Genomic DNA, 68,711 nt, shown 5'->3' on the forward strand with positions numbered 1-68,711 from the left:
CCGGTCGAATCCGACCGGTTACCGAGAGGCGATTCTAACAAAATTTTGACCAAATTTCAAATTTAGCAAATGAATTTTGTCTGAATTGCAGCCAAATTTCAAGCGGTTATCGTGACAATGGCGAAGTTTTGATAACCGTCAGAGCTCAGTAATCTACGGTCGGTCGGTAAGTTAAACCTTGGCCTTGATTAATCTCAAGAAAAGACAAATACAAGTGTGTGTCTAGATCTACTTTCATGATTATTGATAAGTTCTTTTGTGTTTTAAATCCTGAAACTCTTGTCGGATGAATATGATCGTAACTTGAATCTGTTACGGATCTTAGTTGTTTGTTTATGCTTCTATCTGACCTCATATTGTTCTTATTTGGCTCTGTATTGCTGGTCTATTTGGCTATGTCCCGTATGTCCCCTCTTGACGCAACATCTCCCTTCCTTATATAGCTGGATCAATAGGGCATAACATATTCAGAGTTTTTAACGTAATCTTCTTAGATTGTGTTATTTAGAGAATCATTTCCTCATCCAGAAATAATTTTTATGTGGAACATGATTAAACTGTCTGAAATATCCGTGCATACCTTATTTACTTGTGACAGTTATTAAAACTATTGTACAAAGTACTTAAGATACATGCACGGTGATAACTCAAAAGATACCATATTCTAGTAAAGTTCTGCTTGTTTTTATTTTGATTATGGATTATAGCCTCAAAATCAAGAGTAAAAGTAAATGGTCAAAACATAAAATCTAATTATCATAATTTATAAGTCAAGTTGTATTACGAAATCTCATAATCCACGATTCAGTGAGAATAAGCTTCCACAAATTCTACTGACTGAACTGAATTCTCACAATCTAAAGCTAAAACAAATTGTCTCTAAATCTTTAATTTTCAATTATCAAATATTCATCAAGTACAAATAATACACATGAAGGAGAATGCAACCATGCATGCAGTCATGTGTGGTACTGTGACCGACAATCAACTTGAGCTTTGATCCTTGAAGCCATCGTGTAATCAATACGGCGAAGATACGAGTAGGGCCCATCGCCCATGCACTTCACTGCCGGCTCTTCCCACGTGGCGAGGACGCGCACCATGCTTTCTCATAGAGCCGGTTACCGTATGAATGTATTTTAGCTTGACGGTTGTGTATAATTTTATAGATAAGTATATTTAGTTGCTCATATATAATGTTTTATATAGTTCGATAGATATAAGTGTACATTTATAGTCTAATTTGGGATTTGAGTTTTCCTCCACAGTCTGGCTTAGCCGCTGCATCCGTTCATACAGACGGTTCCACTAGTTAGTGTCATAAAATCATCTTCATACTAGCAACTAATAAAAATCTCAATTTTTGTTTCCGCTCATGCAAACTTAGATTCAATCAACCAAATAGAATTTAATTTAGACTGCTCTGACAAATACAATCAATAAAACATTATATTTTTCAACAAATGTAACTTCGCTCAACATACTTTCTCTTAACGTGTATATATGGTTCATACGGATAACCAATTACACACTTAGTTGAGTGACCCCTCTATGTTGGCTTATATGATATGCTGCAATTATATAGTTTTTGATATAAAGATAAATATATATCTTTTATGTAAGTTGTTTTTAATGTACTTATTGACTGAAATACTGGAGGTTGTTACGAAAGCAGGAAGGGAGTGAGGATATACGCATGCTGGGCCAAGCATCCGAGTTAGGTCGTTAAGGAGTTATTCAACAATAATGGATGATAGTTTAGCAATATATTTTGTGTTGGATGATATATCGTATATCATATGATATATTATTTTCTTTTTGTCAATTCTCAGTCTTATATTGATATGATGTAATAACGAACTAAGTTGTATGTATTCCAAGGTACAGAGGCTAAAAGAAGCTTCCATTTTCTAAAAACATCAGGCTACGTAAAAAGGAAGTTTACGCATTCCTTGGTAGATTGGTACGTTCTTAGATACATATCGTGGATGATTGGTAATGTTAATTATGAAAATATTTATTTAAAGTACAAATACATGTTTATTAATTATGTGTATAGAAGAGTTTGACACCAGATTTTTTACAGGTTTGAGTTTCTCTTAGAATAATAACTTTATGCCATGTGTTGCCTTGATTAATCTCAGGAGTAGATAAATACAGGTATGTGTTTATATCTATCTTTATAAATCTCGGTTAGTTCTTTCGTGTTCTAAATTTTAAAACTCCTATCAGATGAATATGATAATGTCTTGAATCTATTGTGGATCCCAATTGTTGTTTATGCTTCTAATATGACCTCATATTATTTCTATTTGGCTCTATAATGCTCGTCTATTTGGCTATGTTCGGTATGTCCCATCTTGACATACCCTTTTCCCTTCTTATATAGCTAGGTCGGGAAGTGAAGGATCGTGATGTCACCTAAAAGGGTGAATAGGTGTTTAAAAAAAAAACTTTTCAGTGGATTAAATAGAATCTGAAACTTACAGGTTTAATCTAGAACTTCCTGGTATCGAAAGTTCCGAGCTCAACCCAGACTTTTCGGATATAGAGTATGAAATTGAAATCGAACAATGCTTAGGCACTCCTAATTGATTCTAAATATTATCATAGGTCACAGGAGATGTAATAAGTCATTTTCATAAGTCATTTGTAGTCATAATCACACAACTACGTAGATCAAGACGCCCAAAAGTCAACTAGAGCAAGAATAAATACAAGAATATGAGAAAGTAAGCAATGTGATAAGTGATTTGTTTCCTAAAGTTCGGATCCAATGATACTATGTTTCCATTAAGAAGCTCGCAAAGAGATGGATCTCTTTCAACCATTTACCTCACCAAGCGACCATAAAGATCGAGTTCGGGCTTACTCAATTGTCCTCTTCCCCTACGGAGGCGAGGAGGAGCCTTCACAAACTTTATGTGACACTCCACAAGCTTGTGTGCATGGCGGGTGACGTCTTGCCATCTAGGAGGATGGACCTCCAAGAGTAACTAACGTGACTTTGATGTGGCTTAACGATGTCTTAAGTGCTCAAAGATGAGAATGATGCTCAATAGTACTCAATCTCAAATCCCTCATCCAACTCTCAAAATCTAGCAAGAATTGAAGCCAAATGGAGTAGGGAGAGCTCTAAAGGTGCCTTCAATGGGTTTGTCACGGGTTAGGTCGGCAGGCCACGAGAGAAGGGGGTATTTATTCTTAACCCACTAAAACTAGTCGTTACAGTGAATTGTAGCTCAATCTGGATTCATTCAGAACTTCTGAATTTCCCTGAGTTAGCTTCACTCATAACCTCGACGATTTAAAAGAATCAGGAGGTTCCAGATTCAACTAGAACTTTCGGGTCCAAAACTTAACTATCCAGACCTTTCGAATATCATGTCCAGAATCTGGAGGTTTTGGACCCAATTCGTAACTTCTGGGTTCAGAAAGAACTTCTACCCGAGAACCCTCCTTCGTAGAAAATCTGGAGATTCTGGCTATCCGAAACTTTCAGATGAGCCCGGGATATCCAGGTACAGTTAGCACACTAGAGTTCTTGATGTTTGTGGGGTGTTTTGTGTCTCTCATCTTTAAGCTAAATGGATACTTTGAGTACTGAGACATCTTCAAGGCAATCTATACGTATCCCTCTTGGTAGTACGGCATATATATACTCAAATTTAAAAATAAAATGAATTTAAATCTATTGAATCGCCGCATGTCGTTTCTATTTTCTTTTTGAGTGATGCTAACGTTTTTTAACTTCTCAATGAGACTAATACATGTTTATAATCTCATTAAACTCATTAGTCCCTTAATCATTTATCATCAATTATTCAAAACCTATATAAGGGGTCTAGATGCATTTTCAGGAGTCATAACATACTAAGAGTCATTAGCATAATCTTTTCGGATTGTGTTATCTGCATGATTCTTTTCTAATCCGATAATAGTTTTCACGTGGAACACGGTGACCTACCTGAAATATCCATGCACACCTTATTTACCTTGTGACGATTATTAAATCTATTGTACAAAGTACTTAGATACGTGTATGATAATACTCTACCCTCAAAACATACCATATTTCTAGTAAAGTCTTGCTTGTTTTTTAAAATTTTGATTATGGATTATAGCTCAAAAATCAAAAGTAAAAGCAAAATGGTTATAATATAAAAACTAATTCTCATAATCCACAAATCAAGTTGTATTACGAAATTCCATAATCCGCAATATGATGAGAAAATAGTTTTCACATATTCTACAGACTGAACTAGATTCTTATAATTTAAAGCTAAAATAAATAGTCTCTGAATCTTTAATTTTCAATTATTATCAAATATTCGTCACGTACATATAATACACGCGATGGAGACTGCAGCCATGCAGTCATGAGTGGTACGGTGACCGACGATCAACTTGAGCCTTGATCCATGATGCCACCGTGGAATCGATATGGCGACGATACGAGCAGGCCCCCTCGTCCATGGACTTCGCCGCCGGCTCTTCCCGCGTGGCGAGGACGCGCACCACGCTTTCTGGAGGTACTTCCTGCATGCTTAGCTGCAACTGCTAGCTAATTAATCTTACAAGTTGCAACGACTGCTGCTAATTAAATGTGAGGGAAAAATGCAAAAGCCTCCTTAAAAGTTACGATTTTAACTTTTCACTCAGAAGTTGTTTTGTTAAAAAAACTCATAAAAAATTGATTTTGTTGTAACCCTAAAAATTCAAAATATATATATATAAAAAAAACTAGATACAATTCTAACACCTTCTGTGATTTTTTTTTTAAAATAATATCCTTTGCATCATATTTCATAGAGAGGAAGTTTTTAAAAAAAGAAAAACGTGTAACTCATTTATTAACTTATGTTATTTTAATTTTGCCATGTCTACCATTATTTTTCCTAGACAAACATTATTCAAGCAAACTAATAAAAGTGGTTTCACTAATTTTGGAAGTGTTATAGATTAGTTGTGAATTAATCTATCTGCAACACATTTACTCAATGCTGTACGTTACAATAACTATTTCAAGATTTTATGTATTTTTAGAAGATAGAGAATCATGTAAGAAGACTAAAAAAATAGTTTTATGATTTTTGGATTAGTAAATAATTAACTATGTATTTAACTCGAATTAATAAATGAGCTGTACGTTTTTTTTCAAACTTCCTCTCCATAAAATATGATGCAAAGGATATTATTTTTGAAAAAAAATTCACAGAAGGTCTTAAAATTGTCTATAGTTGTTTTTAGATTTTTCTTTGATTTTTTAAATTTTTAGGTGTTTTTACAACAAAGTTGAATTTTTGGAGGTTTTTTTTTAAAAAACAACTTCTGAGAAGAAAGTTAAAATGTAAATAATTTTTGAGGGATTTTTGTATTTTCCCCTAAATGTGATGTAACCCTCCCGCTATGGAGCCCTCCCGTTCATTATTGTGATGGATCTCTGCTCTGGTGCCGCGAGCTGTGACAGGCTATATATAGCTGATGCCATTTGATGAGGGGAAAACTGTAAAAATCCCCCCTAAAAGTCACTTGGATTTTGACTTTTCTCTTCAAAAATTATTTTGTTGTAAAAAACCCCTCAAAAGTTTGACTTTGTTGCAAAAAACCCCCTAAAAATTAAAAAAATAAAAATCATTAAATTTTTTTTAAAAAAACTAGAGACAATTCTAAGAACTTATGTGAAATTTGTTTTCAAAAATAATATCTTTGCATCATATTTCATGGAGATGAAGTTTGGAAAAAAAAAAAAGAAAAACGTGTAGCTCATATATTAATTTGAGTTAAATGCATAGTTAATTATTTACTAATTCAAAAATCATGAAACAAAATTTTTTAGTCTTCTTACATGATCCTCTATCTTGTAAAAATATATGAAATCTTGAAATAGTTATTGTAACGTACAGGATTGAGTAAATATGTTGCAGATAGATTAATTCATAACTAATCTATAACACCTCAAAATTAGTGAAATTACTTTTATTAGTTTACTTAAACAATTATTTATGTAGGAAAAATAATGGTAGAGATGACAAAGTTAAAATAACATGAGTTAATAAATGAGCTGCACATTTTTCTTTTTCTTTTCCAAACTTCCTCTCCATAAAATATGATGCAAATGATATTATTTTTGAAAACAAATTTCACAGAAGGTCTTAGAATTGTCTCTAGTCTTTTTTAGAATTTTTTAATGATTTTTTTATTTTTTTGAATTTTTAGGAGATTTTTTGCAACAAAGTCAAATTTTTAGAGGTTTTTTTACAACAAAATAACTTTTGGGGAGGAAAGTCAAAATCCAAGTGACTTTTAGGGTTTTTTTTTGCAGTTTTCCCCTTGATCAATCCCACGGCTGTGGCACTTGTATATAAGGAGACATAAGGTGGCACTTGTATATACGGAGACATCACCCATCACAAAAGAAACCGAGTAGGAGCAACATAGCAGCATGGCGCTCACCCCTTGCACTGGCCAGGCCTTGCTGGACGCTCAGCTCGACCTCTGGCACAGCAACTTCGCCTACGTCAAGTCCATGGCGCTCAAGGCCGCCCTAGACCTCCGCATCGCCGACGCCATCCAGCACCACGGCGGCGCCGCCACCCTTCTCCAGGTAGCCACCAACGTTACGGTCCCCCAGGCCAAGATCCCCTGCCTGCGTCGCCTCATGCGCGTGCTCACCGCCACAGGCGTCTTCGGCGCCCAGGCTCAGCACCCATCGGCCCGCGGCGGTGAGCCCGTGTACACGCTCACGCCGACGTCCCGCCTGCTCGTCGGCTCAGGGAGCCTGGACCCTATCACGGCCATGATCATCCACCCGGCCCTCGTCTCGTCCTTCTTCGAGCTTGGCGCGTGGCTCCAGCGCGAGCTGCCGGATCCGTGCATCTTCAAGCTGAGGAATGGCCAAACCATGTGGGAGTTGGCCGACCGTGACGCGACCTTCGACGCGCTCATCAACAATGGCATGGCCTCGGACAGTCGATTCGTCATGGACATCGTCATCAAGGAGCACGGAGAGATCTTCGAGGGGATAAGCACCTTGATCGATGTCGCGGGGGGACTCGGCGGCGCGGCCCAGGCCATCTCAAAGGCGTTCCCGCACGTGAAAAGCAGCGTGTTGGATCTCGACCACGTCGTCGCCATGGCTCCCAAGGATACTTGCGTGCAGTACATCGCCGGCGACATGTTCGAGAGCGTTCCGCCGGCAGACACAGTATTCCTCAAGGTACGTTGCCTTGCAATAAGTGTCCTTGAAATGAATCCACTTTATATTTTGTTGTAACACCAAAAGCGCCATCCATGGCTCTGATCCAGCTCGAGAACTGGCTTGATTTTGATCTTTACAAATTATACTGAAAAATCACATACGTTTAATTCTTTTCTCCCTCATTTCCTCTCATAGTTTTCTATGTTTTCAGTGGGTCCTTCATGACTGGGGCGACGAGAAGTGTGTCAAGATACTGAAGAACTGCAGGGAAGCCATTCCTGCAAGAGATGCGGGAGGAAAGGTGATAATCTTGGATATGGTCGTCGGAGCAGGACCGCCTGACTTGAAGAACAGGGAGATGCAGGTCGTGTTTGATCTGTATATGGTTGTTGTCAATGGCATCGAGCGAGATGAGCAAGAGTGGAAGAAGATTATCTTCGAAGCAGGATTCAGCGACTACAAGATAAAACCGGTCCTAGGCGCTCGATCAGTCATCGAGGTCTACCCGTGATATACTATGTCGATTCATATGAGTCGACGATGGTGATTGAAAAATAAATTATTTTCAAGTACTCGAATAAAATAGCGATTCTCATTTCACTTTGACGGTGAACGTAGTGTTATCAGAATGAATGTACGGTTCCATGCAAAAAAAGAATAATTGTACGGTTAATGCAGCGACCACATCATTTTGACTCCGACAGGCCTCTCTTTCCCTTTTTTTTGAATTTTTTCCCTGCGTACATTTATATTTTTGAAAAGTTTTTCTAATTTTTTTTTGTCAATACTTTTGAGAGAAATTTAGCTCAAACTTTTATGAACATTTTAGCTCAAAAGTGTTGGGAAAAAATTAGCTCAAAATTTTTGAGAAAAAGTTACGCACGATTTGGGTTGTTGTGGACCGTCAGGTGCGCTTCTATAGATCGGCTCATTTGCGCACGCCCATAATATAGGAATTTCGGATCACATGCACACACATCTATGATCCACGTGTATATATATTTATAGGTAACGAGGATCAGCGTTGAGAGGCATGCTAATGGGTTGGGTTGAAATAAATTTTTTAGTTAGATTTTTAATTGGATTTGCTTAAGATGGGTAGAAACGGGTTTACATAGCTATCGGGTTGGGTTTGCATGAAAAGTGGGTTGGATAAGTTTGTTATGGGTCCATTTTTTTGGGTTCGAACGGGTTTACTACTACTGTCTGCACGTGACCCTTGCTAGCACTACTGTAACGCTGGGACCTGCCCACGTGACTACTTCCTTTTCTGTCTATTTCTCCACGGAGGCAGGCAGGCAGCCAATATTCATGATCCAGAGACACGGAGACAGTGTCAAATTTACTACAGCAAAAGGCAGTGACAAATAAATTGAAATGAAGAGAGTAGTAGATAATTTTAAAAGACAAGTTCTCGACGGTTACAGCTGAGATCGAGACTCGACCGAGTTAGTTGAAGAAACCGCGAGAGACGGTTTCAAAAGCCATCAAGCCAGTTGCTGCCCATCTCATCCTTCCACTGCAAATGAGCAATGTATGAAATAATGTTCTGAGCCTTTTCAATCTAGACGGACATTGCGGGACATTGTTGTTAACTGAATGAATGCAATCAGGTTACATTTGGTTTACAGCCTACTACAGGTGTTTCTAATATGTTTAGAACTTGAAAAATTAAGTACAAGGTCTTGGTTGAAGATCTTGGTTGGGGACAAGTGCTATTTGCTACACAATCTATCGCTCGGTCGTAATGAATGAGGCTTTTGATGTGGCACAACTTCACTCTTTTACGGTACATGTTAGATTCATTTCTGGTCACTCCTGCAGAAGGCCAGAGGAGGAGAGTCACCAATTAAATGTGGCATTATGTTTGTTTGAGATATTTCATTTACCTACCCGGTATGTCAGCTTTTGAATATTAATAATAAATGGCTATGCGCATGATGTAGAGGATATAATACATTTATTCTTTAATTAAAAAAGGAAAGTGAGATTTTGATAAAGTTAGAGTATCTCTAAGAGACTTCCTAAAATTCATTCCCTATATAAGAATATAGGGAGTCATACCTAAAAGATTTTCACTCTAAATTTTCTCATTCTCCAAGATTTTGTCTCTAAATTTTCTCATTCTGCAAGAGACTCTCTGTATCTCACCCTTATACTCTAACAAGCTGACATTTGTCTTTGCACCTGTACACATTCATCTTCGTTGGACATGCTGAGGCTCGGCGGCGCGGCCGGTCGAGCTTGACGCCATTGCAGAACTTGGCTGCCAGCTCGAACGCCTCCGCGCCGCTGGGGAACTCCGGCAGGCGGATGCGGTGCACGTCCGCCTCCTCATCCTCCTCTAGAACCACTTCTTCCTCTCTGATCTCCCCTGCATCCTCTTCTTGCTCTTCTTCGCCTCCTCCTCTCGACTAGGCCTCACGTGATTCCTTGTTCATGATGAGGTCGTGAAGCTTCTTGCTTCTCGACATTCGCGGGAACTGCAAGAAAGGAAACACCTTTAGCAAAGTTTTGGGATCAATGAGTGCAGAGTTTTTCACACTTTACGCAGCTTGAGACCAAGAAATGGACCGCACTGACTCACGATAGAGACGTTGACAAGATTAGCAGATGGAGATCAAACAGAGATTGGAATTTTTTTTTGGAAAATTGAAGGATTGGAGATAAGATTCACCAACCTTGTGGAGATGGAAGGTCATGTCGCCCACCTCGATCACTACATCGCTGGGCAATCCTGTGGTGCAGAACCTGACGAACACAGACGCGCAGATCAGCGATCACAGAACAACAAATCACTCAGAGCCACATGAACTGGTAAAGGGGGACAAGAACAATTTCTTGCCATGTTCGGCCTTTGGAGCTGGCCGGCTGCTACTCCCGAGCCATCTCCTGTGTGCTCTTCTTCCTCCCCTGCATCGAATGATCCTCTCAGGAGAGAAGTAGACAGCAACAATAGAGAGACATTTCTTGGAAGGAAGAGTGATGTGGGAATCAGAGGAGGGGGGATTCAGGTGTCACCTTACCCTTCGCAGGCTGTAGATGAGCTTCTCGTCCTCGGTCATGAGCTTCTTCCTGAGCTTGACGGCGCGGCGGAGCTCCCGCTGCGTGCGGCCGGTCTCCCTCGCCATCTGCTTCTCCACCTTGCTCCGCATGCTCCTCCCCTTGGTCGTCAACATCGCCCGCTGCCACGCGCCCACCGCAAGAAGCCCTGCGGATGCCGAGGCCGAGTCCGAGGCCGTGACCGCCGCCTCACCCCTCGCGGCGAAACTCCCGGAGCTAACCCACCGCAGAAACACACGCACTTCAGAGAGCCAGAGGAAGGGGCTTCAGCTGGTGCTACTGCTCCGGGTTGAGGGGCGCACCTGCGACGGAGCGACGACGAGACTGCTGGGAGCCGTGGTGGTGAACAGCGCCGTCGGCGAGGAGGACGACGCGGTGGCATAGCTCGAGGATGCAGAAGCCGGGCAGAGGACGAGTGGTTTTTTGGGGCTCTGATAGGGAGCGGGGCATTGAGTCTGTTGGAGATGAGTTTTAGGTTAAATTTTTTTATATTTAGCTACTCATTTAAAAGATGTTTTAGATGCTCTTAGATCCGGTCAAGACTAACTAAATGTCTCTACTGCTGACGAGTTTTGGACACTTGTTGCCGCTCCATGACCCATGCACAAGAACGTGAAACATTACATACTTTTTTTTAAAAAAAAGGGGTTTTAATTTTTGTTACTATTTCAGTTTTCATTAGAGAGCATATAAAAACTGGCTCCACCTTAAACACAGCCGATAAAGATGCGAGAGGTGAGAATCAAACCTCTGACTTGTTGGTTCGCTTCCCTTGAGCTTGTCAAACTAGGCAAATCATGCGATCACCATTAGCAATTACAGGATACAATCACTGCTAATCTTCTTGCTTTGTAGGGCACATAAGACTCGTCTCGTTCCCATGGCGATCATGGAATGACAGCGTCATATCGCAAAATGCCATTGACGACAATGGACTCGAGTGACAAGTAACAACTGGAGTTTGCCGTGTACAGGACGAACAGTTCATCGGGCAATTTAAAATTGGCAAAGAAGAAGAAGAGAACTCGATGCGTGACGGATCCTAGCTAGAAGCTTTGGTCTATTTGATGCATCGCTATGGTGGCTATAAAGATGTGCAAGCCGTTGGCATCCTTCACAAGAACACGCGTTCGGCTTGAAGGAAAGGTTCCAGCCCGGCAATGGCGACGCGGTCGCAGCGCTACACGCAGTTGCTTTCGTCCCACCCGTCCCACTCCGCGATATCGTCCGCACCATCCTTTGCTCTCGGCGCGAGCGACGACAGCGGCGGCGAACGTGGCACGGACGTGGACGACTGCGTCGGCGCGCTGGCCTCGCCGTGGCTGACTGAGCTGCCCCGGGGCGCGGTCTCCGCCTCCGACCGCTTCTTCGTCTCGCCGGCGCGCACGGCATCGCTCGTCGACGAAGCCGGCGCAGGCGAGGCCTTGCAGGGAGCCGCGCTGGTGGAGATGTACTCGAGCGACCCCAGGGGGCAGTTCCTGGAGTCCATGGCCGAGATGACGGCTGCGTGCGACGCACGCGGAGGGGATGCCGGCACCGGAGTACCGGGAGTTCATGGAGGAGCTGTTGTCCTGCTACCTGGAGAGCAACGACCGGGGCGTCCACCGGCACGTCCTCGCGGCCTTCGCCGACCTCACCGCGCGCCGGTGGCCGACGAAGAGGAGGAGGCCGCTCCGACCACTGATGAAGATAAACCCGTGCGTTTCTGGCGCATGATGGTAGTAATCAGATACATCAAGATTCAACTATTAGCACCAAGTCCTTAAAAACAAACTATATTAGCAGTAGAAATTCTTCAAGCTGTTCAGAACTAGAGTTGTAACAGACTCCATAAGCAGAGGTTAAAGTGACATGTATGAAAATTGGTCCTTGCCAAAAAAACATTTTTTCTTACGTTGTTAGCCAGATGATGAGCGGATGGATCATCGCGGCAGAATGGCCTTAGCCCGTAGCCTCCGAACCAGCGGCCATATTTGGCGGGCAGAATTCATAAAATAAAGATACTAGCAGTCAGTCAAATTTGAATGGAACTCTGGCTGGATGCGTAGCCTTGATTCGGCAACAGTTATAAAAAAAATTAAAGTTGGAATTCTATCAAACAGTACTATATTTAATACTTATAAAAAAAGAATTAGACCTCCTCGAGGACATCAACGTCTCAGCACGTGTCCCGCGTTACAGGCTCGAGTCTTAGCGTGGTCTTCGCGTGTGCCAGGTTAGCGAGTGCTGGGCGTCGCCTGTATGGATCGAAATCCTCTGATTTTAGCGTGACGAAGTCATGAATGAACAGTGAAATGTGAGAGGATAAACAATATCATGACTCAAATACCGTAGCAAAATGTATTGTAGCACGGTGTTGTAGCCGGAAATACTATAGCACAAATATTATAGTAGTACTATAGCATCAGATTTGATCCGTTCGCTCGAATCTAACGGCTCATGTTAATTTAAAGTCAGGGATCCAATTCCCTCCTGCATGGGGTATTTGCAAAAATAATGTTTTATGAATCTGCTGTCATGCTTTCATGGACTGGTGTCCGTGGGCACCAAATAGACCACTATTTGATGTGATCTTCCAAGAGAAAGTACCTTTTTGCGGCGTGGAATATGCAATTATGAAGGGATGCTAATACATCATGTGAATTATGAATATGCCATTCAACGTAAGCATAACACCATTTGCCATTTTTTCTATAAAGAACTCCATTTGCCATTTCAGTTTTTCCTAATTTTGCGTGATTCTTCCTATGGCTAACCTGCGTTACAGACTAAAGCGTTTACCACTGCTTATAGAGAAGATGTACTTCTTTGGCCATCCCATAAAATTTGATGCTTCCTGAATGATTTAACCTGTACACATTTCCTGAAGAAATGTGCTTTATCTTGTGGCCGAATCATGTATTCACCTTATGCTGATTGGGATATTTGTTTATGACAATTTCCAAAGGTGAAAGTACTATAGGTTTCAATGAGCATGCTGAGCAAACAAACGAAAGGGATGTGACTTTCCTACAGTTTCCGATAAAAAGGGTAAACATGATCACCTCGTTTTCTTTGGTTCAGCCTCAAATCGTACTATTCTACAGGTTGTGTCGCTTAGATGACCGACGATCCAATATAAAATCTTGCAGTAGCATGCGATAAACCTGCTTATCTGAAGCGGCATAAACAAGGTACCTCTGGCACAATACCAAACAGGAACGATAATATATTTTACAGCAGGACATGGAGAGCAGTAATCAGAATAAGTATTCATAACTCGATTGTGGGTGGCATCTGTGGTGATGCGTCGCAGTCTAGACGCATATGTACATTCACCACAGAAGGGGATAAATGGGGCAGAGGCCTCGCCATGACTTTGAAGATAACTCAGCAATGGGGAAAATGCTGGTGCTGTCTGAGTCTGATTTCCCCTAGCTGGTACAAGTGGAAGCGGATGATGGCCTAAACCTATCGAATTCACCAACTTCCAGAATGCAGAATGCAAAAAAACAGTATATACCCTCAACTAAGATTACTCAGATTCATCCTCAGAGTCTTCAACGGTCAGTGCAAGATCATCTTCAGATTCAGCCTCAGAGTCTGCAACGGTCAGTGCAAGATCATCTTCAGAGACTGACAAAGTAATGTCAGGCTGCTTGGAGACGGGTGTGGGCCTTTGCCTCAGTGTTTTCTTTGTCATTGCTTGAGGGGTAAGCTGACCTGGAAGCAAAGTGTCTTCATTATTTTTCACATTTCTTTGACTCCGACGAAGCCCTTGCCGAGGCTTGTCATTTAGCATACGGGCAGCAAGACGAGTTCTCTTATGTGTTACAAACACCTCCTCCTCTTCCGATTCGCTCTTGTGGGGATCATAAGCATTATTGTCTCCAGCACTGTCCACGGAGCTGCCATCCTTGTCACTGTAGTCTCTGTCTTCATCATCATCAGAGCTCAGGTCACTTAGGTAATTGGCATCCTCCTGGCCATCTTTGTTGTGCTCCGAATTGATGTCAGATCTTCCATTGGCTCCTTTATCTCCTTGATGTGAAGCACGCTTCTCTTTCGTTCCTGCCTCAGGTGAATCATATTCTTTTGCTTTCCTGCATTCAGGTACAATAATTCTTTTCAAATGAGGATGCTTTTATAATTACCTATTAAAGAAAGGAACAATTCCTAAAATTTCAATAGATGCATTATATATTGACTTATTGAGAGTGCAAGCAATTTATGTTTGATGACGTTTCTTCTTCGAAGAAAAAAGAACAGGCAGGGTCAACTCCCACTTCCTAGAGTTTCTACGCAAATAACTTCTCCAAACAACCATCACAACTATGAACCGTGTTTGTTTAAAATGAAAAAACATGAAGCAAAGACACAATTCATGCTACCATAAGATTGCAGATGCTTGTATTGCTAAAAAGGCGCTAATGCTAATTGATAAATACTAGGGAGTGGTAGAATGGCTTGAACTTACGATGCAACTCTTATTGCCTCATTAATTGAACGATCATAATCAGCTGCACACAAAAGAAAATCCAAGATTAAGGGAAAAAGGGAGCTCAGAAAATGCAACTCTCGTTCACAATTTTTTTACAAGAAATAAGAATAGATATATTGGAAGCAACCTACAGCAGATACCACAAATGCTACTATATAAACTATTTGGTGCTTTAATGAGAATCATCACCAAATATCCTCACTGTTCTACTAGGTTCGCATTCGATGGTTAAATATAGTAAAAGCATATTGATGGACACATAAAAATATCTACAGAATGTCAGAATGAGATTCTGCCAGAGAAACAAGGGATGCAAATTGCAACATGACATTCAACATAACCATAAAGCTGACAATTGTGCACCCCAAAGATTCTTGGCAAGATAAGAGTAACCGTAATAAGGTTTGATGGCCTTTGTGTCGATGAGAATGATCAACAGAGAATCTCCTTACAATAAGTGTAGCTGACACGCCTACGTTCTCGCAATGAACGAGTTTGGCAACTGGTAGCAAAAGCTAAAAGCTCGTCCTTCTTCTGCTGACGTTTTAAGTTCCTCTCTCTTTTCTGCATCAATAAATCAGCAGCACGCTAAAGTACTTGATGCAAAGGATAATGCTATTTCAAACAAAATACAAGCAAACTCATATTTTTTTTAATACCTCTTGAACTAATTACAAGAACATAGATGCGAATAGATAGGAAGCATATTAGCTCATGGTTACCTTTTCAAGCTTCTCCACAGCTGGAACAATTTCCATCTTAAGATACTCCGCAATAGCAGATTCGGGCCGACCCTTTCTGCATAACTTCTCCTGTAAACATTGTAAGTCAAATACAGTGGTACAAAATTGAAGTGCACAAGAAAAACATATCGGCAGGAACCCTTACTGATATCTCAAGAAACTCATCGAGGTTAGTTGCAACCGTTTCCCAGTGAATATTGATAACTGGTGTTGTCAAACGGCCACCCTTTCCCTTCCAGTTCCGCTTAAAATCAATCGTTACATATTCTGTGTATAATCTATGGCCAATAGTTGAATCTCCATCATACCTAACAAGCAGGAAGATTCAAGTGGTGAGGTCAGGAAAAAAAAGGATAACAAGGAGGTCCTGAATTATCTTTTTCTAGAATGTGCTAATGACAGGATACGAACTTTAAAATGAAAAGACACAAGGTCTGCAACTGTCATAAGATGAAGTGTCACTCTGAAGCACATGTATCCGCAAATTAGAAGAATTCTCAATGTGTATATAGTAAGTGTCATTTTAGTTTCTAAATCATCAGAAGGCAATAATAAGAACAATTGAGAAAACTCTGGTTAAGAGCCATGCTTATGACTACCAATTTCGTAAATCAGTCATCTAAACTATCTTTTCATTTAACCAAAAAAAACTTTCGTTACCATTGAGCACCTTAATCAGATTGACCATGTTAAAAAAGCATAGAAAACAGAAACACCCGGACAAATACCAAGTATATGAATTGATAACCCTTTTGTCATACTCCAGTTCTTTCAGAATGTGATTGACTCTAACATAGCCCAATAATGTATATTACAGATTGTATCAACTTCCATTTCTGAAATTTCTATTTAAGGTTTCTCAAAAGTCAATATATCAATATGTTCCAATTCCAGAAAGACATGTCATTACATCAAACCCTATCAGTTTTGATTTTTTAAACTTACTGGCATATGCTGAAGCAACATATATTGTGAATAGCAGCGCCTCATTGACTGGAGATGATAAATTAAGGGCGAGGCAATGAAAATGAACAGAAATTCACTTACCAGTATATAGTCCCATTACTACCACTCCCTAGCTTTTCTTTTCGGAAGTTGGAAATATCATTTCCTTTCTTCATTTCATTATTAACATACCATACCACATCATCTTGCTGTGAGATAGATAATTGTAGTCAGGTCAATGTGCAGTAAAATAGTCACTAGCAAGCCTGACTTAAATGCTCAGCTTGCTGAAATTTGACAAATTGAAAGCATCTCACAATTGCAGTACCTCAGATCGAACTTCACAGAGCGCTTTAAGTATTAACAATCGTTTGATTGGATCTTGCTGCTTATACGTCTCAACTTCCTTCCTGCACATACAAAAAAGGTTGCAGTGATAAAATCATGAAACATTATACACAAACAAATGCATTAATGCACCTATGCATACCCTTGATTGCTTCTCAATGGGTTTGCTCCTTCAGCAACCTGAAACCAAAGTAAAATCAAGGTTCGGGCAACTCTATTTCAGTTAAAAAAGGCGAACTAGCAACATACCCACGACCACCAATCTGATAGCTTCTTGGCAGATACTATGATCCATCCATCCTCAACCTTGAGACTTTTGTTAACTGGTGGTATTCCCTGGCATATTTGCTAGTAAAGGTGAGCAAATAACATCTCAATCGAACATGGCACAGTGTAAGATAAAACGAATTAGTGGTTATGTCGGCAACAAGAGTTCCACTAAAAATGTCAAGTAACATAAAATTTGATCTCTGCATATGCAGGGCGGCAGTGCAACATAGGGTAGCTGATCTGCTGATGCAAACATTTGGTTACTAATATGGAAACAAGGAAAGATGCCCCGCAAACATGCTGTACAGAAATGCTGACAACACGTGCAAGTTTGCGTTGCATGACTCAAGAGGCCTTAATAAAATTGATCGGTTTTGTCAGACAGATAGGCAAGCGCTTTAGTTAGTGGAAGAACTTCTCAATGCTAGCAAACTTACTTCCAGAATGATGAAGAAGAAACTTCCAATCTGGGAAGCACGGATACTTCAAAAAATCTACATATCAGTATCCGTGCTTCCCAGATATGTATCCGATACCGTATCAGATAAGGGTACTCCCAGATAAGTATCCGAGGCATATCGACCTTTTTTATGATTTTGAAATAATTAAAATAATCCGGATACTTGTGCGATACCTCTTAGGGTAAATCCACTCCTCACATATCTGCTGCACAGTGCACGCACAGCCACACATATCTGCTGCCGTGCTGCAGGTTGCGTCGCTCCCCCAGCGCCGCCCGTAGTTGATAACAAGTACACGAAGGCAATAAGGTAACGAGGTCATAATTTAGCCAAAAAGAATATGTCGGACAACCACATATCTTTCATTTTAAGGGGGTGGGGGGCTAACCCATGATATCAGCCATCGCAACCATGTGCTCTACTACTAGAGCATAAGAGAAAAGGCATGGCGCTTCTCTCTTTGCTAAGGTTATTATGATTCGTGACAGCACTCATCAACACGAAACTCATTCCTCTACGCAATCAGTCAAAGCTCCTTGGTACCTCCAGACCTAGAGTATGCCGATATGCATCTGATTTTAAAGTAAAAAATGCAAACATGCACAGTCGCACCGGTGGACACCAGACTGTGTGTACACGCTTCACAGGAATCTGAAACAAATACGTGAAATCTCACGACGCGGTGAAAAGTAACAATAAACCACCTTCAAAAGGGCAATGTGGATGCGAGCGAGGTCACGGTTATTCGAGACGAGCGCCATCTCGATCTCCTCCGCCGAGAGCCCCAGCTCCCCCTTGATCACCGGCTCGAAGACCTGAGAACGACGAACCAGCACCCAAATCCCATGAATGGCACACCTAAATGCCAAATCGGCCCATGCGATCCGCGGATCGCGATAGGGAGAAGAAACCCTAGGCTCACCCTGAGAAAGTGGAGGACGGAGGCCAGCTCCCATCGTCGGCGGAGGAGGACGACAGGGTCCTCGGAGGCCGCAGCATCCTCTTTCGCCGGCGACGAGGGCTTCGCTCGCTTCGCCGGGGAGGCCATAGGGGAAGGGGCGGGAAGGGGAGAAATTTTTGTGGGTGTGAGGCGGGAGGGAGTTGGGCGGGGGGCTTTAGAGGCGGGGACGAGACGATTTTTTATTTTTTATTTTTAATCAAAAAATTGCAAATATAAATTTTCAAAAATTTTATGACTATTTTAACAGTATTTTAAAATTTAAAAGCATTATAATATATATTTTTTATTTTAAACCTATCATCCTATCGATGGTAATATGAGTCTAGATTTATAATTTTTAAAATAAATAAACATATTTGCAATCTTTTGATTTAAAAAATAAAAAAATCGGGACGAGACGGCACAGGGCGGTGGAAGCGGTCGTTGCGAGGATGAGGTGGAATGGGCTCGGGTGGGCTATATTTGCCTGTGGCGTGCCGAATTAGCGAGGGTGAGATGGAGTGCGCTGATCTTGGGCTGGATGTACCAGTTTCGAGCCCATTAGTGAAAGACAGTGCACGCCAGATGAGACTAATGAAACGACGATTCATCGTATGTTACATTTCTCTTCTCAGTAAAAGGACTCAAAACGGATTGCTTTCCATCTTAAAAAAAGACTCGGAACGGGAGTCAGACACGGTGCCACGACAATTCATCGTCATGTTGCATTTCTCTATCAGTAAAGTGGAAGTCGCGTATTAACCAACCAACATTGCAGCCGATAAAATCAACATTACATACCACCGTAGAAGATTTGGTGCTATTTGACACAACTGAAATTTATGTTTTTTTTTAAAAAATGGCTTTTGCGAAAAGTTGCTTAAGACTTTTAGCTGTTCGCTTCTATGAGAAATTTTTAGATTTTTAGCACATAAAAAATCAGAGAAATCACTCTTAGTCGATTTATTAGTTTTTAGCTTATTTCATCAGAAACTAATTTTTTAGTTTTTCAAAATCTAATAATAAGTCAGTCTATTTGTTTTAGCTTTTGACTTCTGAGAAACAGAAAACAGCAATAAAATAAAACAAACGGGGCCAAAATCAACATTGCCGGGATAATATTTGTTGCATTATTAAAAAAGTGTCCATGTTATAAACAAACAAACCATTGTAATTCAGCAGGCCATTAGTTTCTGGGATTTGCCCCGGCCGTGCGCCTTTTCTTTTTTCGCTACTGGTCACTATTGCTGATCAGATCTGGTGATCACAGAACATGCTCAAACATGGTAGCAAGGTAACAAGGGTCTCTTTTGAAGAAGCCCTCCACCGCTATGGTTCGCCATCAAACAACTCCATGCCTCAACAGGTCAGGAACAGCCTTCACCACACGACAACGGACAACACATAGCTCAGATTTTTCAAAGAAAACAGAGCACCATAAAATAGAGTACTGCTCAACCTTCAATATCTTGCATCCGTTCATTGAGAATTAACAATGAGTACGCTTAAATAACAGGAGGTATACATGATCCTATCAGCCAGAAACAAGGAACATTCAGTAACAACACCACCCTAGTCATAACGACGGAACGGTTGCCGGGCACCACCATATGTTGCTCCAGGTCCGCCGTACGGCACACCACCTCTTCGCCCAGCCACACTCCCAGGCATATAGTACGGTGGCGCAGCTGCTGGGCTCACGTACCCTGCATGAGCTGCGTAGCCGAAGGAACGTGAGGCTGGGTTCTGGAAGGATGGGCCGAAGCTTGAGCCTGAGCTCCTTGCAGCCTTGGCAGCAGGGAACGGATGAGGTCCGGTCGCTCCCCGTGCTCGCTTGTTCTGGAATCTGCTCGGGCCACCTGGTTTCTTCCTCTCAGCCTTCTCTTTTTCCAACTTCACTAGTTTCTTCTTTATGGTCTCGACGCTAAAAACTGATAGTAGCTGGCAGGATTCAACACACCTGATGACGGACCTGTATGCATTGGACTCCAGGTTGTTTGCCTCTTCCTGGGGAAAAGATGAGGCCATCTTGAGTTTGCACAATTAAGCACTGTAACGAAGAAGCTTCACAGCCGAAAAGCAAGAAACTAATATGGCAAAGTAGTCTTAGTGAAAAAGAAGTCCATCGAAAGAAAACACCAAGCAAATCCAACACACATACACAAAAAAAAAAAGGACCTGGATGGACTACATGGGTCCAATTAATTCACGACCCTCTGACATACTAAACAGCCTTCTAAGACAGGTGATCTGGTGGTATACACATATAGCTACCATGCTGAATCTGACTTTTTAAGTGACAGAACTACAAGTGCTTCCACAATGAAGGTTGTAGCATCAATGTCACTTTTCATAAGAAGACTAAAGAACAAGATAGGAGAGTTCTCACAGGTATTCAGGGCTTCAGGCAGAGAAAAGGTCTCTGCCTACATTGAATAATTTGATAAACAATCAATAACAAATTGATTGGAAATAGAGCAGGAGAGATTCTTACAACAGCAGAACTGGAATGTCTTCCACTTTTCAGCACAGCCTGAGCCTTGTCACTGGAGTCCTGCAGATAAGATTGGAGGAGAGGCACAGGTGGAAATCGCTCAAGCAAATCAGCCTCATGAGCAATATATATAGCCTCTACCGCGTTCCCTGACTTTATCAGTTCCTCAACAATATCTGAAAACAAGCACCAAAGTAGTTTTTGTCAACTGTTGTTTCTCATCACTTAAAACTGCTTGTTATTAGAGTAGATACGAGTAAAATACTAAATGAAAGTATCAGATATTACAAAATCCAGCATAGATTTCAAGGAAAGGTTATGTCAATTTTCTCCTAAAAGAAGAAAAATGTTACCTCAATTTAAAGTATGTAATTCCTTAGTCTGGCTAACAAACTCAGGAAGAACATATTGTTTAGTAAACAAAACCTAAGACTAGAACAGATTATACTTCAACTTGAAACTGTGTTAGCTTTAGTCCATCAAAATGCACTCCTCTGAGACAAATTATTAAAAGCAGAAACACAGTTGAATCTCTGACAGTTTCGATCTGAACTGAACAATGGGAAACCTCAACCAGATTCTGTGGTATAAAGGTCACTTTGAAAATCATTCTTGAAATCATGATGGCTTTCAGTTCAATGGAAGCTCACGACGATTGCAGTAGTTTACATTTTTTTCATGCTTTAAATACTCAGATAACCAATGCTGTTTCAACACCAATTATAACATTTTCAAAACGTAAATTTGACAAGTTTCATGTGATTATTTGGAGTGAGAAATCAAAACACTGGAGCATACGGAGTGAGAAATTGAAGCATATGCCAGCTGGAGTGACACTAGGAACATCTCAAATGTGGTGCTCAGATGGGCATCCTAAACCTGACACAAAACTATAACATGTGCCTTTCTCATTCTTGAAAGAAGACGATCGATTTGTAAAGTTAACTTAAGAAGATGCTATAATCGGTGCAAAATAGCTCTAATTAATCTAACTAGCATAATTCTGAAACTATCATACAATCTCAATTCAAAGAACAAAAATCAGTTACTGAATCAGATAAATAAAAGTAATAACATTATTAACAAACAAGGTTAATAGATCATCACCTTCTAGGTTCTCCTCGAATCCAAGCACACATGCAATCCTGGCAAGCTCCCTCTTCCGTCCATTAGCAACAAACAACCTCCTCAAGAACTCCCCATCGAACTTGTCCTTCAATCCAAATGCCGCTACCATCTGCAGGAATATCTGCACCTCCGGCTGCACTGGTGCACCCTTATCGACTCCTCCCTTCTCCCCCTCCTTGATCTCCCTTCCTGCTTCCTTCTCTTTTTCAGGTGCTGTCTTCTCTGCCTCTTCCCCCTTCTCCTCATTTGCATCCTTCTCTACGTCCTCAGGGTCTTCCTCTACTTCCTCTGGGTCCTCCTCGTCCCCTGACACAAGAATCAGCTCCTCCGGGTCCTCCTCCTCTTCCTCTACTTCTTCTCCATCTCCATGCTCTTCTTTCTTCTCTGTTGCTGGTGCATTCTCTACGCCGTCCGCTTCTGCCATCTCCACCTCCTGGTTCTCGGGAGCCAATTTGTCCATATTGATACCAAACGCCTCTTGCCACTCCTTGGCGACTGCGACCGCCCTCTCAACTAAAGTATCTCCAATCTCCGGTGGTTTCCGGCCATCGGAACCGAACAACGAGCAAAGCAGCAAACCGAGCACCCAGCATTGGTCCTCGCTGGCGCCCTCTCCAACGGCTAAACAGTCGCTTACCACGTCCAGGACGAGGCGGGGCGGGTCGACTGCGGCGGCGACGGCGAGCCCGGCCTCCCTCCGGACCACGGCGAGCTCCCTGCGGCGCGCGGCCATGAAACGCCAGAGAGCGCCGGCGTCCATGCGGCGGCAAATCCACCGGAGCGCGCCCCGGACGTCGGCGGGCGGTGGAGCAGCGGACTCGGCCTCGGCGACGGCGGCGGAGAGCACGGTGGAGGCCTCGGCAAGACGCGCGGGGACGATGGCCTCGCGGGCCTCGAGTGCCGCGAGGGATTCGGAAGTGGAGGCGTCGGCGGCGGCTAGGGCTTCCTCCAGGGAGGCGGAGCGGGAGGCGAGGTCCTCCTCGAGCGAGGCGAAGTGCGCGAGGGCGCGCGACCAGGCGCCGTGGCAGTCCGCGAGGATCTGCTTCTGGGAGTCGAGGTGGGCCAGGAGATTCCGGACCTCGCCGGCGGCGGCGGAGTCGTCGGCGGTCGCCATTACGGTGAGGGCTGCGGGGAGGTTCGGCTTCAGATTGGAAGTTACGGCCCACCCGACAGTCCAAGCACGCCCCCCCCCCCCCCCCCTCGGGATTAGGGTTAGGGAGGTGGCGGCTCAAGTTGGCAGGTTTAGAGGAGGTTCGCGGGCGGCCGCAGGTGAGGCGGAGGGGGGAGAGGGGTTGAGGCCGGATGACGGGGGTGTCGTCGGTTGGACCGTGAAAGATTAGGTGGCGAGGATGTGAAATCAATAGACTGGCAACGTTGGATTAGTGCGGTGACGAGTGACGGTGGCGGATTTGGTGGCGGGGAGCCGTTGGAGACGATGGAGGAGAGCAGGGCAAGGGCGAGCACGCCAAGGATCACCGGAGGTGAGAAAGAAGGAGGGACAGGCATGTTGAGAGAGCCGGAGCTAAAGGCGGAGGTAGACACATCGAGAGAACCAGAGGCGGACGGAGGTCACAACAGAGGTTTATCATTTAGTTATCGAAAATCTAGTGCACGCGAATTAGCACGCTCTAGTTTAGATGGACTAGTTTGGTTGCCGTGGGCTTTTGTTTTAGGTTGTAATGGACCAACTATATTTTGTGTGTTGTTGGGTTCAATGATTTTTATGAATGCTTTATCTGAAGGATCTTTTTATTTATATTTTTTAAAATCCAAAAATTACAAATATATATATTCATCTTGAAATTTTGCAACTCTAAACAAGATCATACTACCCTTCCTATGAAAGATAGGTTTTAAAAAATAAAAATGCAGCATTCTAATGCTCTTAAAATTTAAAATATTATTAAAATAGTTATGAAAAATTCTAAAAATAAATTGTGATGTAGATGATACTATTATCTAGCGCTTAAAAAAATTCAGACAAAAATATGACATGTAAAATAAGAAACAGAAAAGTCAAATTTCAGCGATGTTGATTTTTTTCTCATTGTATAAGTAATTGTTTATGTTAAATTTTTTTAGCACTAGATTATAGCATCTCTACATCACTTTTTTTTTCAAAATTTTTATGACCGTTTCGAAATATTTTGAATTTTGAATATATTGGAATGCTGTATTTTTTATTTATTTTTAAACATGTCACATGCCGCTCTTCCCATGAGTAACAGGATATAGAATTACAAAATTTTAAAATAGACGTATATATTTATAATGTTTAGGTTTAAAAAGTATTAAAAAATCCTATCTGGAGTAACATTGGGCTCTGCATTTCACAACTGGCACTACCGTAATCTGAAGAAAAGTTACCGGATGTGTCCAAATCTTCCAATCCTCTCTCAAAAGAACAAAAATCTTCCAAAATTACAACAAGAGCCAAGTTACTGGATCTATCTAAATCTTCCAATCCTCTCAAAAAAAAAAATCTTCCAAAACTACAACAAGAGCCCCCATTCTAACTTCAAGCTTCAACAGATGTTTAAGGGCATTTTAGAATCTCCAGAGCCTATTTCCACTGTAGACTTCGGGTCTCAACATAGACGGATAGACCAAAGATGATAAGACCAGCCCTGCTAATTGTATTTTTTTTAGAAAATAGAGCTTTTTTAGAAAATAGAATCTCCAGAGCTTATTCTCTCATATATTTTCATACCTTTTCACCTACCTTTTCAGCACAAATCTCGACATAAATAAAAAAGTCCTAATAAACAATGCGTCCATACGCACTAGCGAAATTTCCGTGTTCGTGTTGCAGTGCTGAGAGAGATAAGTGGCTACTACAGAATATAATTGCTGCAAGTACAGGTGCTAGCTGCCATCATAATTCATATCGTCATTTCGAGTCTGTTCCCAAGTCTCTTCCGATGTGCTATACCTCTGAAGTCTTCAACGAAAAAACCAGCTATTTTTCCTTTCACATGATTGGATGAGAGATCATACATACAAGCTGTGCACCGCTCTGTCAGGCTGCTTATCAAACTCCCTGTCGGCTTCAGAAGTTTGAGATGCCATGATGAACTCAATCCAGCTCACTCCTTGAGGCCGATTCTGCCTGTCAGTATGGACCCAGCAAACGAGCTAGTACTGACTGCTAAATCCGCCAATCATTCAGTTCAGAAACATGAGTTACTAATATTTATAAATTGAGAGGCTCTTAGTTGCTCTACATTTTCATAACTCTTCAGTCATACAGAGGAAACTGAACAGCACCATCATCTGGTTTTTCAGGCCCTTTGCCCAAAGATGAAATTGTTATCTGGATTTAGAACTTAACAGTTAGATCATCTGCAGAATAATGTACATAAAACAATCTGACTGATAACTAATATTCTGAAACTGCAAGCGGCGGTTTTTTTTTAGTTGTTGGAACTGATTTTCAGCAGAGCCATGAGCGTGTAAAACATGACACTTCAATTGCTCAAGAAAAGGTGCTGATAAGGCTGGAGATTAGAATGCAATCAAATGATTCAGGTGAACAGGCGGAGGCCGAATTATTGGTGATTAACGTTTTGCCCACAAGCTGGCCAGCGAGTTTAAGGTATCCAAAGAGGCAGATTTATCAGCACAACCCTTTCACATGATTAGATGAGAGATCATACATACAAGCTGTGCACCGCTCTGTCAGGCTGCAAGTAGCAACCTCGGAAGCATTTCTTTATTCCAAGTTGCAAATCTTCGCTGCTTTGACGACGCTTCGTCAAGATCAGCACTGCACAGGCCAAGATCCGATCTCCATTATTTAGAGCTGCATTAGTGCTCAATTATCTGACACTAGGCTGATCGATCAACGGCTTCTACACCTATTAAGCAATGCATTGCGCATAGGATTCTCTGCCCCCAGGAAATTGTGCTGATCTTGAAGCAACAACTCCAAGGATCTTTCACTATTTCTCGACAGATTACAAACCTTTAACATAAACCTGAAGTTTGCATGGTCTTAAAATAGGAGTCCAACATTTTCTGGATCAAGCTAGCTGATCATAATGTTGCCAAAGCATGACAAATTGAAAAGCAAAAGGGGAAAGAAAGTTGGAAATGGCATGGATACTTCGGAGGTAATCATGGGCGGCGGCAAGCTGATGCACGCAATCAACATTCAACAGAGGGCACAGCTCCCGGAGACCCTGACCACCTGCTAAACTAATCACAGATCGTCTTCCCCAATCGATTTCCTGCTAATGACACAGATGCATGAGCATACATATGCATGGCACATGCATACCAGTGTGGCACTAGTGCTTGCAATTCCACTTCCATCATGGCACTGCAAGCTGGCCAGTGACATGACTCTTCATGCATTTTATTAGCTTCCTAGCAAGTTCTATTTTCGCTTAATTTGAGTTGCCGTCTTTCATTTCAAGACAAAATAAGGCCACATGAAGATAGAAGATAATTTCATCATACATGCATGACATTTCAATGGAGTATCATACATGCATGACATTTCAATGGAGCAGTACTTACAAGTAAATTTAACACAGTTGAGCAATATTTTTCTCATCACGAGACTCGTAGACTATAGCTGGACTTACATGGTCTACACAGTATCTCTCGTGTATGTCGAGATCGAGAAGTTAGAACCGCACAATGAATCATTGTGTAAATACATGCCCCCTGTTGGTTCACTGTATATGGTTCATTATGTCGTCGAATCCAGGGAGCAAGAAATCGGAGGTTGGAACAGAGAAGAAAATCCAATGAACCTGATAATATAATAGATCAGGATTACTATATATAGGGGTTAATTAATTAAAAACGCATCAAATCGAAGCTGCACATGCTAGCACTTTATGATATATAGACGAATGTTTGTTTGAGTTTTTCTTTTTTTTTCTTTTTTGAAGAGTTGCGTTTTTGGTTTTACTAAAAGGCAGTTTTTGAATTTTAGTAGTTGATTTTTACAATATTTTTTTAGCTTCTCAGCGCACCACTTCTTAAAAAAGTTAATCTTAGCTAATTTCTTAGTTTCTAGTTTATTTCCTCAAAACAAGCTTCTGACTTCTCTGAAATCATTTTCCAGTAAATCCGTTTGATTGGACTTTTGGCTTTTGGACTTCTAATAAAAATAGAAATCAGAAACAAGCTGAAACAAACAAACCTATATCCTCAATCTTGGTTAACATAAGCAGTAACGGACAATGCTAGATAGTGGCAGTTTTGAGGGGATAAAACAAGGGCATTGCTATTTCTTAGACTCTGCTTTAAAAAAAAAAATATTTAGGCAATGGTTGTGAGACGTCAACTTTCTGCCCTTACTTCCTCACCTCCACCCATATCAACCGGCACCATTCGCCGTCGCACTAACTTGGCTTCGATGGGTCATCTCCGCTCGCCCACACCCTGGCATTGCTCACCGGCTGTCCTTCGCCGCTCCACCTCAGCGTCCGCCTCCTTCGCTGGGCCAACTTACCTCCCATGACATCCCTCCGAGTCCACCTATGGAGAATCTTGCAGAAAATCGAACCCTCTCCCCTAACCTCATCATAACACACCGTTCTTCATCGCTAGAGACGTCGATCCCGTTCTAATGCGGCTGAATAGGAGGTGTGTAAAATAAATATGCTGCTGCACTGTATATGGTTATGTTCAACAATTAGCTGGCTCCATACATGAAGCCCACTGCAGTTAAACAAAAGACAGTGTATAAAACAATTGTACGAAGATGACGTGCCTACGAAAAGAATAGCGAAATATTCCTTCTTGTTGCGTTTGTCTTTAAGATGATGGGCACACCAAGATTGCTTCCTCTAGAATAAGCATAGGTTGTGACCTCTCGCTTTGAGAGAGAGAGAGGGACAATTGGTTAAGCAGCATCAATGGTGTGATGCTCCTCACAGGTCACATCACATCTCGTGCGTAGGACCATTTATTTATTTTCAACGGAATTAAATTTGATAACAGCAATTTTTTGATCTCTTTTCCATCTTTTTCCACTCTACGCTGCGAAAACGGCAAGCTATCACTCTGATTGAAGGTAAAGGTGTGTGTTTTTTTTTTCTGAAAATGGTCAAATATATCGCCGCATCCATCCTTTTACGAGGTTCTTTGTATGGTCAAATTGCAAGCGTTTGGTCCATTGAAAAAAGAGGGAAACAGACTCCAATCAACTTCACTTGCAGCGACGCATCTCCTAATGTCCAAGAAACATGTTTGACGAAGCAAGTCTATTGTACACGATTGGATTTGACATCTACATACACACTTTGAATTTCTGATCTTATCCCAAAAAATCCATATAGAGATTTAACCAAGAGTGATAACCATTTTCTGGTGTGTTTGAGAAAAAAAAATATTTTTTTAACCCTTATAACAAAGTAATCTTTTCAAGATTTTTTCGGAAGAAACGAATTGCTCACATGTTTAGGAAACAAACTTGGCGTTGTGAAACCTATTCACATGTTTTCTGTGATTGTGGTCCATAAGTGTCATGTGTGGTGGTTTTTGCAGGCAAAGTACAAAATTTTGGCAAAAATCAATGAAAATTGGTTGGAGACATTGATGGCACGAGAATCTGAATGCATACGCAGATGGAATTGATGCTTGTGTTTTCACAATTTACGGCTCCAAAATTGGAAAGAGGGAAAAAAAAAGAAAGAAAAAAAAAGAATCCGCCGGCGGCCGGCCAGCGGTTTCTTGGAGCCTTACACGGCGACCCTCTGCAGCACCCTGGAGGGGACGGCGAAGCGCGCGGAGAAGGAGCGCGAGAGGTTCTCCGGCTCCACCCACGCCTCGCCATCGTCGAAGTTCTGCGCGTAGCTGTACTCGTCGTACGGCTCCCGATGCGGCGGCAGCGCCGCCGGCACGCAGCCGGTGGTGCAGAGCAGGATCCGCCTCTTCTCCCGCATGATGCGCCGCCACAGACCCCTCAGCCTCGTGCGCGCGGACGGGCGCGCCTTGGAGTCGTACGCGGAGGCGGAGGAGTAAGGGCCGTCGGCCTTGTCGTACCCGGCGGCGCCGGCGGAGTGGAAGATGTAGTTGTCGTCGTACTCATCGCCGTCAAGGTCGAAGCCGGCGCGGACGAAGCCCCGGCGGGAGATGGAGGGTGCGCAGGAGCACGAGGCCTGGCGCTGGAAGCGCGGGCTGTAGCCGCCGCCGTCCATGGCGAGGAGTCGTGGGTGGGAGAGGAGAGGCTGTCGTGGGAAGCGAAGCCGGAAGCGGGAGGAGGGGCCGCGCTCGTCGTGCGTATGTATATATTGGAGAGCCGTGTGGGTGTGGTCGGTGGGTGGTTTTGGGATTTGCGAGTAAAATGTAATTTTTGGTATTTTTTTAAACCTAGTATAACACGCATATGTCCGTATATATTTATATCGTTATACATATATACTTATATAGCATATATTGAAAATCATAGATACAAAGTTTGAATATTGATGAAGTTATTATAGGTGTATCATTGTTAATAGGTACATCACTACACTGAAAGAGAATTCCATAATAAGAAGATATAAGAAGTAAAACTGAAGTTTGATTCTGGATTGGTAGATAGTACAACTATTTGACCACCAAGTTAATAATTGATTCTATTTTTTAGGCACTTTAATTATATGTTGATAAATTTCTTTATCTTTATCTCGTTACATGTGGACCCATTTGGCTTGTTATACAATTCACAAGGTATGCACATTTCCATGTGAATGTAATGGATACATTTTCTTGGATCCTACTAGCACTTCAAATTGCAGCTAGCAAATTGTCTTTGCTCACTATGTAAAGTATTTGATCATTTTTTATACCATAGTAGCTCAGTACCCCAGGATATATACCCTATAGTTGGCTAATCAATGTCTTCTCTATATGAAATGTTCTTGTTTATACTTAATCTCTAAGATATAATGCTGATGCAACTGGCAAACTACTCGCATCATCTGTAATTATTAAAGTGTTTCTTTAGTCAAGAAAAGACTTTTAAGGTATGTTTTGCATGGATATAAAAACGATACAAAAGAACCATTTCAATTTATTGGATCAATTTCTTTTTCTAAGAGGTAGGCGCAAGCACTGGGCTAGAGTGAAATGGGTAGTGTAAAGTTGCGACATACCCATACAATTCAAAGTCTGTTGCACGATTTATTCTTCATAGACCAGATTCCTACTCTATATGCTTTTGGACGTCACCTTTGAAATTTAAAGCTCAAAATAAGAAATTCTGTCACACAGACATATATTATTATTTCGAACGGAATATGTCTTCACATAAAAAAGGATCCAAGGTATATTTATCATGCATATTCCTACCGTGGCATCAAAATCTGACAAAAATCAAAAGTGAGGCGAAGAATAAAGTTAAGTTGGTAAAAGAGGACCCATTTATGCCGACCTCATTTGGATGATCTCAAAGTTCTAACGTTTGTGGCATCAAAATCTGACAAAAATCAAAAGTGAGGCGAAGAATAAAGTTAAGTTGGTAAAAGAGGACCCATTTATGCCGAGCTCATTTGGATGATCTCAAAGTTCTAACGTTTCTAGCTCGCTTCTCTCTTGCATATAGACAAATAGTAACTGAGAGATGATGGATCAAATCCGAGGAACATCTAAAGATAAACACACCTAATGTGCGGTTAGCCATAATCAAACCGCCGTCTTTAGCCGCAAGACATAGGTCTAACATCTGTTAGACTAGCCACCGGTTGTCACCTCGCATCTAGGAGCTCATGTGGTGTAACTTTTGTAACTGATGGCTAGGTGTCCGTAGGCAAGCATTGCAACTCCGTGGGAAAGGAATTTTTCACATGTGTATGTGCATGTATAGCTCGTTAAGATTATTAATTTCTATTGAGATTTGTATTAAAAAAATATGTGTAAAAAATAATAAGTAGTTGAAAAGAATTGATGTATGAATAAGTATTGAGCGGGAAGGATAAACGATTGAGATAAACTATGTATAAAAAATCCATACAGTTTTACATACCTTACCTGTTACTCTGTTAGTACTCCACTAAATTTTCCCCCAAAAGAACAAAGCACATTTTGGCGTATGCTCAGCTTAGATTGGCGGTCTGTCCTGATGCTCATCATTGCGCATTCAGCGTTCCATTAATTTGGAATCAAGAGATTGATCATTTCATGATTGCAAGCTACCTCCAAATCCAATTATACCGAATGTACTTTTGCTCATAAAATGCGAGTCTCAGTCAGCCTTGAGCACACATGTTTGTTCTATGTGGTGGCTGTTCTCCTCTGTATGTATCTCGTCAGTTTTTTTTTGAGAGTCCATTTCTCCATGCTTAGCTTTCTCTTGCCAAGTGGTGTCGGCATAAGGCCAACTCCAGTAGTGGCTTCAAATTTGCAGAATCCAGGGCTACAGTACTTTGCGGGTACTGTAGCACTGGAAATCATCTGCAGTAGAGTTTGTATCTGCTCTAGCGCTACAGTGTTACTACAGTGTTACGGAGAGATGGTAGGGAGCTGTAAATTTGCGGAGCTACTGTACACGCTGTAGCAGTACTGTTCGCAGATGCTAACAGTGCCTGGAGGAGGAAAAACATCGTCGGGTTACTGTGCAACACTGTAGCGGTACTGTTCACAGAGGCCAGCAGCGGGATCGGAGAGAGAAAAAAAGTAGTAGAAGGTAGGAAATAGGGTAACTGCTGAAGATGAAAAAATAATGGATACTGTAATAGTGATAGAGGATGCTGTAATAGTGTTTTTGAGAATGAAAATTTGAGTTAGCTGCTGAAGATGACCTAAGCTTTCAGTTATGGCATACCATTTGGCAGCTCCGGCTTAGCTAATCACGAAGTTGGAGGTACACAATAATTTTTATATACTCTCTATTCCCTTCGTTCTTTTTTATTTATTCTTTTAGGTGACCGAGGGACAACTCTATATCCACCAACTAACCACCCTAATCCTGGCAGTGGCACCAAGCGGTGCTAGTTGTCCGTCCCTCGCCTCTCCTTCTTTTTCCTGTGTGAGAAATAATGACGTTCTAAGAGTAATGAATTATGACATTTAGAAACTAATAGCTCTAAAAACTTCACAAGATCAACTTATCTTATTTTCTATCTAAATATGCTCCAGTTTAAACTAGTGTGTCTACTCTACTACTCAAGAGGATTGCAACCTACTCTAGCAAGGTAAATTGTAAGTATGTAAATGCGAAAATGTAAATAAGATAGAGAGACAAACTTGGCACAACGGATTTTTATCTCATGGTATCGGTGGCACACGAGCCATCCCTAGTCCACATTAGAGCTCCATAAAGGATATACTCCCGATCACCAAGTCTCTTCCGATCACAGCTCTTGAGCTAACAAGACAATGTCTCAAGCATGATGAGCCACCAAGTCATCAAGACGATGTTTCATCGCTAAGCTCTCTTTCGGTCACTTATACACCATCTTTAATTTGGAGCTTTAGTCACAAAGACAAAAGTCTCTGCGTCCCCACATAATCTTCTTGCTGCTACTCCACACCAAGTCAGAGGGTCAACAAGTTACCGGTGAGTCACAAAGACTCCAAGGCATCGTCGTGCCTCTCGGTACACGGTTGGATCACTCATTGATCCACTCTCTAGGTTGCAGTACCTAATAACACTTCTCTCTAGACCTAATAGCATTAATCACTCTCTAATGGTATGCTAAATTCACTTGGATGAACACTTCAAGTACTTTGGTGGTTTGGATGTCTTCTCGAGTGTATACGAGATTCTCTAGACTCCAGCAGCATGTCATATCTTCAAATAACTAAGTGGAGGGGTATTTATAGCATCAAACCCGCCAACTAGATCATAAAAAGCTGTTAACACCAGATCATCCAGTGAATACAACCTCAGAAACTAACAGTTAGAACTCCACTCAATACCTCTATGAATATCGGATACTCCGGTGTACCTTCAAATCTATCACCGGACCTTTCGGTGAGTTATTTTGAGCCATCTGAGCCTTTGCAGCCTCTCTGTGTAAGATGTTCCGGTGCATTCATCTTCAGAGCACTGGACCTTCTGGTGGTTTGTTCTTCATTTTTTAACACTTACAGTCACATCTACAATAAATGCTCTGGTGCTATAATTCGGTGTGCACAAACCAAGCACCGGACCATGCGATGGGTTGATCTTCAGTCTTCTGCACTTGTATTCTTCTCTATAGGAAATACTCTGATGTTACCCAGTGCAGATCACCGGACTATCCGATGAGATCCTTAGTCTTCTCTCCCTTTATCAGAAACACTCTGGTGGTCTCATATCCTATTCACCAGACTATTCAGTGAGGCTACCAGCCTCTATACACAATGCTCCGGTGAGTGCAAACTCCTCTACACCGGATCATTTGGTGAGGCAAATCTTTCTAGGATATTTTCAATTCAATCAAACTTTATCTCGACTGCAGTGACTTCTTGATGTATTACATTCATGAGACCTACTAACATATATTCTTGACAAACATGTTAGTCCTAATAACTATATTGTCATTAATCACTAAAATTACAATCATGACCTAATAAGGTCATATTTCACTACACCCTGCCCCTTTTTCTTCCTCATGTGAATCTTGTGCTCCCCATTGCATTTTCGCCTGAGGTGTGCGCCATGCGGGCTTTCGAGGTCACCGTCGGGTCCCTCCCTTCAAAATCTGGCTTTTGTAGGCTTAGGTCAGGCTTCTCCCTTGGTGGGGGAGCTCGAGGGAGGCCTTGGCATGGCCGTTTTGGGCGTGCTGCTCCCCGGTCGCTGGTGGTGGCTCACCATGTTGGGCGTCGATGTGTGCTTGTAGGGGCTAGATCGGGTTGTTGGAGGCTCGCTGGTCTATCTTGGTTGCGGAGGTGTTGAAGATGCAGATGGCTGCCCTTGGGTTCATTGTTGGTGGCTCAGGGCCAAAGGCGGTGGTTGGCGCTGCGACATGTCGATTGACCTGGGCGTTAGCGCTCATTCTTTTGTCCGCCGTGCGTGTCCTCTTCGCACGCTGGGCTGCGTTGTCCGAGTTGGTGTTGGTGCTCTGGTTGAAGGTCATCTACAATGGCCGCCGCTAGCGGCGCTGGCGGCAGTGTATCACTTGGCCAATTTTGGCGGTGGTGGTTCATGCGATTGGCGGGTGTGTGCTCCCCCTCGGTGCCTTGGCGACTCCTCCCCTTGCCGGATTTTCGCTTCTTTGATCCGGCCCTCAGGGTGCCTCGTAGCAAGGGGGAGTGCACTTGTTCGGCTGCATGCTATGCTTGGTGTGGTGCTGTTGGCTTGGCTTTGTTCCATTGCATCTTCAGTTGCCCTCAGCTCCTATGTACCATGGCAGCTTCTCGCCTTGCTGAATTCTCTTCATTATCTCTGATCCGGCCTGTGGGGAGTGTTGTGCAAGAATTGGGGTTTTGGGGCGACACGTGCTCGCGGTGGCTAAGTCTTCGGGTGGGGGTTGGGGGTCCATGGCGAAAGCCTTGCTTGGCTCTTGGTTTGGGCCGACAATGGTGATGCCCTTGGGTGTCGCTTCCTCCTTGGAGGCGCTTGTCAAAGGTGCTCCCCCCTCGCCCTGGGGATCTCTTGGGTGAAAACTATGTCCATGTCGGGACGGAAGACGACAACGCCCGGTGCATCATGACCTACATGGAGGCATCGCTATGGAGGATCTCGCACTGTGTTCTGGTGTCCGATGGCCTGGTTGTGGTGGGAGCCTACTTTAGCGACGGTTGTGACCACACCGGTCCTCAAATGGGCAAGTTGTTTGGTGGGGTCTCTGCTTTGTTGGTGCTACTCCTTTTTGCTCATGGCTGACCTTTGGTGGAATTGGAGCTACTACGTCGGGGCGTTCGACGAGCTTGGTAATGATGACACAAGGTTGCCATGGACGGGGGCATGTGGTCATCTGAATAGAGGCTGAGGTCTGCTACAGGCTGCTTAGGCACATCATGTGATGAGCTTAGCAATGGTGACTCATTGGTGGACTCCACGTGTGTTTTGTTATACCAGTGTTTGGGTTTTATTGTTAAGACATTCAAGTCGTTGGTCTTTCCCTAGTTGGCCTTAAATCAACCGTGCAGTCATTAAGATTTTTAGGCCTGGTTTCCCTTATAAACTAGGTCAACTCTCTTCTTCTATAATAACATCGATATATCTGATGCCGCTCTTTCAAAAAAAAAAAAAATCTATCAGGTCAAACTTTCATAAATTTGACTACTAATATGGTTAAAACTATTAAAATTGGTTACATGAAAATTGTGTTATTGGATTTGTCTTTATACATGTTTTAACAGAAGTACAAGTTTATTAGTATATATTGATTAGTTATTAAAACTACTAGTCAAAATTATATCTTGACTAGCCGAGATGCCCGTGCGTTACTACATATATCAATAATTAATTTCTAAATTCTAAAAGAATGAATTCTATAGGTTTCCTATGGATAAATAGAGAAATGTACATATTACATATGTACATACAAATAGATATAGTTGGATTCACAGTAATCATTTCCCTAAGTATAATTTGTCATTGTGATAACAATCCAAATGAACATCAGGTGGATGTTAACTCTAATTTACCAATGGACAATGATGCTAACACAAAAAGAGGACGTTGTACAAAAGTAAAGTCACCATAATATAGTTGCTCAGTGTTTTTTTTCAACAACAAAAAATATCAGTTGCCTAGAGCATGCATCTTAGGTGATCGCCACTAAACCAACACCTTGAGCATGCCCTTATATTCATGATACCTTCCTTTAACCTAAAAATCTAAAGGCGTTGAGCATGGTCCAATATGGGCTCTACAGAAAATGAGGTACAAGATTTGAAAGAGCTCACATGATGACGTAATTTTGAATATTAATATTAAATTCTCCATGAAAAGATGCAGTAACAATTCACAAATGTTGGTAAAAAAGGGATCCATCAATTCATGTAGGGAAAAAATTCAGTGCAAACCAATTCTTCAGTGCAAACTGTGAAAACTCTCTAAAAAAACATGTTTAGATGCACTGAAAAAATCGGTAAAAATGTCACACATGTACATGAGGGGGTGACACACATGCATATAAAAATTCAAGGCTAAACTTTTTTTAGTTCATGAGATATAAAAATGACAAATCGGATTTACATGAGGGGGTGATACTGATTTTTGTCATTTTTGTCTTTTTCTTTCCGATTTGTCATTTTTATATCTCATGAACTAAAAAGAGTTTAGCCTTGAATTTTTATATGCATGTGTGTCACCCCCTCATGTACATGTGTGACATTTTTACCGATTTTTGCAGTGCATCTAAACATGTTTTTTTAGAATTTTCACGGTTTGCACCGAAGAATTGGTTTGCACTGAAATTTTCCTCATTCATGTATGATGTTATAATAAGCAATTCCATCAGCTTAAAGTTCTGTAAGGTAAAGTTGCTCATGATAATACTACATGCAACCTTTTTTCCTATTTACAATTCAAAGCAAGCAAATAACTACTCATTGAATATTGCTAGATGATGAACAACAGAAACCTCCAAAGGTAAGCCTAAAAATCATGTCAAGCCCTTACGGGCTGTAACATCATTTATCATAGGCATGACCTCAATAGGTGTTACAAAATTCCAGTGACATCCCTCTTAAAAAAATCCAATGACAACTCATTCCTCAACAATAGTAGGTTAATGAACATGATGGAGCTCATGTCCATCAGATTTGAACAATTAGAGCCAATGTCTAGGAGGAGGAGATTTTCTCATAATGATGAAATCCTAAATGTCAAATCTTGAAATGTGTCTTAGATCCTTTGTAATTTGGGAAGAAATTAGTGTTTATGCAGTCCAATAACATTGAGAAAATCTCAACAAAGAGGTCTTTTCAATTAAAATTTGTACAAAGCAATGTTCACAAAATGTAGAATCTATCTAGACTACAGACCCAATGACATACTGAGGCTTTCCACCCATAGTATTAAAATGATTTTATCTGCTTGATCCATATCATTTTCAGGTGAACAAAATATGTGACAATATGACCTACAGAAATAAAGGATTCATCACTATATCTAGGAAGAGGCTCTCTGGATGGAGAAATTTCAAAATTTGACACCCAATTGTGTGCCTATCTGGTTTTAACATCCAACTCGTGTGCCTTTCATAATATAATACCGATGCTGCGAATTTCTTCAGAATGTGACATTATCTCATTTTTTCTCAATTACATTTTTCTCTCCATCGGGCCGAACCAAACTACCCCTGGTGCGTTTGGAACTTCATTGTTTCAATCCCCGACCATCAACCAAACAGAGAGAAACAGAAGGACAGGTCCCCCAGTTCCTCTTCGTTTTAGCTAGGGTTCTTGAGGGCTACTCCAAGGGCGACGACTTTGCTCGGCTACAAAATCAGTTGCTTGAGCAAGGGCGACCAGAACGGTGTTGGTAGCTTCCATGATTCCTAGCGAGGTTCCTCCCGGGTAAGGCCCAATCTCCATCCTTGTTGTAGCTTAGGTTAGGGAAGAAACAGGTGGGAACACAGACGATTTAGGCAGGAAGGTAAATGATTTTTTGTCTTGTTTTATTTTTCGTATTCGGTAGGATCGATCCCGATGCCACTTTTAGTCTTTGTGTTTCGTTTGATGATTTTTGTGCTAAGTTGGATGATGGAACTTGTGAGCTAGTATCGCACAAATATGATGAGTGGGTTGTGGACTATCGATGGTGCTCATTGGAGAGTTTGCAAAAGGATTTTGCATCACACGTGAAGTGGGGCAACAGCCAAGAGGCAGTGGTGAGTGGATTTGACAAGAGCACATGAATGGAAACAAAATTTGAGGATAATATAGCTTTATTGCGTGCATTCCCTGAGAGGTGTAATGAGAGGAGGTTATTTTTTATTGTCGATGTTGTGGACAAACCTGATCTGTTGATTACTATCTCAAGTAATGCTGGTTACTACCTCAAGTGTTACAATGCTAAATGAGGTTGTCATCAGTAATGTTATGACAGACAAAGTAATTGCACAAGAAGGGTCAAGTAATGAAGTAGGTAGCCTATCTAATGTGCAAGTTTCGACTGTTGTTAATTAGGATAGTCTGGAGATTGCTCCAATTCCATAAGAGCATATAGGGTGTGCATTGGTAGTGATGGGGAAGATGAAATATATGCCTATCTGGGTCTGAGGGATGAGGATGAGAGAGCAGAGCAAGCTAGGCTTGTAGCTAAGAAGGAGAAAGAATATGTTGTTGTGGATGGGGACCTTGAAGGTGCAAAGCTACCGGTGAATGACTTTGTTCCTGGTGAAGGAGCTATTTTTTATGATAGGTAGGACCCCCCTGCCCCCAATGATAGTTAGAAGCACATATTCTTCTATGAATGAATTCAGGTTAGCAGTAAGGCAACATGCTATAAAGGGACAATTTGAGTTAAGAACAGAGAAATCTGAGTCAGATAGGTTCAGGGGTTATTGAACAGCTGAGGGTTGTCCATGGGCTATTGTAGCGCGATAGCTGCGTGGTGTTAGAGATGGAAAGTCAGTGAGGGTACTAACTTTTAACTTTGCATATTAGTGTAACCTATAAAATTTATTCCCAATTGTACTAACTAATTTCTTCTATTGCGGTAGCTTACAATGAACAATTTTGAGCACTTATGTGCATCAACTTGCAGAGTGAAGACCAAGACAACAACATTTCATTAGGTGGCAGAGAAGGCAATCCCCTTTCTAAAGAAAGATCCAAATACGGGTGCAAAGAAACTGCAAGAAGAGTTATAGGACAATTATAATGTCACCCTGGGATATTCAACAGTGTGGGCTGATAGGCAAAAGGTTATTGATCAGATTTTTGGGTCATGGAAAGAAAGCTTTGGATACTTGTATAGATTTAAGGCAGAGGTTAAGGACAAAATGCCTGGAAGTGTTATAGAGATAGATATTAATGTTGATAGTGATGAGGGAGTCCACATACTTAGCAATAAGCTCTGATGCTTGCAAGAGCCTAGAGAATGCTTTAAAGAATGTGTTCTCTTGGGCAGAGCACAAAGAATGTTTTTGGCACTTGATGCAGAATTTTGTAAAGAGGTATCACGGTCTAGTGTTTCAGAACATGTATCCTGTAGTTAGGACTTACCAGGCGGACATGTTTGAGCACTATATGAATAAGATCTTTGAGGCCAGTTCAAAAGTTGAACCATGGTTGAAAAAGAATCACAATTTACTTTGGGCGAGGAGCATATTCTTAGAATAGATAAAGTGTGACTTCATCACCAACAATCTGGTAGAGGTATGGAACAAATGGGTGAAGGACTTTAAGGATCTTCCAATTGTTGAGCTTGCAAATAGTTTAAGGTCAAAGTTTATGCAACTCTATGCAAAAAGGAGGAAGATAGGTGAGAGGCTTCAAGGTACTATGCTACCTATTGTAGTTCGTCAACTCAATGCAATGACTAGGAGATGCAACCACTTGAGGGTGATGAAGGTGGTAGGGATGTAGCAGAGGTGACTGAAATAACTAATGAACATGAGATACTTAGGCATGTGGTGAATCTTAGTAACCCACACATGCTCTTGTAGGAAGTGGCAAGTGTCTGGGAAACCATGCCCACATGCATTGGTAGTCATAAGAACAATTAGAAATCCCCAGATGGCCGAGTATCTGCATCCTTACTATTCAGTGTATCATTTTAGGTTAGCATATGTAGGTGTAATTCAACCTCTAACAGATAAGTCCCAATGACCCAAAGTGGACCTTGGCTTCAAGTTGTTGCCACCTATGGCAAAGAGAGCAGCAGAGAGACAAAGGAAGAATAAGATACTTGGATGCTTGAAGAAAGCCAAGCCTAGAACCAAAGGCAAGTGGCAAGTCCTGTGTAAGAGTTGTGGAGGCAGATGCCATAGGTAGACATCTTCAAAGTGCCCTAACAATGGTACATAAAAGAAAAGGTAAATTCATATCCTAATCTGTTTGCTTTCCATATGCATTATATCCTAATTTGTTTGCTTTCCATATGCAGAAAGAGTCGTGCCAAGATTGGGAGACCACTAGGAGAAACTAGCACATCCAAAAGGTAGAAGATGGCAAGAAATGAATCAAGCAATGCTAGTCCAGGACCTATCACAAGGCGGTAAGAAATTGATAATTTATCGTTGCTTTTGTTGACCCTATATGAAAGCTTACATATTCTGTATTTAATCAAGCAGCTGGCATTGGACAAGGCTGGTGGAGAAGGGACAAGTCAACAAATGGCCACACCAAGAAGATCCCCGACAAAGAAAGCCACAAAGAAGATCACTCAAGGAAAGGAAATAAGTGAATGATGTGATGTAATCTTTTGTGATACTAATTCCTAGGAAACCATCACCTGGATGGTACTGTAATCTTAAATTCTCAGGAAACATTCACTTGGATGTTATTTTTTAGCACTGTGAACCTTGGATATTGTTATATGACAGAACCTATATGGTCGTGTCATATGAGAACCTGGATGTTCAGTTTATGCAATGCATTGTGGTTCATTTGTTAATGAAGATCTTATTTTCTTTTGATAAGTCTTTGTGGTTCCCAATATGACGAGCGTAAGATAACACTGGCAATGTCTACCAAGCTATAGGCTCCTCACTTTCAGCTGCCCCATCTAGATTCATAAACATCATAACAGAAACTATGTTGTTGTTCCAAAGTTTGTCAGAGTATGGATGGCGTCGGATCAACAAAGGAATCCTTCTGTGGGTAGATATTACTAAGCATAGATAGTTTTGAGTTTACTGGAATAAGTGGTAGAACAAAACTCTTTGCATGGAGAAGCTCTCATTAGTTCTGCTTGAGACCTCACCGAGGTGAAAAATTTTGGGATCGCAGCTTACAATGACACATGGACAAACATCAATTTCCATTGCATAACTTGGCAAATTTCAGCCACATTACATTGCATAGCACATGGACCGCAGCTTACAAACAAGCATCATACTACAACCACTACTGCCATTCTACTTGACTAGAAGCACCAGGATCGACAACAACATAAGAACAACATTGACAGAAAACAAAAATAGCGGAGCTTTGCTCCAATAATGCATCTCGACAATTTTGGCTTCTACAACACTCTCAAATTGTGCTTTGCTCTTCACCGAAAGCAACTCTTTCTTCACTTCAACAATTTCTATCTTTAGGTTCTTCAATTCTTACTGTTCCAAGATATCAGGGACACCACCTCCAATAGAAGTTGATTCCATGACAATCTTGCCAACTAATTCCTTATACTCCGGTTGAAACATGTAAAATCGGCATCAATTAGGTAACTGCATACGAAATTGAAACGAAAATCTTAGCAATTGAACAATTGATTCGACAAACAAGCTCTCGAGAACTCATTGCATGATTGTTTTGGAGGCACTTGAAGAACTTCTTATCATAATTCACCTTGGTTCCTACGGCTAGCTCAAACACCTTCTCCTTCTTGTAGTTCGGGCACTGGATCAATGGCAACCCGATCGCCACCTCTTGAACAAACCCCAACGGTGATGAGCTAGTGTCGGTGACATGGGAACCAGGGGTCCCCGAGTCCCGAGGCCAGGACAGTTGAGTGCCACATGACGCCCTTCCTCGGGGATTATCTCCCCGAGGTCCGAGAAGACCAAGTTCCGGGAGAGGGTGCTTGGGGCCATGAACAGTAGTCCTCGAGCACCCGAGTTCTCTGAGTACCAAGAAAGGGCATATCCGGGAGAGAGTGCTTGGGGCTATGAACAGTAGTCCCCGAGCACTCGCAGTTCCCCGAGGACCAAGGAAGAGCGTATCCGGGAGAGAGTGCGCGGGGCTGTGAACAGTAGCCCCCGAGCACTCACAATTCCCCGAGGACCTGAGAAGTCCTTCGCCAGTGGTCCCCACAGGGGCTCAGCGGTGAGGTGTCAATTGGTGAGAGGTCCGATGCTGCATTTAAGAGGGTGTGTGGTCTGTCATTTCCAACCACTCCCCCCACGCCTGCTGTCAATCCCTGCCACGGTCTGGCAGGGAGGCATGGAGACATTTGATGCGGTGGGTTCCATCGCGCGTCATCCGGCGCGCCTCGGGATATCGTCGCAAGGCTCGAGGCATATCACCTGCCGCTCTACTGTGTCAGGTTCACTCTGACCTGGCGGGCACGCAGGGTGCTCGGTGGCTGCCCGGTGGGCCCTCCCCGCGGCACCCGCTGAAAAGCGGGATGATGACGACAGGACCGGACGGGGGCGAGTTTTCACCCCCCCCGTCACATCAGATTGCAGCCCATGATGGTTGCTTTCCATTTATGGCGCCTCGGAGGTCGCGCCATCCTTTCTGGGCACGCTACCCGCCCCGACGGAGTATAAAAGAGGGGCGGGCTCCCCGGAGAGAGGGGGCGGAGATAGACAAAACAAGAACTCTGGAACTCGGAGAAGATCAAGACACACAGAAGACAAGCCGACGAAGAACAAGAAGTACGAAGCTCTAGACTTAGACAAACATCATTGTAACACGAGAGATCCTCAGAGAGGCATTCCCTGAGCATTTATAGCATACACACAGGAGTAGGGTGTTACGCTCCGTGTGGCTCGAACCTGTCTAAAATCCTCGGAGCATTTATTTCCTCCTGCATTCGATCAGCCAACCCACCTGCATCTCATTTACTCCCATTTATTTCACGTACGAGGTAGATTCAGAATCATCCCCCCGGCCGAATCTCAAAGGGGGTCCCTCCGGATCCCCGCTTGTGGAGTTCATCCTCCGACAGCTAGGGTTCGAACCCAAGCTGTGTGTCGTGGATGACTACGACATCTCAGGGCGGCGCTGCGACTTCAACTGAGGTCGGCGAGCAGTCCACGATTGCGTCTTGAGGACCGCAATAGAGAGGGAGAGCGGGCGAGACACTTTGGGTGGCGGCGTCGAGCAACAGCTTGGGGCGACGCTTCGCTCCACAAAGAGAAGGGATGGGGAGAGAAGGGATGCAGACCGAGTCACGGCTGCGTCTTGAGGCCTGCAGTGGAGAGGGAGGGCAAGCATGAGAGCATGGGCGGCGGTGCTTGGCTGGAGCTTGGGCGGCGACGAGCTCGACACAGCAAAAGAGATAGGGAGGTAAGGTAATCGAATCGATTCCAACTTAGTGAGCCATCAGATGATGGTAGGAGTAGTTTGGTCCAGCCCGGTGGAGAGGAAAACGTAATTGAGAAAAAAAGAGAGAGAATGTCACGTTCAGAAGAAATTCATAGCATTGGTGTTATATTTTGAAAGGCACGCGGACTGAATGTTAAAACTAGAGAGGCACACGAATTGGGTGTCAAATTCTGAAATTTCTCCCCTGGATGCACTAATATCTAAACTTGCAGAGAGCCGAAATTACATTCAGACCAAATAAACACAAAGAAGCAGATCAACAACCCAATTACTATTGTTTCCCTCGATCATCTCAGCCATCTCAATGGAATCAGACAACCCAATTACTACTGCTTCCCTTGGTCATCTCAACCAGCTCAATCGAATCAAACAAACTAAAATTTTCTCATCAAAGCAGCTGACAACCTAATCCACCAACTAAAAATCACAGGGCACAAAGAGGGTAGGGACGCCCAACTGCTTGGGCGTGCGGCCTTTGCCACCACCGCCGTCGGTGGGGTCAAGCCCGCGCTTCGATCCTGATCGTTGCAGCCCCTGCCCTTGTCGCTGCATTACACCAGGACCATAAACCTAGCCTCCTCAACTATCGTAGCTATGGCCGCCGGCTGCCCATCAGATCGACCTACCCACCACAACATAAAATTCCACGAAAACAGAAGCCAAATCAAAGCGACACGACACCATCGAATCCGAAGCGATGGGTGCAAAACTCCGGCTAATCGCGGGGGCGAGCCGAGGTGAGTGATCTGCATGCGCACGTGCTGTGATGAGTGAGGCGGGGAGGGGGCGAGGGCCGACGTGCGTGGTGAAGATGGAGGGTCTCGAGCGGTCCATGGAAAGGAGCACCAGTGGAGCGGAGGGGATCGGGTGTGTTCTGGGCTGCGGGGTGGAGGGCACCGTTGGGCTGCAGGGCCCACCTGTCGGCACATTTGCTAGTGGAATATAGACCATAGACGACCACCACCACCAACTCTATTTTTTAAGATAGTAGAAAAGTGTGTGATTTTAGTTTGGAGCGCGCGGGTGTGGATGGGATGCGGTGCGGAGGGTGCGCTACGGGACCACGTGTCGGCACGAGCTGTCTCGGAGCGAGGTGGGGTGGTGACCAACGGCGGAGTCAGGGTTGGACATGGGGCAGAGCGTAAGAGAGATAAATTTGAATCGATTTTATAAGAATAAAATATAGGTGTTGAAATGAATCCATTTTTCACGACCAACTTAAAATATTTTTATTTTTGTTCATATATAAATTCATATATATTAGCAAATATACGATCTTTCATATAATGGATGATGATATCTATCAATTTAATGTCATGATATTGTCTTTGCTAATTCGATATGGATCTACCATAAAAATTGCTAAAAAAATCTCTATAGATGAGAATAATTAGAGTTTAAATCAATAAAGAGTAGGGTAATAGAACATGAATCATGATCATTAAGGACAAACGTTTTAAACTTAGTAAAGTTTGGCAAAAAACACTTTGTTATATGCATTCACAATAACCATGAATAGTAAATTTGTGTTAAAAAGACATATAATACTTGAACATATATAATAGATAAAATGAGTTTATAGTGAGATTTTAAGTTCTTTAGCAATATGTTGCTCAGCTAGAAAACATGAGGTTTGTGTTGGTTCTACCAATGTGGCATGTATGATTTCACGATTAAAGAGTATAATGTCATGAGTTAGAAATCGAGCGTATAGGACGACTAGCAGGCAACTAAAGTTTATATGCATATAGAGAGAGAGCAAACAACACCATCCGCTGATTAGTTCTGGTTGTTAGATTATTAATTTATTTTTTGAAAAAAATAAATACAATTTTTACATTGCTAATATATGCATAGAGGGGCTAGTACACGTATAGGGGACCTAACCCCTGGATGCCCCCTTGTCTCTGCCCCGGGTGGTGACGGATGACCGTCATCAGCACCATCAACTCAGATTTTTAAAGTAGCGAAGAAGATCACGAAAAATATACATAAAAAAGAACAGAGGCAGTATATGTCGTTGTTGCATCAACTACATTCTTAACATTCTTATACGTATAATATACTAGCACCTACCGATGTCCGTCTGGATTTATGAATGACAAATTGGCAGTTGAGAGTGAGACGACAGTTACGTGTTTCTGTCACTTTAATTTCTTCAGAAAGAAAATTTTCTGATTATCATTTCTTTGGGAGTTCTTTTTTTTTTTGTTGCGAACAATCAATTATATAGTAGTTGCTTCATTCAATCTAAGATTGTGTTAGATTCTGATACATGAGCAAAATATCATTTCCATGGAGTTTGATTAATCATGGCATCTGTGAGGAGCTTAACAGTCGTGACACCAGAACTGAAAAGAACAGAAAAGTTTAGCGGTTATGTTCAGAGCGCCAAATTTGACTTGTGATATAAGCATGTGTCACTGCGTCGCATGCACATCTCCAGGCAGGTTGCAGCCTTGCAGGGTACCTCTCTTTGAGGTAAATTCTTCGGGCGTATTCAATAAGGGAGAGGATCTCATGGTTAAACGAAGCAGGCCATATTCGTGGCGTTGCAGATTACAAAATCTTCAAACTTGTTTGACTTGGGACACGGATTCACAAGAGATAGGTGGCTGAGTTCATAACTTCATATGGATGGTTGTTCAGACTTCTCTGACCGATTCCTAAGAATTGTTCTCTCAAACAGGCCAGGCCACAAGGGTGAACTGCTCAACTGGGAAGCATAAACTCTCAGTGTCTCAGTTAGAATTTCGACTAAAAGGAATATGCAATGCTCAACAGTACTCACAAGTACCCAGCAAAAGAGATAAGATCGAAATGTTTATTTTCTTTGAAATATTAGATTTGATGGCATTTTATCGTGAACTTTCAGTGTCTTTCACTGATTTCCCCCTCCTAAAAAGAATACGCAACTCCAAAAGATAGAAGTACCTAACGAAGAATAATTCTGACATTGACGGCATTGAAATATTAAATGTGGACAGCGACCTTTGCACCACTGAAGAGAGAAAGCACGCGAGAATAGTACTACCAAACAGACCAGGTCCGCAGGCAGGTCAAACTGCTAAAATGGTTAGCCCAAACTTTCAGTGTCATTTAGTTAGTTCATTGCCTAAAAAGGGAGAAAAGAATATGCAACGCCTCACAATTCAAAATTCAGCTGAAGAGGCAGATTACCACTTGTTATTGCACTATTACCTCAGTTGATCAATGTTCCCAAGGAGCAAATGTGTGCAACTAAACAAACTGCAATCGGATGCGATGAAAATGTTAAAAACCAAGACACAGATTCTTCGCAATTTGAGAATATACAAGTAGCAAACTAGCAATTAGTAAAATGTTTACATGACTACGATCTGTAATTTATCTACTGATGTGGCTTCAGCAAGCCCAAAATAATTAGTTCTCTCAATGAAGCAGAAACCCAGTGAAGCTATACCTTCAGCTCGTCCATACTGTATAAACCTAGTTCTTCCATATGGATGTCTGAACTTCAGGAAACAGAGAAGTTCTGGAATGCATCCAAGCTGCTTGTGAGTAAACCGCTTAGCTCTAAACTGTTGGTTCCACTCAAAAGTCTAGAACGAGATACTCCAAGCTCTGGGTTGCCAGAGAACTCATGCTGAAAGTAAGTAGGCCACAATATATATAAGAATCACACCAGCAATTGGAAGACCTAAGAAAGTTTAGCATATCAATGTTCGTTAGGGATCCTAATTGGTACCATTGAGATATCTGGTTTTGCATTATGATCATTGGTCAATACTGGTGTCTGAATGTTCAGTTCCTGTTTCCCACCTTTAGTAGAGCACTGCTGCAGAAACAAAAAGCTGATAAGCAACACAAAAAAAATTCTGGCAGGACAAAACGTTAGAAGAGCATGTGTACTCGACCATCATCTGTGCCAGTTTCTGGAATTGCACCCAGGACAGACGAGGTAATAGTAGCACCACTGTTGCCGGGAACTGAACTTGATGCCCTTTTTGAAGTTTGATTCTGGAACGGAAATGCATGACAAGTTTCTTCGGCGTCCCAAAGGGATGGATTCGACACCCTCGGTTGGTTACTTGCTTGCTGGCGAGCAATCAGAGAAGCAATAGCAGCATCAAATGAATCACATGTAGCAGGGATGTGCTGGAGATTCAAGTTATTTTGTGAAGGCAATTGTTTGCTGTCTTGAGAAGGTGCAGCTTCAGATAACAGTGCACCAAAACTTATATTAGATATGCAGTCAATCCATGAAAGTGGTGCCACTTTGCTTTGATTATCCTATTTTGGAATCATATACAGAGTATCAGATCTCAAGTACAAATACCATTAATGTTGCAACAAACACATAACATTTGATACTCACCACTGCCTGCACTGTATTTGTGTTATCCACAATGGATGGTAACACAAAGTTACTTGGGAATTCACCGGAACCCATCATATGTTTCTGTTCACTGAAAACAAGATCTGAAGGCTTGTTGCCAATAGTCTTGTCTGCAGAGTGCACTGATGCCAAAGATGATCCACTGCTTTGTTGCTTCAAATTGGCCCCAAACCAACCATACCTTGATCATAAAGAAGTAATTTTTAACAGTCAATATTCATAATTAATGTGCATGATGTAAATACAAGTAACTATTTATGGGCAAAAAATTGAACCTTAAACGAAATACCGAAGGGCTGCCAACTGCAACATGCACATCACCGGCCGTGCAAGAATCCTTAAGAGTCCACTTTTCTATGCTATCCAGTCTAGCATCATAGGGGAAGAGCATGAGCTCCCCTTTTGCACACTGAGAACTGCCCCACTTTGTGTTCAGATGCTGCACAACTGAGGATATCTTCTTTCGAGGACCCAGAGTCAATTCCAGGTAAGGGTTGTGTTTCTCCTGTCACATTAAATGAAGCAATAAGCCATGCAAGTACAAGAGAGGGAACCTTTAAACAAGAAGATTGTATATGGTACTTATATGAAGCTAACTGAGCTACTCACTTGCTGCAAAATCTTTTGAATGGACTCATCTATTGGGAAAAGTTGAAGCTTGATCTTTCCATAGTGATTTGGTGGCCGAGCAAAATACTTCTTAGAATCGCTGGATGGTGCTACCATAAGACTGCCAGTCTTTAATGCTACCTCACTTTCAGTATATGATTGGCCAGGTGAGAAACCAGCTCCCCTTCTACATTTCACAGCAACATTGCCTGAAAATGATGCTCTTATTTGAATATGAAAACTTAAAAATATCCTTACAGCATATTATCAAGAACTTAATAGGTCACACAACTGTTTCAGTTCAACTGTACATACCAAGAAGCACTTAATTTCATACTTCGAATTTGGTCTTTGTTAGATTAGAATTTCAGTAGATAACTAAATGTGCCATAGAGGACAGGAAACTGAGAATGCCAACACATCACCTGACGATTTGTTGATATGTGTGCTAGGTTTCAGGCTTTGCATCTTATTGCAACCAAATTTGGTCTTTGTTCCTGTGTCAGTTGCATTACAATGCTGCTGATGAGCTTTCATTGTTTTACGCTACTCAGCAGCAGCCATCCAGTTCAATCTTCCCTCTTGAAAAATTTAAACCCTCTCCTGCAGATAATAAGTTGCACATTCATTTAGCTCAATCAATTTGTAGTTTCAAAAAATCTCTTTCTCTTCGTTTAAGAAAGGGCCTGACTACACTGTCTGCATCCTCAGAAGGGAGAGCTTTTTCACCAAGAAGCAAGAATATGAAATGCCTGGCTATCTCAAATCAGAAAACAGACAACTAACACACCAGTGACCAAACTAAAATCCAAATGACAGAAAGTGATTTCTATCTGACTTTACGAAAAACATTGTTAGTCATATACAAGCGTCAATGTAATGGATGAACGCAAAACAAATAGACCACTGTAATAACCCATTGAATTATCCATTGCAACAGAAAGGAAATGCGCGTTTCCAGTACAATGATTCAACATAGCCATTAAACACAAGTTCTGAACTTTCTTGAACAAAACCAAGCAATTAGTTGGAAATCATGATTTCCAACAACCTAACTCGTCTCTGCAATATGATATTCATTGGATACATTCTACAAGAAGAAATTTTCTCGACGAATTCGTACACGCTAGGGATGATTCCATGTGTGGATCAAGAGAAACAAACAGAGGGTGTGAAAAAAGTTGAACGCGAGACCTGGTTCCTTCCACAAACCGAAGCAGTAAAACACAAATTCGCGAGTCAAAACCTAAACCAAATGGCCTAATCCCCGAATTCTGCTCAACACCCAGCGCTTCAGAACCCCGAAACCACACGAATCAAGTCCCACACCGCACGAGCCCGCCAACTACCTAATCGCAGCAACCCGAGGGTCCAGAGGGAAGGCATACCTGAGCTTGAAACCCTAGATCTCGCCGATCCCCAGCGCCCGAGGCGGACAAACCCTAGCTCCGCCCAACGAGACCCCGGAGGGGTGCCCCGCTCCGGAGAGGAGGACACGGAGGCTCGAGCGGGACCGGAGCAGAGCCCTGCGAAAGGCTACCCGCCGCCGCAGGCTCCCGGACCTTCGCCGCGCGGGAACAAGTTAGCGAAGAGGAGCGGAGAGCGGGAAGGGGAGGATGCGAGAGCGAGACGACGAAAGTTTTCGGGGAAAATTTTGAACACTGGTGGCCTCGCTTGCCGCCTCCACTCCTCTCTATTATACCATCCCCAATTTTTTTCGTGATGTATCCGTAGCGACGTATTTATACGGTAGAAACGTGTCGGACTAGGACTCTTAGGGCCCATTAAAATTAGCAGTCTAATGGGCCGTAGCATAACGGAGTTTAGAGCATCCTAACAACATTCTCTTTATTTCGTTTTTTTTCTAATTTTCATCATCATTTATATTCTTTTTATTTTCTTTCATCTCTAATAATTTTTTTAAAAAAAGATTCGTAAAAAAAAAGAATACTATTTTATAACGAATGAACTTGAGAATCCACTTAGTAACGAGAATCGGAAAAAAAAAATTGTTCAAGCGTTGAAAAAAAAAACAAAAAATCTTTCTAAAAGTATTCTCATCGGCAAAGTAAATTCTTTAGGAGTGCTCTTAGGCCGAAGCTTATCCTGCTTTTGCTACCAAAAACAGAAAGCTAAACCTTTTGTAAATAGTTTTTGAGAAGTAAAAATTATCATTACTACCAAAAGCCAAAAGTGATTTTGATGAGCTTTTATTGTTTTTAAAAGATAATGTTTTAAAAGATATTACATATATTATATATTCATCCACATTAAAAATCAATTAAAATAACTTTTTAACGTAAGTTTTTAAAAACAGATTTTGAAAAAGGCCACCTTTCCCAAACGCACGTCGCCACTTTGTTCCCGCAGGTGCACCAACGCCCGGTTCACAGAGCTCGCGTGGACCAGCGCCACCACATTGCGACATCATCGCCACGCCCACACGCGCTTGCTCCTCTTCCTCTCTCCTTCGCCGTCGGCGTCGCCTCGTCTCTGGCTCTGGTGGGGGGGGGGGGGCTTCCTGGAGGCTGCTCTCCTGGGGCCCCGATGGCGGCGCGCGCGGGGAAGAAGCGGAGGCCGGAGGACGAGGCGGAGGAGATGCACCTGGCGTTCCGGGGTGCCGCGAACGCGCTGTCGCAGGTGTACACGCAGGCTGTGGCGCACCAGAAGGCATCCTTCCTCGCTGGCGAGCGCCGGACCATGGTTCGTCCCCCTTTCCTCCCGCCGCACGGCCCCTCCGATCGGTGGGCACGACGTGCCTTGCACGTGCAAGCTGCGATCTTGGTCCGGGTTCTTGGGTCGGATTGCTCGGAGATTAGAAGGAGATGCGATCTTGCTTCGAGTTCTTTGGAGTTACTGGTGGTGTAGGATGGAAGAATTTGTTGCGTTTACTGGGTTTTAGACTTTTAATGGAGAGTTCAGGGTGGGATGATGGAATTTTGGCGAAATATCTACCTGCTAGTGAAGTTTACACAACAAATTCCACTTATTCTGCAAAGAAACATCTAGTTGTAGCGGGATATTTTTGGTCTTTGGAGACTGTTGAGTACCAACGTGTTATGAGTGCATTGCCCTCGCCATTTTTTTCTGGTGATCTCTGGACAATACAGAGACGATTTGGCTGCCCAAAGTATTTGGTGTAAAATGGCACTTTGTTTCCTGATATTTCCTAAAAAGATGACACTATATGGTTGGATGGTGTGGCCTGTCTCGGGGAAATGTGGTAGACTGGTGACACATTTCTCTTTCGAAGTGGGTTAGGATTGAAGAGCACAAGGTGTCTAGACGTAATTATAGGATAATTGACTTGGAACAGCAAAGATCTTGCGGTGTCCTGTATGTCTCTGTTTGAGACTTCGAGTGTTATGTTAAGTAGTGGGAAATTAGTGCAAGTTGTTGGAAGTTATACTTTTGTATTCTTGGATGTGACAACGCTGATTGTTGATTAATAATTTGCTTTCACTAATCGATCCTCTTCTTCGAGTTTTGCAGGAGAATGTACATCGATGGTTGTCCAGTCAGCATGAACAAGCTTCAGAGGTGTCTGTTGCGGATGCGCTTGCATACTTGCAGGTTATATGAACAACTTTTTCTTCCACCAATTTTCTGAATGCTTATAAACCATATTGACTTATTAAGCTGATGCCTTCTCCCCTTTGTAAGGACTAAAGACCAAGCTGGTATTTATGCGTTAGGGAATTACTATTTTGCTCCTGTTTTCTCTTTAGGTTTATGTTTATGGCATGATGCTAGGAATGTAATAGTTGAACTTGGAAGAACTGAAATATGCAAATCACACAAGACAGTACTACCCAAGACTATAATATGTGAGTCTGCCAAGTCGGAGGGAATATAATCATTAACCATAATGTGCACAAATGTGATTCGAGCACATCCGCTACAATATGGCTTGCTCGAATTTGACTGTGCCTTGTTAAGTGCCAAAAATGCTGCTGAGAGTGAACTATGAAGACGTTATAAATAATAGTCAAATGTTTGTTCAATGCTGGTTAATAGTGAGACCCAGATATCCATACATCAGAAAGCTATGATTTGTCAAGTGAAATGTTAAAATTGTTGGCATTGAAACCGGGTTTGCCTTGAGAGGATTCAGAAGATGAAATTGATCCCTTTTCTTTTGTTGTTATTCTATTGCTTTGGCAATATCCGCCTATGGTCCAAGTCCTTGATGCTTCTCTTCTGTACGCAGAATGAGATTGCACACCGAACAGAGGACACACCAGTACCTCTGCAGCATCCAAGTCTGCACCCACCATATAATTTTCCTTCTGCAAATGTACAAAGCAACCCCTTCTCATTTGGGAATGTAGCTGCTGCACTTAACTCCCGGATGGGAGAAACTGACCAAAGAAATGCAAGCATCTCAAATGCTCTCCCCAACCCTTTAAGGACAAATTTCCAGTCGAATAATTTGATTCAGTCTTCAGGATATAGTCCCATCAACTCATTGCCCGATGGAAACGGTGCTCGGAACAACTATTCTCCCCAAAGTCAAGGCTGCATGCATTACAATTCGTATGAGCCCTCCATGGATATGCATCATGATGGCCCTTGAAGGTGAGAACCATATGAAAACTTGGAAGTTGCTATCTGCTCTCTTTTGAAGCTTTCAAGTTCTGATGCTTATTGGCTGGAGAAGCCCCATCGATTGGTGATAGATGCATTTCCCGTCTACGACTGGTTGCCATCAGCTGTGTCTCAGTGCAAAACTCTGCAATATAGAGTTGTAGTCATCGTCAGCCCTTCCTGACAGCATATACATGACAGCCAGAAACATTCTTCTGGGGGTCAATATGTTGATCGCAAGATTGGAAGCAGCATACTGGTTTGTTGAACTGCTGCGTTTATTTTCGGTTCATTTCTTTGTTTACCAAGTGCAAAACCATGCTCTGGCCAGCAAGGAGTTTGTGGTGGTATATAGATGTTTATGATTTTACTGGTATGTTCTATGTGTATCAATAAAAGCTGTGTTTTCGCAGTAGCACTGTTTCATCATTCTTTTCTCCATAAATTTTACCAGAAAGTATCGTATAATTTTTTAGGAGACATCTAAATGTAGAAGTCCCAGCATACTTTTTGTGAATACTTACCAAGAAAGTTAGAATAGGCTTGCTTAGAAAATTCACAAAGCATATAGTGGAAATGAACTTATGAATTGTTGTTGCATGATTCTCGTGTCAGAGCAAAATATCAAGATAGTAGGCAGACTTTTGGGGATTTTCTGACATGTTACTCGGAGCTGCAATTTTGATAAGCCCGAGTATACTCTTATAACGCATAATGATAATTCAGAATGCACGTCATTGGCCCGAAGGCATTTCATGTGCTCCGTATCTTTTCATGCCTTCTTATGTTGTCAAAATCGTGCTGCAGTGTCCTCTAATGTAACATCATTACATGACACGAAGTACATATACGCCACGATCTATATCCGCTCAGTCATCTGGTGTTGTTACGTCTTTTAATTCGGGAAGGTTTGTAATTAATACAGAGCAATCTGAATTTTATCGGGAACTACTCCCTCTGTTTCGTAATATTTGTTCACATCTACTATTACGTAGAAACTAAAAAGTACTGAGTGAAAAAATACATAGAGATGACTATGCTACCTCTGATTAATACAAGAATAAGAGCAAATAACTTATCAGCGTTAGAGTAAATACATGCATACATTTAAGGACATAGCAGAAAAATGAATCATAAAGCATTCTTAGTTATCACAATAGATAAACAATTTAAAAAGATACTTTCAAAATCATGGATAAAAATTACGAAACGGAAGAAGTATACAGAACCAGTGTCGCATAATCGGACAATTGCCATCATTGAATGAATAATAATAGGCAAAAGCACAACAGGGCAGCTCATGTGTCTGTTTGTTTGCGACCGAACGCTGCGTGGATATGTTTATAGGCGTGTCCTCGCTCGTGTTTACTGTTCATAGGAGTACAAAGAAATACAAAGGAAGTGTCTGCTTCTTCAGTTACCACATTGAAACAAGTTACACAACAAGCAATTACATAAGCTCGAGCATCTAACGTCAGATTGAAATTAATCCGCGTCAAGGGAGCAAGCCCCGTATGCTTTGGAACACTACATAATATCAGTATAAAATCACATCATGGGGGTCGGCAAGTCATCCTTTCAGCAAGGGATTAGCATCCTATTCACTGACCCTGCAGCAACTGCTTGCACTGACCGTCAAGTGCCGCCGATGTCAGTTTCGGAGATGGCCTTGTCAACAAGGGAGGGGGCAGCCGAGTTCCTTTGCAGCCGTGCCGAGGAAGGCGAGCGTCAGCCCGGTGGCGCGGCGGCTGTGGGCTTCCCACTCTATGCACCTCTCGACGTCCGCTTGCCAGTTGATGATGCTAGCTGCAAGGCACTGGTAGGACGTGCTCTGCATGCCATTCCGGTGTTCTCCTTGACTGCTCGTGCTGGAGTTTGTGGGTCCATTGTTCAAGATGTCGCGAAGGACGGACATGCTGAGCGCGCGCACATGTGCACTAGGGTGCGAGAGGCAGCGGATGGTAGTTGATAGACGGCACTGCAAATCATATTCAGTTAACATGCATAATTAGTCAGCATGCATTAGCGTGAAGGATGCATGAGTGTGTTTCTGATGATTGGGAGGGTGATCAGAGAAGTGGGCATGCCTTCAGCAGATTAGAGAGGCCATCAGCAACTGCTACACCTGAGTCTCCCCATTTGATAATGAGATGAACTGCTCTAGCGGTCACTTCAAGAAGCTGTGCGTATCCACAAGACGAGTGATAGTCAGCGAGCATTAATAACGTGTGAGTTTGTGGAGCATGAAACTAGTTGATTCTGTTTAATGGCAGCACAACGGAAGAAAAAAAACTATTGTTACTGGTATTCTATGAAAAATCTGGTGAATGAAGACGTCACCTCTAGTTGCGGCAAAGTACAAGCTTCACCATCAACGAGTATTCCATCAGTAGCCCGAAGTAGTAGGTCTGAAGAACTAGCAAGAATTACCAGTGCTTCTGGGCTATCATGGTTTCTCATAAGCTCAGCAATCAGCTTCACTATTCGCTGGTTGACTCTCCACATCTTCTGACCTTGCTCATCATCTCGAGCGATCCAAGGCTGCAAGTCTTTTTCTGCCTGCAAAACATACAAGCATCAGGCAAAATGACTGAAGAAATGGGTGCATCTTCATGTAGGTAACACAGTCAAAATGCCTGTTTTCAAATAAATTGATCAAGAAAAAACAAGCCAAAATCTGAACTGATTTAATAGCAACCAATATGTGAATCTAAAAATATCTTGACCTGGAGAACAATGGCAGTCGAAGCCTTGGCCGGTGAGGCTGAAACGACATCACAAAGCGCATCTACAACCTACACATAACAAAACAAACCATGTCATTAATTCATAAGAATGCTAATAACATAATACTGAAGTCTTCATAGCATCACTCAGTAATGCCTATAAGCACACGCAATCATACCTTTCTCCAACCTTGGTGAGCTGATGTACTTTCTGCAGACATCTGCATTTCAGGAGATGCAATGAGCTTCTGCCAGAGCAACGAGACAACAGAGAAGCATAGCTCTTGTTTCTCTGACAAAACAGACCTTAGGAGAGTTTGAGAACCTCGGTAACCACCATTCCGATCCATGGTAAGGAAGTTTGCCAAATCAGATGCTTCCACTTGTAAACTTGCAATAGCTTTTCCAGATGTACTTGCAACATCACCATTTAGTAGAACCTCATCTGCACATTTCAAGAGTGGTCTTGCAGATCCGTTTTTCTTATGGGAGGTTGAAGCATTCTCGTTTTCCATCTTGCCACAATCCAATGAGCTGCTATTGTTTTCCTCTCTGTGGTGTTGATCATCCTTCTTTACTGGTGCAAGGGTCAGGTGAACTTCAAGAGGCTCAGCTTTGTTCACAATGGAGGACACTGTTTTACCATGCAAGTCAATCAAATGGTAAAGGGATGATGCCCTGTTTGAAATCTCGGCATCCCACTTGCATTTCTTCAGTGCAGAGAGTGCATTTAGGCACGGCCTGGACCGACGAAATAACTCAGAAACGTGAGCAGCAACCATAGCTGCTGCAACTATTTCATTTGAACTATAGCTCCATGAGGTACCAACTGATGATGGCTTCAAGGAGAAAAGAGCTTCCAATATGCCAAGTATTCTGCGAGTATGAAGAATTGCTGAGCTGATGCTATTGTGCAGCTCATTACTTATCCCATTGGTTTTTCCAGGTATGATAATCTTTATAGAGTCCTTTAAATTTGAATGTGTTCCATTCTTGGAATTTGAATGTGTTCCGTTCTTGGAATTTGAATGTGTTCCGTTCTTGGAATTTGAATGTGTTCCATTCTTGGAAATGAAAGGGAACAGCTGAAGCTCACAAGATAAGGCACAAACTGCGGCTAAAACATACGAGTCAAATGTAGCAACAGGTCCTTGTTTCTTCTTACATCTGTTTCTTCCATCCTCACTGATTTCCTCAGAGGAATGGTTATCACTACCAGTTGGTCTTTTGCTGCCCCCAGGCAAAGCTTGATGACTGACGCAAACAGTTAATACCACAAACAACAACCGGGAGGCAAGGTCCATTGAGGCGCAGGATTCAACAAAGAGTGAATGTATCATTGTGCGGAGTTCAGCAACAGCAAGGTTCTTTGACTGACTTTTTGGTTTTCTGGATTGTTCCGAGGTTTCTGTAGGAAAAGTTCTTCTGAGTATAGCTTCAACTGTTGCCACAAATATCCTCATCAGGCATGCTTCAGATGGACTTCCACGAGGTAGATACTCAAATACTTTTAATAATGGCAAGTATAGGCTCCATGACAGTGTAGGTGGCTGAAGGGGAGCGGCTACAACAATTTCGGGTAAATCAACTGCTGACGAACTCAGAGGTAGCAAACCATAGGCAGCTTCCCAGATGGTACATATTCTCCACTCAACATCAGGGCCATGAGCGCACAGCATGGAAGCAATGCCTTGTGCCGTGGCATCAATAGTGGCTTCAGATGCAGGAACTTCCAACTTCGAGCAGTTGAACAGGAAGGACAATTAGTGATGCGAACAAAAGGCAGAAACAAGTCAAAAGGAAGCTTATTTCCAACTTCCGGTTGTGATAGTATTAATGTTAATTGAATATTACAAAAGGTTAAATCAACTGATAGGAGCGTATCATAGCAGCAAGTATAAATGTTATGTTTTTTCTATTTTCGAATACACAAATTAAATATAGACGTTTTGATTTATCCATTGCATGTTTTAGCTGAGCAAATGTAACATGTCAACTTAGCTTGATGGTAAGTATACCTGGTGTCCTGAACTTAGCAATATGGCTCTGATACTTCCCAATACTGTGTGATGCATCAATACTGCCCAGCCCAAATACCTCAAACAAATTCTCAGCCCATTACTAATCCAATCCATCTAACCTTGTAAAAAAAACCCTAGCAAATACCCTTCCATTCTTTACCATTCACAAACAGTCCTATGCCATGAACTTATGTCTCATGTATGTCTTATGTACCTTATTTTTTTATGTTGCTATGCTACATACCTCGTGGTTGTTTAGCTGCGAGGTTGGGGTGATGGAAATTAAGTCTTAGACTGCAACTATAAACTATATTCAATATTCATAGTTTATTGATTTTTTAAATGCATATGTATCACCATATCGGTGACTTTGAGAAGATACCGTTTTACCATACCATGTAATGGTGCATCATAGCTTTGATGACAGGCTAGAAAATGTTGGGTTGAGAAAAGGATAACTGTGCTTTCACTAGCCAGCCTTTTAGCACGTATAGTATTATCATATTGCTATATTTAAGAAAACTTAGTAAAGGAAAATGAGTTCTTGAAATGAAACACAGGTAGATGCAGAAACTGATGCATACCTGCCTCTTATATGATGACACATAGCCACCCAGTGGTTCATGATGTACTTCGACTCCTTCAGCATGTCTCAGTGGTGGAAAAAGCAACGTTGGTTGAGAGAGTATACGGAAAAGCAGAGCAGCAGCTGTATCAGCAGCAATACCAGCTCTCATTGACATTGCCGTACCAATCGCACGCAAGAAATGTAGATGCATCCAGTTCTTTGGAAGCTAAGATAAATAAAGTTATCACAGTTAATGAAGATTCAAACCCAAAAGATGCTGGTTGAGCAGTTTTCGCAACGTGAGGTAACTCAACATTTTTTCCCTCAAATAATAGTATGTGAAATGTCATACCCGCATGCCGGTAGCATAATCTTCAGCTGCTCTAAGGAGTTCAACAAGTTGTACTGCTGCATCAAGTGCATCTGGAGCCCATGATGGTGGCGCTTCGAGAAGACCGAAAAGCAACCTCTGTGTAGCACTTGGCGTAGCAATTGCATAGTATCTGACAGGAGAATAATACGCTAAGAAATTATCTGGGGAGTAGATTTCGTGTAAAAATAGCTGAGCTTACCTATGGAATAAGCGAGCATATGGTTCAAGAGGGGGCAGACCAGCAACCAAATGCTCATCCAAGGGTGTTGTAGGTGGAGGTAGCAGCAGTGCAGGAACAGCTGCTGCAGTTAAATTGGCTGTCTCATAACGAGCTACCTCCTCATCACAGACACTTAATATAACTCCAGCTCCATTGGCAACAGCCCATCTGGGGGTGGATGGCATAAGTTGTGGGTGCTTCCCAGATCCTCGACTGAAAGCTAAATCACCCAGACATGTGTTACTTAACTTTTTTGTGTATGTAATAAGCATTAGAATCAGTTGTAAAAACAAAATGTGCCCCACACATTGAGAGTAGGATAAGTCACTCATAAAGCTCATGTTCACAGTGCCGTAAAATGGAAGCAATAAACTAGATCAGAATGTCCACGTATTTTGTTAGCGAATTATTGAAGCATAGAAATTTTCACAAAAACCTCCAGTCCTTAATGCATATGCAGTAAAAGGATCAATATTATTGATTAAGGGACAGCTATTGTAATAAAACTTCTGAGATATGCAAAAAGAGAATTATCACTTTTGTTTCCACCACCCTCCCACTTAGGGTAGGAGGGAAAACCTCAACGGACGTGTTTGTAACTAGCATAAAAAATAAACAACTGTGACATGGTTGCTCTTATCTGATCAATATGATCCATAAATGGTAACTGCAAAATGAATTAGTAGGCATACATATCTTCCCAATGATCCAAGTTATAATTTTTAGTTCGCCAGTAGTACCCTTATAGAAACTGCAAAAGGGTTCTGTTCAGCCAAAGTGTTTACCGTTAGGAGCTTGCAATACAAGGCTTTACTTCTAATTCAAGATGTTTCAAAGAGACTGTGTCGGAATTTCCCGAAGCTCATGCATTCTACCACCAAATGCTATAGCGTATCCACTCTGGCCATACAATTGATTTCCGGCTATACTACTATAGTTTATTTGTTCAGTTTCCCAGTGGGATTTTAGAATAAAACAGTTCTTCTATATGATCTGGAATTTCCAGTTATATATGCTATCTCAACATAAAGGAAAATGAAACATTTAATTTCCAGGATGAACATTTGGTTGTCGATTTTACCAACCAGTTGTTGGAGGCTTCAATTCTCCACCAGCAGCATATTTTCCCATAACTCCACCACACCTGCATATTTTCCAGTTATATATGCGTTGAGAGTAATCAGTCTCTATTACAGAGTAGAAGTGAATTCATATATTCCAACAGGCTGAAAAACATTGCAACAGCAGTGTACAAAGAGTCAAACACTATCATTAGCATGCTTCATCACAGTACGCATATATTTCAAAAATCTGTGCCCCCCCCCCCCGTCTTATAGTGGTAGCTTGCATTGAGAGAACCAGAGACATGCTTGCAGTTTTTACAGGATTATACGTTCCTTCCCTTACACCTGTCTCATCTTAGCTAACAGTTTGTTCTTTCTATTCTTTTCCCTCACATATTATACTTTTTTCTGTGTTCCTCATTCACATTATGCATGATATTCCTTCTTATTATATAACCACAGAGTCAAGCTTACATTTTGTAAGAAACGAGATTTCAGTCAATAGCAGGGAAAATAACTCAAATACTGATATGCCTCACCATCTAAAATAGTCACTTCTAATACCCAAAGGTGCGGCTAGCAATATGTCCGTGATCCAAAAAGAGAGTGGCCGTAATGGCTTCCGGTCAGATTCATTTCCTGGAGAATTGTTAGATTTCTTCTCTGAGGAATCACTTGATGTAGCCTCATCAGACGTGTGCCTGCATTCAGCTTCACTATTTTGGCGCTCAACTTTGAATATTGGCCTATTGTAGTGAGTTAGAACTCTAAGAATTTCTCCACAGGCCAAGGCCCATTGCTCCGAGTACTCTTTCTGCAGTCAAAAATAAGTTTTATGAGCAAACAGTACTTCTGCCAGCGCTAACCAGGATAACTGAAAATGATATTGAAATATAAAGTAGATAAATCTTGTCAAGACAGAAAAGAACAAACAACTAACCAAGATAATAGGGGCCTAACCTCAGAAGTCTGACTAAATAAAGAGATGAAGGAGCTGAATGGGGAACCATGCCTGTCATAGCACAGGGTCCCATCTATGATACGTGAAAGAATCGGATGTACAACTGCATGACCATGCTCGGGATGATGAAGGACAAAAGTTGCTGTGCAATGCAAGGAAGAGTAATATGTTAGATTCTTTATTGAATTTTCTGATGCATAACATAAGGCTATCAGAAAATTGCATTACCCAATACTTCATCTACCAAGCGTTTTTCTTTTGATGGATAGCAACTTTGAATGAGCTGCACAAAGGGTTAAAAAAATTAGCCAATTTGATACACATGTTACCACAGGCCCAAAACAAACTAAACTATTGTAAGAGATACAGTACCTGCGCTACATCTTCAGGGAATTGCTCGCTGTCAGCTGTAAACTGGCCAAAGTACTCAACATATGCCAAAATTTGTGCCTTCAAACAGGAAATTGAACCAAAGATGTGCGCAATTCACTTCAGGTATCTTGAAAATTATAGCATATATAAAAAAAAAAAATCAACAAGCAAAGATACATACCTGCTTCTGTTGCACATCATGCGGTGGGGGCCAGAACAGTGATGAGAACTGAAGCCCATCAATCCACTTCTCATTTGAGGCTGACATACTTGGTAGCTCAAGAGCCTGCCCAAGAAACCAGAGAGAGACTCTCAAAGAGAAAGAAAGAAACTAGACAAACTGCTCCAATAAGCAATTAGAGCGCCTGTTATCAACACTGCATTGAAGTAGCCAGTCAGTTCATCCATCTATGCCACCAAAATCCTAATCTTAGTAAGCTACTTGCCTTGAAACCAAGAAACCTTCAGTAAGACACAAGTTCGCCTAACAGTACTGCCACCTTATTCAATGACACCTCCCCCCCCCCCCCCACGGAGGGGGACATCCCCCAACGTGACCAAGGATCATATCAACCAATCCCAAACATAGGTGCTTTAAAGTCTCTGCATTGCAAGACATAGCAAAAAGAAGGGGAAAGGATGATATATCATTTAAACTAACGTTGAAACAGCAAATGATGGGGAGCTAACAGATCAATTGGTAAAACCCTTTGTATATCAACATGCAATCCATCAAATACATAATAATATAAGCATTGTATAAAAACATATCAAGGTAAACAGAGCAAGATTTTTCAGAATTCTAAAAAAATCACAGAAATATCACTTGATAGTTTCTTTGGATATTTGTAATTCTATGATTCTGTTTGGCCTGTTTCCAAAAGGGCACAAGGCACTTTTCCTTTACTACTTATAGATTAATTAGACGGTAACTTATTTTAAAAACCACTTTACTATCTGGTCCAACATTGCAGCACTACAATCCAAAAATGGTCTCTTAATCTACAATTCTGGATCACAAAAACATTAAAACGAATTGATAAAAATATCTATGTTTCAATATTCATGGAGAAATTGACATCAACGTTCTATACTTTTGGTAATTGTTCGTGCAGGTTTTGGTACATCAAAATCCGTCAGCGAAGACGCTGCTTTTTGCGAACTCATTGGCTATGGTGGACGTGGTATGTCAACTTAAATTGGACTTATCATTTGTGCCCCTGTAATAGAGAATAATTTTTCAAAGGAATAGGATGACCAATTGGACTTCAGGGACGTGAAATAAAAGTAGGGAGGGGGGCTAATGACCAATTTAGACGTATAGGAACTGGAACATGTAACTTCTAAAAGTACAAATGCTTGGGTAGTAATTCTGACGGTTCATAATTCCAAACCACAACGAATTGTTGCAGCATCACATTTTCTCTAAGACCAAACAAATCAAATCAACATAAATAGATCGGAAAGACAAACAATAGATCAGTATGCTCTTGTTTAGTTCAAAAGACGGTTTAGATGTATTATTTCGGTAATTCGAGTGTACCGTGTTTCTGCTAAGAATAACAAGTAGACACCATCTTCTGCTATACAAATGATTCCGTAGCTACCTCGCTAATAGCCAAGTAAAACCATCAAAAGATCATAGTGAAATGCATCCGACAAGCGTCGACCCTCCCGAGATTACTAAAATATGGTAATAACAATCAGCTCAAACTCGTCGACAAAATTTTAACTCTTCCCCGTCCAATCCTCAGCATCTCCAGCAAATCTACCATCATAACCCCGCCAACCACCTTACCTAAAAATTGTCCACAACTCCCGACAAGTTCGCACCAGTAACCGCGAACAGAAAGACCGTAAAACAGCGGGGGGAAAAGGAATTAAACACTAAATACAGCGCGAAAAACACGAAACCCGCGCAGGAAAATCTGGAAAAAAAAATCAGGAGCATTACCTCGACCGGGCGCGCTCTAATCCGAGGCTCTCCACGGCTAGCCGGCGCCTTCAGCGCGGGCTTTTCGCGGCGGGCGGCGGATGAGGCGGAAGGGAGGAGAGAGAAACGGCGAGGAGTGAGGAGAGGCGAGATAAAGATCTTTTCGCGATGCTCCGGGGGTGGTGGTGATGCGGCCGCGTTATTTCACCCGCGGGGCACGAGTGGAGGCCCACGCGGACCACTTGGGTCACCGACAGGTGGACACGTAAGTGTTGGGGCCCGCTCGTCGGTGAGGTTTGTGGGAGGTGGGTGCGGCGTGGGTGCGGGGAAAGAGATACTTATTCGAGTGCTGGGGGATCGGCTCCTGGCACTGCTGACATGGCCTTGATATTTTCGGGGGCGGCACGGCATGGATGCATGCCCATGCCATACACCATGGCATGCCCATGGATTTGCGTTTTGGACCTCCAAATGTGAGGAAATTACGAAATGAACCCTGTGTTTGGTGCTTCCATGCCTTCAGCGCTTGGACAGTGTGATTGCATTGCCAATTTCAACTAATATAATTGTAATATTGTTGATGTCGTTTTAATATTTGCTTTAAAATATTTGGTAAGGATTTTTGCTGGAGAGGTTGTATAGACCCAAAATAGGTGTCTATATATCTCTTGAATTTAGAAAGATATTCTGTCTCCAAAATATTTCAATCTAAGCATCTAATCACTCATGTTTTTAAATAGAAACTGGCTTATCCTATTCTATAGAAAAAAATGAGAAAAATATACCTAAGTATTTATCAAATCCATCGATTTGAGAAGAAAAAAATAACACACAGAAATAGATTCATGTTGTCCTAAACATATTAATATTGTCAGATTCAATTTCAACCGCAAAGGGGTGTTGATTGGTGTTATTTTTTGGACATTCAAATTACCATGCAGGGTGCTACATACTAAATTGTGAGCAATCATTACTGAGGCAAACAACATATGGCGTTCTGTGAAGGGTGAACGAGCAAAAGAAAATGACCTCATTAGAATTATTGCTAATGACAACTAAGACAACGTGAGAAGTGACTTGTTAGGCCGTTCGCCGTTGGATGAGTGGAGGTACCCATCAGACGGCTGCAATGAGATGCGTGTTTGACATCCTCTCTTCTTTACCCGGCTAGAATGGCGGGTGACGTCAGGGGGCGGCAGGTTGGACCATTGTAGATGACGAGTGGAGATAACTGGACGGTGGTGCGATGCGTCCATTACGTTTTTTTATTCGTCCACTATCATGGTGGACCCTACCTTGTCTAATTGCACCTAAATCTCTGTGATTAGGCCTAGGTTTGAGAAAAGCATGACCTGGTTGTTTGTATCTTCTTGCTTTTATTTGCAGCATGGTGGTTACATTGTATGGGAAATGCAATGGGCTGATGGACCTATCCATGGAAGTTATATTTGCTTCACATGTAATAAGAGATTAAGAGGCAAGAAAAGTTAAGCTTAACAGTAAAACTAGCTTTGACAAGCATGGGCGAACCCAACCCAAAAATTAAGCAGAGCATAGCGGTCACGGGCATTTGCAACTTCATGAAAAAAAAAATAAGTCAATTGAAATCCACTAAAAACAAGAATATAAACATGATGTTATACGCTCACGAGCCTCTCCTGAAATTCGCTCCCGTCGACAATACACCATTAAGAAAAAAATGTAAGGCAGGGTACCAATATTTTTAATTAAGAGAAAATCTACGATTCGCCATCGAATAACTACTGATTCTATAATCCGTCATCGAATAAATTATGTTTACTTCTATACCATCGAATAAATGTTTCAGTTCCTTATATGCCATCGGCTTCCGATACTGCCCTCCGCTATACTGTTCATAAACAGTACCCGAGAATAAAAAAATCACAAAAAATATGTCGATTTTTGTGCACGCTCTATAATTCATAATCAACCCATTTTAACTGTATTCACCTAAAAATACTGTGTAAAATTCAAACTAAAATTTCCCAAAATGAGCTACTTTTGTAATACTGTGTATTACAAAGAACTAATTTTTTCACCGCGGGAGATAATTTTAGAAATTATTACATCACATTAGAGGAATATTAGTAAATTTTCTCAGATTTTTTGTAAATTTTTATGAGGCTTAAAAATTACAAGAAGTTACAAAAGTAGTACATTTTGAAGAATTTTAGTTTGAATTTTATACAGTATTTTTAGGTGAATACAATTAAAATGGGTTGATTATGAATTATAGAGCGTGCACAAAAATCGACATATTTTTTGTGACTTTTTTTATTCTCAGATACTGTTCAGACTGTTCAACAGTACAGCGGAGGGTAGTATCGGAAACCGATGGCATATAAGGAACTGAAACATTTATTCGATGGTATAGAAGTAAATAGAATTTATTTGATGGTGGATTGTAGAATCAGTAGTTATTCGATGATAAATCGTAGATTTTCTCTTTAATTAAACAACAACATAGGAACCTACATGGAAGCACATACATATGTATTGAGTTAAGCTCGATCAATGTAGTGTTATATATAAGAGATGGTCTGTGTAGATGCATGTCATAACATTATAAAAAAGAACTAGTGCTATATATAAGAGATGGGTTGTGTAGTTGCATGTCATAAGATCATCTTCAACAGAAACTCTAAAAATCCATCTACTGTAATATTATTATAGCATCTCCTATCACTATTACAGTATCTCATATTTTTTTCATCTCCAACAGACATTATATTTCCTACCTTCTATTACTCTCCTTCTCTCCCGAACCCACACGCATACACTATGAATAGTGTTACGGGAGCCGTTTTTTGGCTGCAAATTTGCCGTGTCCCTCACCATCCCGTTTTACTGTAACAAAGGAAAATACGATTTGCAGTCTCTGTTGGAGATGATTTACTGGCTGAGATTGAACCTTATTCTACTATAACACTCGAAAAGGCAAAAATATTATCTCTGTTGGAGATGGTCTAACATGATCAATTAGCATGTATTCCTTGTAATGTACTTGAACGGCTAAATCAACCATTAATCTGCCACCTAGTATTATGTGCTTCGAAATTGAGAACGGAATGGAAGCTAATTCATCCAAAAAAATCGCAGAAGATGCAGAGTTTTATTAGCTTCGGAAATTTCAGAGCATTTGGCACAAGCCACAGCAGCAAGCTACCAAGTTTAACATAGAGATGGTTATTATCAGCAGAATCCATGTTGTTGTTATTCTTTTTTGCTCTACCCGTTTGCAAAGCTACAAGACAGTAGTGCTGATTACTCTAGGTTTTCATAAGGGAAAAAAGAGGAACATACACACCAACTTATCTACTCCTCTAATTATAAATATATGTCGTTTTGAAAGAGATTCGATCAAATTTTTAAAACTTGAACTAATAATAGTTTTTAAAATATTTAGTTTAAAAACTCTAAAACCATATGTGTAGATTTGTTTTGAAAAAAAGCTTTCATAACATCACAAATTTAGTAGATTTAATAAATATATTTTGATAGAAAATAGTGGTCAAAATTATGCAGTGAGAACCATGTATAATTTAAAACAACACGCATCTATGACTGAAAGGAATATATGTTAAGGTTTTGTTTGGATATAAATTATTTTTATATCGATGAAATACAATGGTTTTACAAAATACTTTGATTTTAGAAAACTACAAGATGTTTGATGTAACAAATCTCATACTCTTGGAAACCATAGTATTGCTAAACCTGTAGTCTTTTAGAATTTTAAAAACTCCACCTGAGATATTTTTTTAAACCGTAGTGTTGTATGACTCGGATTCCTCGGTACCTTAGCTTTTAAAAACTACAATATACAAACAGAGCCTAAGGCCGCGGTATGCACGGCAAGCATCTGAAGTCAAAGATCCAAGGCACCTTCTGCTTAAGAAGTATCTAGAACCATAAGTTGGGTTACCACCTAACGAGATTCGCGCGTGGACTTGCTTCCCCAAATTGCGTTCACAAGGATCGTCCGATCAGCACTGAGCGGCCCATAGGCGTCCACGAGTCCCCAGTTGACATTGTAGTGGGCACTAACACGATGGCGACGTCCGGTGATGTGGGCCCGGTATACGTGTCGAAGAGAGGGTGGCCCAGGTGGCCACTGTCGGACGGTGGGCCCAGCCAGTGTGCGTAACCCGTGGACTCGTGCGGCAAAGGTGAAAACAGTCGGTGAGCTGGCCTTGGATTGTACGGAGTAGCCTAGAGAGTTCCATTATTTGGGTGGATGTTAATTTCACCGGAGCCCCAGTACGATTAATTTAAACAAAACATGCTTAGTGTTAGTCGGATCACCTTTGCAGCTTGATGGAACATTGGAGTGAAGATGTCGCGCAAGTGCGGCAGCGGTACTTGACATAGTCCCGGTTGGATTGGTTTTTTTTCTTTTGAAAAAGTCACAACCTATTTAATGGGTTGGTTTTTGTCTCTGTTTTTCTATCTTTTGGCTGTCTAAGAAATCAGTTATAGTTAAAATAAACTAAAAGATGAGAAATAGATTAAAAGAAACTTTTCTAACTTTTGATATACCGAGAAGCTAAAAATTTATTGAAAAACACTAACTATCAAAATTTAACATCACCATCATTTTCTTAGTTAGTCAGAAGCTTTAAAGTCACAATCTATTCAAATGAAGCTATATGCTTGAATGGTTCCACTAATCTACTATAATTCAACTTTACCAACTAACTAAATAAGTGTATCAATGAATTGATCCATACCTATTCTTAAACGGCACCCATCTTTGCACATAACTGTCGGTGAATCAGGAACAGGGGGTTCCCGAATCCCGAGGTCGGGTCAGCAATCCACCACGTGACGCCATCCCGCGGGGTCTCCTCCGCGAGGCAAAAAGATTAAGTCCCGGGATAGGGCGCTCGGGGCCACAGTCAGTGGTCACCGAGTACACAAGTTCCCCGATGATCTGCGAAGTCTAAGTGCCGGGAAGAAAGTGCTCGGGGAGGTCTATGGTGACCCCCCGAGCACTCGAGTCCCCCGACGACCAGGGAAGCTAAGTACCGAGAGAAGTGTGCACGGGGCCGCGAGCGGTGCCCCCCTGGGCACCTAAGTATCATGAGGACCCACTGAAGTAAGTTCCGGGAGAGAGTGTTCGGGGTTGCGTGCAGCGGCCCCCGAGCACTCGGTCCCTCGAGGATCCGTACAAGCGTGCCCGGGAGAGAGTGCTCGGGGAGGTGAACAGTAGCCCCCGAGCACTCGGTTCCCCGAGGACCAAGAAAGGGCAGTCTCGGGAGAGACCGAAGAACAAGGAGCCTCAGGCTCTAGGATAGACAAACATTCTTGTAACCAGCAACATGCTTGATGGACATTCTCAGGGCATTTATAGTATCCATACAGGAGTAGGGTGTTACGCCTCCGTGCGGTCCGAACCTGTCTAAACACCAATGCATTTACTTCGTTCCGCACTAGATCATTCCACCCCGCTGGCCATCGCATTTATAACCATTTATTTCTCCAGCGAACATATTCAGAATCATCCCCGGCCGAATCTCTAAAAAGGGTCTCTCAGAATCCCTGCGACAGAAGTTAACCCTCCGACAACGACCCTCTTGGTTATCAAGTTAGATCATGTCGAGTGTCCAGAGTAGATCCACAACCAGCCAGCATTAGCATATATATAGGACTAAGTGTCTGTTTGTTAGACTTCTGCTTTTAGCTTCCAGCTAAAAAGTTATTTTTGGCTTTTAAAAAAAACTAGTTTTGAATTTTAGCTATTAGCTTTTATAATAAATTTAA

At 41.9% G+C, this 68,711-nt stretch overlaps 8 protein-coding genes across 18 annotated transcripts; 2 read left to right on the forward strand and 6 right to left on the reverse strand.

Annotated features, from left to right (window-relative positions):
* The first annotated feature begins 6,408 nt into the window (after positions 1-6,408).
* On the forward strand, positions 6,409-7,845 carry LOC133886701 (O-methyltransferase ZRP4-like). Its single transcript, XM_062326493.1, has 2 exons — positions 6,409-7,219; positions 7,413-7,845. Exons 1-2 carry the CDS (start codon positions 6,446-6,448, stop codon positions 7,710-7,712), a joined length of 1,074 nt encoding a protein of 357 aa, XP_062182477.1. The 5' UTR covers positions 6,409-6,445; the 3' UTR covers positions 7,713-7,845.
* A 1,441-nt stretch (positions 7,846-9,286) lies between these two features.
* On the reverse strand, positions 9,287-10,692 carry LOC133886709 (uncharacterized). Of its 2 annotated transcripts, XM_062326511.1 has the most exons (5): positions 10,567-10,692; positions 10,223-10,480; positions 10,047-10,114; positions 9,883-9,952; positions 9,287-9,684 (listed from the first exon to the last, which is right to left on the reverse strand). In XM_062326511.1, the coding sequence occupies exons 1-4, from the start codon at positions 10,644-10,646 to the stop codon at positions 9,921-9,923; spliced, it is 438 nt and encodes a 145-aa protein (XP_062182495.1). In that variant the 5' UTR covers positions 10,647-10,692; the 3' UTR covers positions 9,287-9,684; positions 9,883-9,920. The 2 variants fall into 2 exon arrangements, with proteins under 2 accessions (XP_062182495.1, XP_062182489.1); XM_062326505.1 differs by lacking the exon at positions 10,047-10,114 and having other exon boundaries at positions 10,228-10,480.
* A 2,819-nt stretch (positions 10,693-13,511) lies between these two features.
* LOC133903697 (DDT domain-containing protein DDR4-like) lies at positions 13,512-18,592 on the reverse strand. Its single transcript, XM_062345483.1, has 11 exons — positions 18,434-18,592; positions 18,216-18,326; positions 17,030-17,116; positions 16,923-16,960; positions 16,761-16,842; positions 16,535-16,641; positions 15,633-15,795; positions 15,467-15,556; positions 15,197-15,308; positions 14,721-14,763; positions 13,512-14,346 (listed from the first exon to the last, which is right to left on the reverse strand). The coding sequence occupies exons 1-11, from the start codon at positions 18,557-18,559 to the stop codon at positions 13,779-13,781; spliced, it is 1,527 nt and encodes a 508-aa protein (XP_062201467.1). The 5' UTR covers positions 18,560-18,592; the 3' UTR covers positions 13,512-13,778.
* A 1,273-nt stretch (positions 18,593-19,865) lies between these two features.
* Positions 19,866-23,413, reverse strand: LOC133904579 (FRIGIDA-like protein 4a). 2 transcript variants are annotated; one of them, XM_062347137.1, is made up of 4 exons: positions 22,053-23,413; positions 20,946-21,121; positions 20,223-20,458; positions 19,866-20,189 (listed from the first exon to the last, which is right to left on the reverse strand). In XM_062347137.1, the coding sequence occupies exons 1-4, from the start codon at positions 23,185-23,187 to the stop codon at positions 20,024-20,026; spliced, it is 1,713 nt and encodes a 570-aa protein (XP_062203121.1). In that variant the 5' UTR covers positions 23,188-23,413; the 3' UTR covers positions 19,866-20,023. The 2 variants fall into 2 exon arrangements, with proteins under 2 accessions (XP_062203121.1, XP_062202410.1); XM_062346426.1 differs by having other exon boundaries at positions 19,866-20,458; positions 22,053-23,411.
* Positions 23,414-28,473: 5,060 nt separating this feature from the next.
* Positions 28,474-29,302, reverse strand: LOC133886724 (uncharacterized). Its single transcript, XM_062326521.1, has one exon. It carries the CDS (start codon positions 29,228-29,230, stop codon positions 28,772-28,774), a length of 459 nt encoding a protein of 152 aa, XP_062182505.1. The 5' UTR covers positions 29,231-29,302; the 3' UTR covers positions 28,474-28,771.
* Positions 29,303-46,273: 16,971 nt separating this feature from the next.
* LOC133905958 (TSL-kinase interacting protein 1-like) lies at positions 46,274-49,803 on the reverse strand. Of its 6 annotated transcripts, none has more exons than XR_009908058.1 (8): positions 49,491-49,803; positions 48,528-48,705; positions 48,103-48,311; positions 47,769-47,998; positions 47,473-47,674; positions 47,012-47,387; positions 46,843-46,929; positions 46,274-46,740 (listed from the first exon to the last, which is right to left on the reverse strand). XR_009908058.1 is itself a non-coding variant. In XM_062350249.1 (8 exons), the coding sequence occupies exons 2-8, from the start codon at positions 48,637-48,639 to the stop codon at positions 46,612-46,614; spliced, it is 1,350 nt and encodes a 449-aa protein (XP_062206233.1). In that variant the 5' UTR covers positions 48,640-48,705; positions 49,491-49,803; the 3' UTR covers positions 46,381-46,611. The 6 variants fall into 6 exon arrangements, 3 of the variants coding, with proteins under 3 accessions (XP_062205380.1, XP_062204063.1, XP_062206233.1); XR_009907840.1 differs by having other exon boundaries at positions 46,843-46,932; XR_009907928.1 differs by having other exon boundaries at positions 46,274-46,364; positions 46,558-46,932.
* Positions 49,804-50,472: 669 nt separating this feature from the next.
* Positions 50,473-53,118, forward strand: LOC133908311 (uncharacterized). Of its 2 annotated transcripts, none has more exons than XM_062350329.1 (4): positions 50,473-50,805; positions 51,595-51,675; positions 52,313-52,680; positions 52,763-53,118. In XM_062350329.1, exons 1-3 carry the CDS (start codon positions 50,650-50,652, stop codon positions 52,676-52,678), a joined length of 603 nt encoding a protein of 200 aa, XP_062206313.1. In that variant the 5' UTR covers positions 50,473-50,649; the 3' UTR covers positions 52,679-52,680; positions 52,763-53,118. The 2 variants fall into 2 exon arrangements, with proteins under 2 accessions (XP_062206313.1, XP_062206384.1); XM_062350400.1 differs by having other exon boundaries at positions 52,782-53,118.
* An 878-nt stretch (positions 53,119-53,996) lies between these two features.
* Positions 53,997-63,179, reverse strand: LOC133908444 (protein GIGANTEA). Of its 3 annotated transcripts, XM_062350674.1 has the most exons (16): positions 62,949-63,179; positions 61,441-61,597; positions 61,176-61,280; positions 60,995-61,072; positions 60,851-60,905; positions 60,622-60,764; positions 60,201-60,475; positions 59,683-59,741; positions 58,577-58,817; positions 58,357-58,507; positions 58,021-58,230; positions 55,595-57,151; positions 55,416-55,484; positions 55,030-55,248; positions 54,777-54,869; positions 53,997-54,667 (listed from the first exon to the last, which is right to left on the reverse strand). In XM_062350674.1, exons 3-16 carry the CDS (start codon positions 61,260-61,262, stop codon positions 54,362-54,364), a joined length of 3,543 nt encoding a protein of 1,180 aa, XP_062206658.1. In that variant the 5' UTR covers positions 61,263-61,280; positions 61,441-61,597; positions 62,949-63,179; the 3' UTR covers positions 53,997-54,361. The 3 variants fall into 3 exon arrangements, with proteins under 3 accessions (XP_062206658.1, XP_062206580.1, XP_062206500.1); XM_062350596.1 differs by lacking the exon at positions 61,441-61,597 and having other exon boundaries at positions 61,176-61,371; XM_062350516.1 differs by lacking the exon at positions 61,441-61,597 and having other exon boundaries at positions 62,949-63,177.
* Between the last annotated feature and the right edge of the window lie 5,532 nt (positions 63,180-68,711).

Source organism: Phragmites australis, chromosome 1 (genome assembly GCF_958298935.1).
Source record: "Phragmites australis chromosome 1, lpPhrAust1.1, whole genome shotgun sequence".
Lineage (NCBI taxonomy): Eukaryota > Viridiplantae > Streptophyta > Magnoliopsida > Poales > Poaceae > Phragmites > Phragmites australis.

Excerpts from the sequence above, each read along its gene's own strand:
- LOC133886724 (XM_062326521.1), bottom strand. The coding sequence starts at position 29,230 with ATGGACGGCGGCGGCTACAGCCCGCGCTTCCAGCGCCAGGCCTCGTGC.
- LOC133908444 (XM_062350596.1), bottom strand. The coding sequence starts at position 61,262 with ATGTCAGCCTCAAATGAGAAGTGGATTGATGGGCTTCAGTTCTCATCA. Across the intron at positions 60,906-60,994 it reads TCCCTGAAGATGTAGCGCAG|CTCATTCAAAGTTGCTATCC; the intron begins GTACTGTATCTC and ends CCCTTTGTGCAG. Across the intron at positions 59,742-60,200 it reads AGAAGTGACTATTTTAGATG|GTGTGGTGGAGTTATGGGAA; the intron begins GTGAGGCATATC and ends GAAAATATGCAG.
- LOC133904579 (XM_062346426.1), bottom strand. The coding sequence starts at position 23,187 with ATGGCGACCGCCGACGACTCCGCCGCCGCCGGCGAGGTCCGGAATCTC. Across the intron at positions 21,122-22,052 it reads ATTCGAGGAGAACCTAGAAG|ATATTGTTGAGGAACTGATA; the intron begins GTGATGATCTAT and ends GCTTGTTTTCAG. Across the intron at positions 20,459-20,945 it reads GACATTCCAGTTCTGCTGTT|GAAGAGGCAAACAACCTGGA; the intron begins GTAAGAATCTCT and ends TCTTTTCCCCAG.
- LOC133905958 (XM_062350249.1), bottom strand. The coding sequence starts at position 48,639 with ATGAAAGCTCATCAGCAGCATTGTAATGCAACTGACACAGGAACAAAG. Across the intron at positions 46,930-47,006 it reads CTGGCACAGATGATGGTCGA|TGCTCTACTAAAGGTGGGAA; the intron begins GTACACATGCTC and ends TTTCTGCAGCAG. Across the intron at positions 46,741-46,842 it reads CAAAACCAGATATCTCAATG|CATGAGTTCTCTGGCAACCC; the intron begins GTACCAATTAGG and ends ACTTACTTTCAG.
- LOC133886701 (XM_062326493.1), top strand. The coding sequence starts at position 6,446 with ATGGCGCTCACCCCTTGCACTGGCCAGGCCTTGCTGGACGCTCAGCTC. Across the intron at positions 7,220-7,412 it reads CAGACACAGTATTCCTCAAG|TGGGTCCTTCATGACTGGGG; the intron begins GTACGTTGCCTT and ends CTATGTTTTCAG.
- LOC133903697 (XM_062345483.1), bottom strand. The coding sequence starts at position 18,559 with ATGGCCTCCCCGGCGAAGCGAGCGAAGCCCTCGTCGCCGGCGAAAGAG. Across the intron at positions 16,843-16,922 it reads CCATTGAGAAGCAATCAAGG|GAAGGAAGTTGAGACGTATA; the intron begins GTATGCATAGGT and ends TTGTATGTGCAG. Across the intron at positions 15,796-16,534 it reads AGTAATGGGACTATATACTG|GTATGATGGAGATTCAACTA; the intron begins GTAAGTGAATTT and ends CCTGCTTGTTAG.
- LOC133886709 (XM_062326505.1), bottom strand. The coding sequence starts at position 10,646 with ATGCCACCGCGTCGTCCTCCTCGCCGACGGCGCTGTTCACCACCACGG. Across the intron at positions 9,953-10,227 it reads TCATCTACAGCCTGCGAAGG|GTTCTGCACCACAGGATTGC; the intron begins GTAAGGTGACAC and ends TGTGTTCGTCAG. Across the intron at positions 9,685-9,882 it reads TGACCTTCCATCTCCACAAG|TTCCCGCGAATGTCGAGAAG; the intron begins GTTGGTGAATCT and ends CCTTTCTTGCAG.
- LOC133908311 (XM_062350329.1), top strand. The coding sequence starts at position 50,650 with ATGGCGGCGCGCGCGGGGAAGAAGCGGAGGCCGGAGGACGAGGCGGAG. Across the intron at positions 50,806-51,594 it reads CTGGCGAGCGCCGGACCATG|GAGAATGTACATCGATGGTT; the intron begins GTTCGTCCCCCT and ends CGAGTTTTGCAG. Across the intron at positions 51,676-52,312 it reads ATGCGCTTGCATACTTGCAG|AATGAGATTGCACACCGAAC; the intron begins GTTATATGAACA and ends TTCTGTACGCAG.